Source organism: Molothrus ater, chromosome 2 (genome assembly GCF_012460135.2).
Source record: "Molothrus ater isolate BHLD 08-10-18 breed brown headed cowbird chromosome 2, BPBGC_Mater_1.1, whole genome shotgun sequence".
NCBI classification, from domain to species: Eukaryota; Metazoa; Chordata; class Aves; order Passeriformes; family Icteridae; genus Molothrus; species Molothrus ater.
Genome location: NC_050479.2, coordinates 97,449,118 through 97,509,358, shown reverse-complemented (window position 1 = coordinate 97,509,358; position 60,241 = coordinate 97,449,118). Strand labels below are relative to the sequence as shown.

At 40.0% G+C, this 60,241-nt stretch overlaps 2 protein-coding genes across 4 annotated transcripts; both read right to left on the bottom strand.

The window, feature by feature from the left end:
* Positions 1 to 19,148: 19,148 nt before the first annotated feature.
* On the bottom strand, positions 19,149 to 43,798 carry CIP2A (cellular inhibitor of PP2A). Of its 3 annotated transcripts, none has more exons than XM_036385084.1 (22): positions 43,697 to 43,798; positions 42,525 to 42,672; positions 40,742 to 40,854; positions 38,746 to 38,840; positions 38,021 to 38,117; positions 36,951 to 37,073; positions 36,657 to 36,799; positions 35,830 to 35,905; positions 34,544 to 34,771; positions 33,902 to 34,061; positions 32,905 to 33,046; positions 32,012 to 32,111; positions 31,023 to 31,141; positions 28,348 to 28,540; positions 26,055 to 26,129; positions 25,861 to 25,971; positions 24,928 to 25,124; positions 22,964 to 23,073; positions 22,182 to 22,185; positions 21,064 to 21,146; positions 20,429 to 20,568; positions 19,149 to 19,393 (listed from the first exon to the last, which is right to left on the bottom strand). In XM_036385084.1, exons 1-22 carry the CDS (start codon positions 43,796 to 43,798, stop codon positions 19,223 to 19,225), a joined length of 2,730 nt encoding a protein of 909 aa, XP_036240977.1. In that variant the 3' UTR covers positions 19,149 to 19,222. The 3 variants fall into 3 exon arrangements, with proteins under 3 accessions (XP_036240977.1, XP_036240972.1, XP_036240967.1); XM_036385079.1 differs by lacking the exon at positions 22,182 to 22,185 and adding an exon at positions 21,719 to 21,745 and having other exon boundaries at positions 21,064 to 21,129; XM_036385074.1 differs by lacking the exon at positions 22,182 to 22,185 and having other exon boundaries at positions 22,936 to 23,073.
* A 2,692-nt stretch (positions 43,799 to 46,490) lies between these two features.
* On the bottom strand, positions 46,491 to 55,925 carry SH2D1B (SH2 domain containing 1B). Its single transcript, XM_036387676.1, has 4 exons — positions 55,687 to 55,925; positions 52,414 to 52,477; positions 50,145 to 50,313; positions 46,491 to 46,969 (listed from the first exon to the last, which is right to left on the bottom strand). The coding sequence occupies exons 1-4, from the start codon at positions 55,923 to 55,925 to the stop codon at positions 46,929 to 46,931; spliced, it is 513 nt and encodes a 170-aa protein (XP_036243569.1). The 3' UTR covers positions 46,491 to 46,928.
* Positions 55,926 to 60,241: the final 4,316 nt, after the last annotated feature.

Below are 60,241 nucleotides of genomic sequence, written 5' to 3'. Positions count from 1 at the left end.
GAGAATCACTACTGCTGTGCTAGAGACATGCTCACCTCCAGACAGACTAGAGAAAAGAGTGCTCTGCTAGGGAGCAGAGACAGGGTTAAGAGCTAGGGATGAAGCTTTCCATCCTGGTCTGGATTCATCTGTCAAAGGAACCTGCACTCCAGCTGAACACAAGCAGCTGTCATGTTCTAGAGTTGGACTGGCTGTCACACTCACACCAGAATTGCCGCCTAGCCTGCTGCTTTAGAGGTGTTTGGTGCCCTGCAGCACAGATGTGTGTCGGATCTAAATCACCATCTTTTTGCTTTATATCTGGCAAAAAAGAATAGAGAGGTGGTGATTTTGGCTGATGAGGTGAACAGTGAGTGGTTATGTAAACTCAAGCAGATGCTCCTGATCACATAATTGGAAACAAGGTAAATCACAAGCATCACCAAGCTTTATAGACATTGTTAATCTGCTGGGAAGACTAAGAATATGATTATTTCAAGCCATGAGGATATAAAATGCTGATATTCTCTCCCTCTTGCTCCTCTCTCACATAGCCAGGAGCTTTACTTCCAAACACAATATTCTCATTTACCACCTACATTGCTTAGAAGAAGCCATCTTCTTACAATATACTGTTATCACTTACATCTTCTCTGTTCTTCAAATATTCAGCTTTCATCAGTCCTGCATGAGCACTACAATCTTGCTCTCACGCCTCCCTTTTCTTTTTTGGGGTTGCAAACAACTGTTTCCCTAGCTAATTCTAAAGCAATTTCAATGCTTGTGCTGCTTAGAAAGGGACACAGATAACTGGTTCAAACACAATCAATTTATTTTCTTTGCTAGCCTGATGTGAATGGATGCTGCACATTAATCCTGCCTTTCTGGAGTTTATTTGCTTTCTCTTAATATGAAACAGACATTGCAGCACATTTTCCCCAGATTAAATTTGTAACAGGGACAACCAAAGACATTTTCTTTTGCAGGGGCTACTTTTAGAAAGGTTAATGCTGGTCACCGTTTCTAGGGAAACAAGGGTCTTTGATAAGGAGCTCTTGTGACTAAACTATTTTTAATAATATTACATATTGGAAAGGAATGCAATAACATTTATCAGCTCTAGACAGAAGATGGTGTCATTATTGTGGTCTAATATAGAAAAGTTGACATATTGGTTCTGTAAAAAGCTCAGTTATGAACCCTCTCTATTTTCTTAGACAAAAAGATCAACCAGCCAGCTGGGTTTTGACAAAAGCTGGCCTTTAGACTACTCTTAATAAAATGTTTACTGTAACCTGGCACTCGTGAAAAGTAAGATCAATGAGAGAGAAGGACACCAGTTTAAGAGACAGATGCTTGGAGAAAATATCTTTGCAGTCAGGATCCTCTGGGTTGCTCTATAAAAAAAGCAGAAAGACTATCACTCTACAAGATGCATCTAAAAAGAATAAGAACCTATTGTTTTCCACAGGGGCTTTTTTTGGTCACTGGTCCATGCTGCTGTTGCAGCATCTATTTAAAAAACAAATGGGAAAGAACCAAAATGACTTAGTTGGATGAGAAAGTTCATCCATCTGGGAATAGTTTCAGGAGATGAAAGGTGCTAACATCTTAACCTGGAGCAAAGCCAGGCCCACTCTATACAAGTGATTTATTTTGTCTTGTGAAGAATTATGTTTTAATTCCTCAAGCCACTGATGGCCCAAAGCGAAATTGGAGGGGGAGAGAAACTTAGATTTAAAAATAGTTGCACTCTGCTACATCTCTTAAGGATGAAAAAATTGGCACTGAACAGTACATTGAAAGTATGTTTATGACAGCTAGATTCCCATTATTAGACCGGAGATTATCAGGTCTCTGCCAGCCTTTGTACTCTCCCTGCTGCAGTGCTTGTGCTTGGCCATGGACACATGTACCAGCAGCCTGAAGAGGTATCAGGAACATCTCTTTACCTTCCTTTCTTTTTAAGGAAGCAACATAATTTTAAATATTTTTCCTCAATTAATTCTTTGCTGACAGCTACTGTGTGGTGTGACAGTAGAACGGAAATTTAAATCTCTCTATGGAAAGCATCTGCTTTCATACAAATATGACTCGTGAAATAATTCCTAAGCCACCAAAAATGTTTTAAGTGGCATTTAAGCCACTGTAATCTGTGATCTATTGCTATCAACATGCAAACCCCTGACACCTCTCCCCGTTTTGAGCAGCATGGGGTCAGCAGGGACTTCTGAGCATTAACCCTCTAAACCACAGGAGCGTTGCCGATCTTCCCAGCTTGGCAGCGCCTGTCCCTCAGCCTCTGATCCCATGCCAAGCACAGTGCTCCAGGCTGCAGCAGCACACTCCCCTCCTAGTCCGGCCTGGGACAATAAACATTTCAGAGCTGTCACTGCTGCCTCTCCCCTGCTGACATTCAATCATTACGGTATCTTAAGAATGTTTAAATAGGTCAGGTTTTTAATGGGAGAGCTTAGCTTCTGGGAGTGAGACTGACAGCCTTTTGAGAGCAGATTAACAGTGCTGATAAATCAATCTCAGAGTGACTCACAGCCATAAGAAAAATAAGAAGATGAAAAGGGAACCTAGTTCAATAAATGGTCTCAGTTCTTTGGCTCTGAAGATGTACTGGGGGAGGGAAAATAAGCTTTTGTCACGTGCCTTGTCACTCTTCTTTCTCCAAATTTGACCGCATCCCACACTCCACCAATGTGCTCTGTTGGAAGTTTTCTGTCTCCAATGATCTTGAGCATCTTAACCTGCCAATCAGGTCAGAGATTAATGGCATGTTTTGAGAATTGCAGTGCCTCCTTTTCCCAACTATCACATAGCCTAATTGCCATTAGTGAGTTTTGGGTTTCCCTCCCCGACCTCTCCTTAAACTACTCTGCATTATCCATAACCACCAGGGGAAGGCAGGGGGTTAAAAGCACTAATAATGCATGTAGGCAGTTCAGGTTAATCTTTTGAGTATTCATTAACGAAGCTTTTGTTTGCATAGCATGTCATTGGAATTTCTGTAGTCCCACCACCAATTCCATTAAACCTTTCTGAAACTAATAGCAGAAGTATTTTAGTCTTGATCAATGCAAGGCAAAAAAGAAATCTTCTAAGCGTCTCTCTGGGGTTTGTATTACGCAATCTGACTTCAAAGACAGGGCACTTCATTAGCCTACTTCAGCCTCTGACTATGATGCACTCTGTCTGCTCAAGCAGCCTGAAAATCACATTTCCATTTCAATAGGCAGCGCTGTCCTAAAATACTCCTAGGTCTTCAGACACAACATATTCCAGCTCCTGGTGCCAAGCTCCTGCAAGACAACTTGCCTTTTTTTGTCTTTTTTATATTTCAGCTTCAAGGATTCAGAGCCTGCCCTTCAGGTATGGGTAGGGGTAGTTGCTGATTGTCTGGTTTTGCTGCTGTGGAAGCTTATTTTTCAGGTGACTGAGGGGGAAAGAAGTAAAGTATTCATGCACAGGATGTTTTGTGATTTTTCAATTTTTCGCTGCTGTAACTCTATGAGTCATAACTCGACTTTCAGTCAAGGATTGTTTGCTATCTTTTGTTTACCTTATGACAACTACAAGCTACACTAAAACACGCAGAGACAGTTTAATTGGTGAAACAATTGTCGTGGGGATACTTTATTAACTTTGCAAGTGCTCACGGAATAAACCCAATGTGATTGGCATGATGTTAATTTAGCAGGAAAACACTGCAGGAAGGAGACTGTGTGAGTTTTTCAGCATTTACATTCTGTAAGCAACAACAAAACATTATTTGTTTCCAAGTACACATACACTGGGCTGGTCTCCTCTGCTGAAAATTCAGTCAGCAAAGCTTCTTGAAATATTAAGGCCAGTTTTTAAAGAAAATCTATTTCCAGGAGTATTACCTTCTGCCTGAAAAAGCACAAGTCTGTGCTTTTCACATGGCCTAATGATTTGACACTTTTTGTCAGTTGAATTTAAACACCTCCAAAAATGGACATGACATCCTTCTCTCCATCAGCAATACGACTGGCTAGTGTGTGCATGTAAGTGTATATATAGGAGAGACACGCATATATATTTATACATCTGTGTGTATATCTATAAATATCTATACATATATATATATATATATATAGACTTATAAATGTGAAAACAAGTTCATTTTCTAAACCTCTCCCCTCCCAGCTGTGATGTTTCACACTTAGAGCTCAGTAACTGATAAAACAGCCTCTTCCTTGGAGACCAGCAGAACTGACCCTGCCAGTGCTGCTGTACTACAGCCGAGCCGTGGCAGACTCCCCCTGCTCTGCTCCCCCAATGCTGGAGCTGAAATCCTGCCCCCAGCAAAGCCCCCCAAGCACATCGAGCTCAGCCTCTCCTCTGCACAGAGAGCTCCCATTTGTGTGACGAGCACGCATCGTGTCTGACACTGGGGTAATTTCTGGAGAGGCACAACGGGGCGAGGTGGGAAGGGGGGAGCTGTTCCAGAAGGGCAGAGCCAGGAGTGATGAGATGACAGGAGTTACAGGAGAGAGGGATGGTGAGAAAAGGCTGTGCTGGACCACCCAGAGGAACCTATGGATGCCACTGGAGAAAGGTTGCACTACCTACCGAGACCAAAACACATGGAGACACCATCACCGAGACCAGCCCGGCATTGCCTTTGACGAGGACAACCAATTTTGTCATAACAGTGATAAAAAGCACAACGGCAGCTGAGATCTCCAGTGAAGTTACAGGCACAATTCTCTTCAGATTCACAGTGGATCCCCAGCAGCAGCCAATTCTGTTGTAACAGAATTGACTTGAGTTGATTTCAAATATATTTTTCTTTCTCTTCTTTTTTTTTTTCTTTTGTAACTGAAATATGCAGTTTGTCTTTACAGGAAAAAAATAATGAAGGAGATGGAACAAAATAATATCAGATCATGTATTGAGGCTTCTTGCACAAAGCCAAAATATCTGCTAGGTATGTAGTTATATGCATTTCAGTCTCACCCAATGGTCTAGAAAAGAAAAGGGAAAGAAAATATTAACATAGCCAGCATGATGATGCAAAGCTAGATTGCTGTAAAAATGCTGAACAGGAATGAACACATGCCCTGCCTCAATGGACCCCTCTGAAACTTCACTTTAAATACCAGTAGCTCAGCAGCATGAAAGCACTAAAGAACTCATTTGACAAGATCGCCAACCCAGTTGAGTGATTCATTTTCATCAAAACTCACTCAGCAGAAAACCTTGGACTTGGAGCAGCATGCCCCACAGCAGCTTCTCACTAGCAGGTTCATCTATTCAAATCTCTCCACCAGCAGAGCATTTGGGAACAATCTTGGTTGAAAGTCTGTTTACCACTCTGTGGGTGTACACTGTCATTCCATCTTACCTTTCCAGATGCCCTTCTGCAGGTCTGGTGGCTGTGCCTTGCTTCTGCTAGAGAAGAGAGTGAGATCCAAACAATAATTCCTGCAACAAGGGCAACAAAATAACATTTTTGTTTATACAGCTATAGAAAAATGTATATCATGTTTTAAAAATCAACCTGATGTTTTTCTGAGGATCCAAACTTACGGCAGGAGGCTAACTAAAATATTTAACACAGAACTTTGAGAAAAATATAGGCTATTTTTGGGTGTGAAAATATGCTATATAAAAATAAGAAAGAAAAAAAGAGAAAAGAAAAGGAAGCTGTATTTTTTGAGTTGGATCATTCTGCCTCTTGCCTGTCAAGCAATACGGTCCTGGTAGACTCTCTGGTTCTTCTTGTACTGCAGTTGATGAACAGGGATTTTCCACAGCAGAAAAATCTCCTCTGTTGTCATCACCCAAATGAGCACCAGAACCACAGAGAAGGAACTGCAGATTTAAATTTCAGGTGATTTCCATTGGATTGCCAGCATGGCCTGGAGGCCTACCTTTATCCGTTACTAACACACCTTCATACTTCAATATATGCAAGACATCATGGTTAGAAGGAAAGTCAAATTAAATAAATGGTGTGATGCCGGAATTGCTGTCATCTTTCTAGGAAAGGGAAACTGAGGCAAAGGTAGGGGCTACATCCATATAAATAATGAGGCATTCAATTCCCACTATTTCTCTGTGTGGAGTTACAAGAAGATTACCTTCAAAGAAGGACTAGGCAGTGTGTTCATGGTCATGCTGTTGGACCAGGAGAAGAGTACAGGCAATAGGGCTGTAAGAATTTGACAGGGCCCTCGGAGCAAGCCCCACCCTTCTCTGTCGGCAGATAGGCTTCTCACCACATGGGTCATCTTTGTCACACTTGCTTGGTTTTTAAAGTAGGAATTTTACCTGTGTAAAAGTGAATGGCAAGTTGTTTCTCACCCAAGCAGTTTATTCTGAATGAAGAATGAGAGGAGCAGATTTTAGGTCCCGCACGTGTAAGGAGCAATGCACTAATTGGCACTGTTGTTCACAGCAGAATAGGTAGATACATTCAAAGGCAATAGCAATGCCCTTTATACTTCCTGTTACACTGAAGGAAGATTTGGCTCACTCTTCACTGGACACACAGACTTGGGTTTTAGCTATTTGCAACAAGTGGAAAACTATCCTGAATACACCTGAACTGCTTACAGTTTTCTTCTGTCACACAGGATGTCTGTACCTTGTCAGGTAAAAAGCATGCCCATTAAAGTATGACACCAATGAGCAGAATTTATTTCAACAAGAGAACTAATCAGAAAGCAGATGTATAGATCCATTCCCCAGAAATAATAAACCAAATGACATTTAAGTAGTAGGCAACATTCTGTCCCATACTCAGGCAATGCAGACAGGTCTTACTGATTTTTTTCATAACATATGCATGAAGTTCAAAGTTCAAACCCAAATATTTCCCTAACCAGAAAGGACACAGTCTTTCAGACCACAGATTCAAGATGTGTTTTACTGACAGTTTAAAGAAAACTATGAAGCTTATGGGAGGAGGTCCAAAAGGACAAATGAAACAGAACCTTCCATGCTCTCCCCACTCCTGATACCACAGCCTATTTGTTAGCAGTAACAATGTGTGACACATCACATGGGGCTCTGCTGAGATGAACTCCACACCCCTGACCCTGAATCACTGATAAAGCCATGACATGGAAAAAAGAGCAGTCTGAGTGCCTTCACAACAGCCAAGCTCTGGGACTCAGCAATGCCTGCCATAATCCTGTTATCTCCTGCAAGTGTCTCCTACCACTGTTATCAGAATCAGAAGTGCAGAGGTATTAGCAATAGAAAGGAATTTTGGCCCTGTGCTCCCTCACTGGATGGGGTTCCTGTCTGTGTCCCACTGTCCAGTCCAGCAGCAAGGAGCCGAGCATGGGGAGCACGTGTGTGTGGGGCACGGGGGGCCAGCCACCACGGCTGCTCGGAGTGGGGGCATTCCAAGGGAATCTAAACCAGTCACTCAGCCATACCTGAGCAAATTCATTTGGTTTTCCTCAGTGTCACCTCCTTTGCCTCCCTGCCCTCACCTAAGGACAAGATGGTCTAGGAGGTGACATGTGATCTCCCTTCACACCTTTCTCTTCTTGGACATGGGGGAAGGCACATGGCAGAACAGACCTCATTGCTTGTGGCTCCACTTTTACAAACCAAGACAACCGGATATGGGCAAAAAAGAATAGCTAGCAGAGATTTGTTTCAATCTTATTCCTCCTTTATTCATTAATGTCTTCAAAGATATCCCCTTCCTCCCCCCAGAAACCCCTCAATGAAACAAGTGTGGACACTTCACCTTGGTTGCTGCTGCAACCTGACCAAAGATAGTAAACACTGACATAATTGACAAGATTCAGAACTTGCCACGTTTATCAGTTTCTTTGGAGATCTCAAATATCAAAAAAAAGGAATTCAGTACTTGCTAAGAGAGTAGCTTCCCAGCCATAAAGGATCAGAGTCCCTAAATAAAAGAAAAGCTGAAAATTCTGTGTGAACTGATGATAAGAAAAGATCATTAATATGAAAAATGCAAATACAGAGAGGATATATACCATCCTCCCCCACCAATGGTATTTCTGATCAGCAAGTCTAAGTAAATCCAACCCAGCATTTATGTACTCAGTTTGAAGTAAAATATTAAGGACAGAATAACAGTTAGGAATATGACAATGATGTTGCCTCCAATAGCCTCCAACCAAGCATCACTAATCCAGGAAATTAAGAAATGAGATCAAAAGGAACCCAACTGAATTGAAATAAGAAACATGCAGCTACAGCCTTCAAAAATTCTTCATGTTGTGGCACAGTGAGGACAGATTGTGACTAAGGGATCTGTTTGTATTCCTATGAGACTTTTTAGAGCTGATTCCACCTTTCTGGACTTTTTGAATGAGTAATCACTAGCATTAGCATTCATTCATTTTATCTGGCTTTTTTTTTTCCTCCCTTTCAGGAAGTTCTTATTTCCAAATGTCTGTGTGGAGATTGAATGAGAGGCACCAGCTGGGGTTCCTGTACAAGATTTCTGTCCTTCTGGAGGAGCAGAGTGCTATTTTAAGGGCAGAGCCACTGGAGAAGCATAAGACAACCAGCAGCCACCAAACTCTAAAGGGGCTGGCACCTGGTTTGCCTGACTGAAGCCTCACACAAAGCAGCCCATTCCACACAGATTTGGCTTTTAATATTGGTTAGGGCATTTTTTTCACTAAAGGGAGAACACATAATGCATACAAAGAAATGCTGGAGGGATCCTACCAGCAACAAATGTTCTTTGGGGTTCTCCCTTGTTCCCAGCAGCAGACAAGGTCTCAGTGGCATGGGGGACATTTCAGGCAGAAACATGCAAGTCATTCAACCATTAAGCCATTTAACCTTTCAAGACTAAAGCTAAGTGACACAGCTAATCCACCAGTGCAAGTCTGTGTGTTCTCTGTCTCTCCCATGAGTGACATCCCAGCCACTGCAGAAGAATGATGGTAAATTGCATTGTTTCCAGTTTCATGGTGGAACTAGTTAAAATTTTTTTAGGCTATACTCTAGATGTAACATTAAATACAGCCACTGCTAATAACTTAGCTTAATTATTAGCTGATTTATTAATATACATGCAGGCAGAAGATTTCAATTATTTTTAATTATATGGAAAGTTCCAAGTGTCTTTTTTATTCCATTAAGATCATTCAAAACTCTGTAAAACCTGCAAGTGCTCAATTCTTTACATGACAGTTTTTAATTAATTTGAACTCAGGCTAATTAAAATATTTGTAGATTGCAACAACCAAATTCATTTTTAAAAGGCAAGCTTTTACATCTTCAGCAAATATGCTCTATTTTCCATTGGGATTAAAGAACCAGCTCCTGTTTGAAGTGCAAAACCCTCTTCAGCCTTAACAGTGGAATTACAAGTGACAGCAGGTAATAGAAGTGCTCCATCGGCTTGGGCTGTGTGTTATAAATCACCTCCTGAGCATTCCCAAGTCCACTGCTCCCACTTGCATGAAAATCTGTGCACTGGAGACAGGAACAAGAGTTTCAGCGAGCCTTTGGAGGTAACAGCCTTGGCTTAACCCCTCACTTATCAAATACTTACCTTTTTATGCAGCACTGGATAAATGAAAAAGCCAATGGCCCACTCTGACAGCCACCCTGCAACAAAATTTGCTAGGTACCCCACAGAAACTCTAGCTTCAGTGGGTAGTTTCAAAAAGGAAAGGCAAAGGGCTTCAAATTTGTAAGCAACAAAAATAAGGTTGTGGTTGTGCTACAGATGTCTCACTGCCCACAGCTACTTTTGTCTTCACTGATGATTTTTAATGTCATTTGAGAAAGGGGAAATGGCTCCAATGACAGCCCAACAAGTAGCTGGCTGCAGGCTGGACTATGAAGCCAACACAGTTAGGAGTTGTTTTAGTCATATTCTGTATCTCAGAGCCCAGGCTTGCTAGCACCTCCATAATTTCCAAGCCAGAATCATGACTTGCCATTTCTACCCCAGGGACAGAGGAGAGACCCCATTGCTGGAAAGCTGTAGATTGGACCAGGTGCTGTATAATCCCACCTGGGCTCCCTTTCCCATGACAGGGTGGACCAGAGGATCTTCCCAGGTACCTTTCTACCTGGGCTGTTCTATGATTACTAGGGGCACAGAAAAGAAGAAATTTTTCTGTAGAGCAAAACAAAGGCTTAAGGAGGACAAAGGACCTGATCCCATGGTGCCTAGATTTTGCTGCTTTCAGTCTGCGCTGCTTTAAAGGCATGAAAGTCACCAAGTCCTTGACTGGCATGAGCCAAGTTGGATTTTCATTACGACACCTTCACACAGCTGCTGGCTATGAGCTTCCTTCATATACAAATATAGCTAATGTATACAGTGATTGTTGGCTTGATTCCTCCATTTAGAGTGAGCAATGCATATAGCCATAGTAACCAGCTCCTGCCACTGAGTCCTCCTCTTCTGAAGGCAATCCATTTATGCATGGCTCTGTGAAGAGGAGTTCACATTTCTCCTGTCTGGAAGAGCAGGAGAGGGAGTTCTGGCTCTGCAGTTCTGCCACACGCTGCAGACATGACAAGGAGTGACCTTGGCTATTGTTCTGTAAGTGGTTTTCCAACATGTCACATGCATCTGTTACACACTTATCGACCCACTTGAGTCTGTATAAACCAGCCAATACTCTCTTTCCTAGGCAGGGTTATTAAAAATGCACCATCAATGTGCAGTAATATCTCCAAATAAATTTTTTAGTCAAGGTATTAATAGTTTTAAGATGTTGGAAAAACATTTTCAACGAGTTCATGGAGTTTCATAGCAAGATAGGCTTGTAGCTAACATTCACATTAGCATTTCTCCTGCCTAAAGGATATTGAATCTGAGGACATTTAGCTTTTAATGCTTTAAAGATATGAGCATGCCAGAGCCTTTAACACAAGATAACAAAATCCAATTTCACTTGTCTCCCTCAGCCTTTGTAAGTGTTGCTACTCAAGTGCTGAACTCAAGTCCCAGATCTGATCTAAGCTTTATCCCTTTCTAAATGGGTAAAAATAAACACATCCTTTCTTATCCTTTCTTGCCCTTTATGGACACAAAAACATTGCAAAGAAGGAAGAACGCTTGTACTCTAAAGAACTGAGCCAAGCAGCAAAGATTACCTCAAAAGGGCATGCAGCAAGTACTACTTTAGTTGTTGAGCTCTTTATAGTAAATAGTGGTGTTTATATATACACTAAAAGATTCATAGGGACGTTTAGACTGCACACCTGTAAAAAAAATCTCACCTCCTACCCCAGAAAGCCCTAAAGAGGTACAGAGACCTTTGCATAGAAGAATAATATGCAGAGACCAAGAAAAAGCCTAAAGCTATTGTGATATTTTTAATTGCTACACAGTACTTTACTGAATGAAAGGGAAGCTAGCCATATGCATGAACAGTGGAAAGCAACTATTTTAGACAGCAGTAAAACAGGTTTGACCTAAATGCCTGAGCCCAGAACTTACCAAAGCCCAGCTGGCATCAATAGCCCATGGAATCCCTGAGCTGTGAAGCATGAGTGCAACTATCCAACAAAAAATTGCCAGTTTCTATCAGTGCTATGAATGTTCATAGTTTAATATTTCAGTCCAGCAGAGCTCTCATCTGAGTACATGTCCTTGTTAGATTTTCCTGGGACTGATGGTGTTTAATGAGTCTGGGAGAAACCCAGGAAAATGTTATCACAGAACAACAGACAGAGACTAATGCCAGATTTCAGCTACCTGATCTAAAATTTATCACACTTCAGTGAATGGAAAATAGTTCCCAAAGATTAGGACCATTCCTTCTATCTCTCCTCTAATTACTTTCAACCTTAAGTTCTGAGAAATGGAAGAACTTGGGGGAGGTGATGGTGTAGGGGACACTCTAGTTTGTGTAAGACAAGCCCCATGCTTCTTAGGTTGTGGAGCAACCCCCACTCTTACATCCATCTATTACACTACATGGCTGTAATGTTACAGTTTTTTTAATTACATGCATCACACAGAGTAGTAAAATTCTTACAGATTTAAACACTAAGACTTTACTTTTAAACCCTTTCCCTCTTAGACTTATTTACATAAAACGTCAGCTTTATCTCAGGATAATAAGGAAAGATAGAGGGGACTTAACAAGTATTACCTTCTGACAAACAGCAAAGTTATCACCTGGAGAGCTGCAGCTGAGGACTTGCACTTGCTTGGGTTTAGCCAAAAGGCTTTTCACCCTGTAGCAATGGTCACTCACAAGCCTCCCTTGTAAGCAGAGTCTGTAAGCTAATAAAATACTGACTGTAGCTTAGGTCTAGCTTCTATCTTTTCTTCTCACCAACTTATGAATAAAGATGACAGAATCATCAGGCCTTGAGCAGTTAGATATATAATAAACACGGTTTGGGAGCAGGAGGGAAAGAGGGAAGGAAAAATGTCATTTGAGTACTCCAGGCTTCAGAAATAGAACGCAAATTGGAGGCTGTGTGACCTCGCACCAGCACCTGCGTGCATAAGCGCTCTGCTTCCAGTGCTGTGATTAGATGCTATTTTTCCCCTGGGGGCTCTGCCTCATTCTGCATATGAGATAGGTCTGCATGGGGAGGAGGGCAGAGTCAGGTGGCGAAGGAGACTCTACTGCCTGCTTGTCCCTTTCCACTCTGTTGCAGAAGCTGCCTTCTGTATGAGTCAGAAGTGGGAAAAGAAAGATGATTTTAAGATTCAAGTAATTGCTTGCTGCATTAGTATTCCAGGAGGCTTCACTACAAGTACCTGTGTGATGGCAAGCAAGCCATTTACACCAACTTTCAGACAGACAACTACCATAATACATGGTTGTATTTCCAATGTGGCTAGAGCTTGAAACCCCCAATTTGCATGGAAATGCTAAGAGGAAACACATAAAAGTACGGCATGCCAGGGCTGCAGCCAAAGCCACCAGGACCAGCCTCTGGAGCAATGGAAAGCACACTTGTGCATGCAGGTGTGAAGTGCTATGGAATAACAAATGGAGGTTTTCACATAAGGAGCCCCAAAACAGCAGTTTACCCCAATGCATCTTGGTACCATGATGGCAATTGTATGTGGATACTGTAACAGCAAGTACCCCACAGAAATGAGTGACTGAGAAAGGCAACACAATACATATTCTATTTTAGGGTTCTATAGGACAGGCAGGCATATCTTTGCACATACATAACCACTGAATATGCTCAGCTGGAAGGGACCTTCAAGGATCACTGAGTCCAACTCCTGGCCCTGCACAGGACATCCCAGGAGTCACAGCATGTGCCTGACAGTGTTGTCCAAAAGCTCCTTGAGCTCTGTCAGGCTGGTGCAGCAGCCACTGCCCTGGGGAGCCTGTTCCAGTGCTGAGCCACCCTCTGGGGGAAGAACCTTTTTCTAATATCCAACCTAAACCTCCCCTGAGACAGTCTCATGTACAATTCCTGCGTGTTTGAGCACCGTCTAAGCAGCAGCGGCCTTTGAGCAGCTACACACTGCAGTCCTGCTCTGCTGATGCAGGGAGAGGCAGGAGCAGCCTCTGTCATGGCCCTCCAGAGCAGAGCAGCCTGTTAACCTCTCTAGGGGAGAACAGTCATCTGGGAGGGTAGCACACATCAGCCAGCCCAGAGACTGTGCAATCTAAGCACACCTTGCCTAAAAATATAGAGCGCTTTGGCCAGACACTAACCAGAAAGGATGCTGTTTCCCAGCATATTCATACACACTCCTCCCCCAAAAAACAACTTCTTCCCTGGATAGTGAAAGGCATGAGGGCATGTACTTGGTCTTTGCAGAACACAGCTAAAGCAATAGCACAGTGCCTCAAAGCATATTCTGAGTTTTTTGGTGTTGAAGCAAACCACTCAACCAACCGATACTGAAATGAACACAACAACTCTGTGATTTCCCACTGCCTTAGGAAGCCACAACAAAATTCACTTTGTTTCATCTCATCCTGAATATATGCAAGAAAACGAAATGCTTCTTTCAAAACTTGATTTACTTCCAATTACTAGATACATGACAAAAATAAACCAAAGATATTTTCCTCAGCTTTAGCATCAAAGGATAAAAAGAGGAGCAATTAAGGCACTCACCATGACACATGAGCAAGCAGAGATGGTTCCCACACTCCAACCAAGATTAAAGAAAATATATTATAACTGATCGCCACTGGATTTTTATTCCTTTTAATACCAGGCTTATCAGTAGCCTCTGGCTTTTTAAATTGCAATAGCCTTATATTTCCTTATAGGACATCCTGGCTATGGTGTAAAACATAGGTGAAATACAATATTTGAGTATCAATATAAGCAAAGAATACACCCATACAGATTATTCTGAAGTAAAACTGAGTCAAAACAAGAGTTGTTTGCTTCCAAAATTAGTTTTTAATAACTTAATACATGGTAAAAAACCTAAGCCAGATTGTTAGCTCAGTTACTCTAAAGAAACATTTAACCAGTACAGTATTTGTTCTCTCATGTAAAGGCTTAGCTACATATGGGTAAATCAAGGGCTGGCAATCCCTGCTATGAGGGGGATCCCAGCAGTATGAGGTACTTGTTCTGCATGCAGTGATAACCTTTTCAAACATCTACAAGATCCTCTGGAATTTAATCAATGCCTATTCAGTGAAAACTCACAGCCTGGACTAGATTCTCTGTAACATAAGCCAACCACTTTCAAAGAAAACTGCAGTCAACTATGATACAGCCAAAGAAATTTGGGAGTTTTCACTCCTGTCTTAGGATCTGGTGACACAATCTCCCCTTTCTGTGTACTCTCTTCTTTCCTTATCCCAGAGTACAAGCAATGCTGGAAATGTCTCAGAAAAACAAACAAACAAACAAAACTGTGCTGTCTCCCTAGGCTTGCCATGTTGCAAGGAGGAATGTGCAAGCCACCTCCGTCACATTTCTCAAACACTGATCATTTCTGACACAGAGCTTTAGAAGGAAAAGATGTTTTAATGCCCTGCAGGCGACCAGTGCTTTCAAAGTCCATCTAAGCAACAAGACTGCAATTCCCACTCCCAGATAACATACTGTCCTTGGCTTGTCACTTCTTTACTGTCACTTGTACAGTATGCTGTGTTCAGGACTGAGATTGCGTACTGGCTGAAAAGATACTTCAGATAACACCCAAATATACTTCAAGATCCTCTGGACCTTCTTCCTTCCTGCCTCCGTGCACCAAATAAAGTGTTTCACTTCCTGCTTTTCTCAAGGTCATGCAAAGGCTCAGCCATTGTCTCAGCAGCTTTGGATTCAGTTTTACAATGATGCACAGTTGATACAAAGAGGTTGAATACTTCCTATTGCCATTAAGACTTCCTGCCTCGCCTGTGGTGCCTTTTGTCCCTGCAGTCCATTTTCCAAACTAGGCCAGAGCCTGCACTGCCACACTTCAGTTTTGTGGGAGGTGAACCCACAGACCTTTCTCACAGCCAGGTGCCTTACCCCCAACACCTTCTTTTTCGTTTCTTTGTCTCTTAGGTATGGAAAATACATAAGGCTACCTAAATGAGAAAGTTGTACCCCAATAGTTTCATTATATTCCTTTCCCTTTTTTCTCCACAAACCTTCTGCTCAGAAGATACTGGTAGGGGAATGCAGCATGCAATGATGTGCTTACACACTTCTCCTGGGACAGTGGGGCAAATACCACAAAAGTTTTAATAGTTAAGCACCAAGAGTTTGCATATTTCCATTTCCAAAGACATCTTCTGTAACCAAGCCAAATCTATTCTTGGCAAAGTGTAAAGTGGCTGCAATGTTTGCTTGACACCCAACACAGCCCAAAAATAATGGGTCAGGAAGACTGACTATACACTGGGAACAACATGTCACATAAGGGATCCCATAACTTAGTTCCCATTTTTAGACAAAAAGCTAACGGCCATAAAAAATCCCAACCCAAACCGAACTCCACCTTCTGCACTCAAACTCCACTGAAAGCTCAGTTCAAAAGTCATGTGGTCAAAGTCATGCAGACATAAGAAGAAACACAGAGAGGTTCAACTGTAATGCTGAGCATGAAACCCATACATGGACCCAGCTGGCTCTTAGTAACTGCCCTTTACAGGAATCATTCACAAGACAAAATCTTCCCACTAACCAGTTCTGCAGCCAAGAGCATCAAGCAATCTCAGGTCAAAGAACATGTCAGAAGGGACACGAGGTTGTTCCTCAGGAAAGGTTTAACATACTGCAACCATGAGAACCTCAGGCACAGCAGATTCAAACAGAGGCTGGGCATAAAAATGAGACTCACATTACCTTGTTACATCTGCTCTGACATGGATGCCCTCTTGGATACAGTTGAGCAGAACAACCAGACTGCCATTCAGGAGGTGGGTAAGCACCTGGCCCTTGTTGTCAGGTGTGGTCTGGAACTCCCAGGATATTTACATCAACAGCTATACAGCTTCCAGTGTGGCATCACTCAGCCTATTTACCCCTCATTTCTCTGCACTCCTAGGAAAGGATCCAATTTAGATTGGACTGGGGTAGAGAGAAAAGGATGTGTCACTGGGGACATAAAGCTAGCAGACTGTTCCCAATTTCAGTGCTCTGCAGCAGGGAAATTGGTGAGGGAGTTAGAAAGGAAGCATGCTTCAGTGAACAAATCTGAAGATTTCAAAAGTTACCAGATGGGAACGCACGGAGGAGTTTATTTATATATAAACCAACTTTGCAAGGTTGAAGGCATTTTTTGAGAAATAAGTACTGGTCTAAAAATACCTCATCTTTGGCTGCTAACAATAAACTCTAAGAAAAAGGAGCAGAGAACCTCTTCTTACATCTTCACAAGAATGTTGAACCAAACCTATAAAGCTGGGTGTCATAATTTCAGTGGAGTCTCTCCCATTTTTGGCCTTCACTTATTCCAGAAAACTGCACTGCTAGATAATTCTAGACATGTCAGGACACGTTTGAATCAAGAAAACCATAAACATAAAAGAGAGCTGGCATAAATCCTGACCAGCAGCTATCACTTTCAGCACTGCTGAATCTGTAGCATAAGTGGTTTCTAAATTTCTTTATTCAGAATTTTATGTTTTGCTTACACCATCACTAAATAAATCCTACTGGTCACCATGAGCACTAAGTACTTCCTGAAAAATCTGTCCAAGATCACAGCAGCTGTTCATTAGATGGCTTTTTTAAAGCAGGCCTTCTTAACAGCCCTTACATTTAGGATCACTTTCTACTTCCTACAACAAGGTCATGCTTTCAGTTTGTAAAGTTCTGAATTCCTACTGTTTGTGCAGGATATTAACTTCATCCTGCAGTTAAGAAAATTCCAGCTGAAATTTCACAAGGTTGGGAGGAAAAGGCTTTTTGCCTACATGACATGTAGACCTGCTGGCATGTGCCAGCACAAAGACCTCAGCACAGATATTTTGGCCACACTACTACCACAAAGCTCTGCCTTGTTTGTAACAGAAATAAGTATGGGGTGAGGGTGACAATGAAAGCTGGGAATTGGTTCAGGTGAAGCTTCCCATTCCATCTTCCATGTAGGATGAGGATGATCAATTGGACTTAATTCAAAAGTAAGAGTACCATTCTACAGACTGTTTTATCCCAGAGGTGGAAAAGACTCTACTACTAATAGATCTAAACAGCACACAAAGACAGCTTCCTAATTTCAATAAAAGAGATTTCACCAGGGAAAAGCAAATGGTAGGCACTGTCAGTTGGAATGAGTGGTGAAAGAGAGGTGAAGAGATGGAGAATAAGGGGGAAATGAAAGCCTAAAATAAACCACTATCAGGGAAATAGAAAAAGATCAAAGGATGTAGAATCTAGACTAAAGAGGAGTGCTAAAATGAAGACAACACACAACAGGTGATGAATTGAAGAGCATCAACTCCAAACCCTTTATTGTGTCATTATTCCCAGTAAGTACACCAAAAGTGAAATAGACAGCAGAGAAAACACATAGTACAGAAAAATAAATATACGTTTAAGGGTATTTTTAGGCACGAATGAAATAACATACAAAACCATACAGAATCACATGTTAAATGGAAAACTTTCTCCAGATAATGTAGAATAAAAGGCAGCTACTTTCAGATAAGAAGTACTGGAGTCCCCTATATTGAGATGTTAAGGTACTCAGAACTAAGACAGCACAAAAGTCTCTGCTTGTAGAACATGCAATTGACAACCTGACATGACTCAGATAATTAAAAATCGACTCTTGTGGAGCTATTTTTTGTGCTGGTGCCAGCTACTCTGTGCACTAAATGAGAGAGACTGTGGGGAAAGGGAAAAAAAGTCCGATAGTGTGGTGGATAAGGCACATAACATGAATATGAAAACAGCACTGGGAACTTTATTACAGAACTATTTTGATTACAGAACTGGTAATACCACGATGCCTATCAGCAAAATCCCTTACATACGTATTTCTTTGCATGAATGAAGTATAAAAATCTCCATGTTTTTTTTTTTTTTTACAGTAAAGAGTAACATATTATCTTTTTAAAATAAAATTTAAAACAGATATCAATTTATTTGGTAGTTCCATTAGCCACTATTCATTACCATTTGGAAAAACACTACCACAAAAGAACACAGAAATGCTGTCAAAATATCTTGATGTGTTCATGCATTTATTTTCTATGCAACCCAGAGTTCAGCTACACTTGGCTTAGAATAGCATACTGAAACAATGTATTTTTCCAGTGGGGGAAAAAAAAATCAATATTTATATACTCTGGATTCTGTCACATAAATGCTAAAGATTAATTTACCATTTTCTGCAGACATGTATCTTATTGCCATCTTACTCTGGTGAGCAGCTTGATGTCTTCTCCCTCCCATTCCACCATTTGACAAAGTCAAATGCCAATTTATCAATTTAGTTATTAACATGCTTAGCATTCCCTACTAGAATTTTTTTACTTGAGCACTTTCTGGTAGAAAAGGAGGAAAAAAACCCAAACAACAAAACCTTCCCAACATTCACTTACCCCTTCCTCATGACCAAGACATTTAGAGGGAAAGCACCCATGTCTGCAAATTTACTTTGACACTAAAAGTTTTTAACCCATTACACTGACAGTTACCTTCCCAACTGACTTTGCAAAACTCCAACAAAACCCCTTAATTCAGCAGCTCTGATAACATTTTTTTTTGTTGCTGACCTTTCTAAGCAATAACTGCATTATGCAAAAAGGCAGCCAAACTGCATGTGCTGTGTACAAAGCTGGCAGTCACCCCTATAATTTAGCTCACTTAACAGAATTCGTAAAGCACAGGAAACAGAGCCCTACAAACTGAGGTTCACTGTTTCTACACTTTGCTTGCCATCACTTAGTTTGTGAATTGCTGCAATCACGCTGGCGTGTATGTCCAGTTTTTCCTTCTGCAGATTTATGAGCGCTTCTTTTTCTGCCAAGCATCCTTCTAACTGGGATTTTTGAACTTCCAGAGAAGATGCCTACAGAAACAAACAAAATATTATAGCTTCCTCTATTACCAATGGAAAAACACATAATACAGTGAAAGCTGAGTGGCCTGGTGGTGAACTTAAACAAGTATTTAAAAAGCAGTTTTAAAATTACAAGCTTGTTTCAGAAATCTCCCTCGGCTGGTGCTCATGAGTGATTACAGCTAGTGCCACACTGCAAAATGTCGGATACCATGGGAAAGCACCAACTCCTTCGTTATCATGATGCTACCCATCTACATTTCATTTCAAGCACCACAACAGTAAATATTTACTGAGAACAAAAGAAATATTTGCTATATACTGGATAACATTGCCTGAAGAGATTAAGCTTTTGCTTCCAGGAAATGAAAACACAATAAATTTGGTTGTCAGACTGCACACTTTGCATTTGCTGATCAGTTTGCATGTAAAATGAACCTCTGCTTTGTGATTTTAGAGGGAGTCTTACTTGCAGTCAAGTAAGGCTGCACCGAAGCTTGGGGGATTAGTTTTGTGGGTTTTTTTCCTTCATTTTTTTCCTGTTAACTTTATCTTGTTGACTTGGTACAGCCAAAGTAATCTCTCTTTTGAAAAAAAACCACCTTTTCTTGGAGATAAAAATGGTTTTTTACTAGAATTTCAATGATCAAAAGAACCCCAGGTGCATTTTGGTGCATACATATGTACCTTAATTCAATGTGAGAAACGGCTGACCTACATTTTCAGTAGTAAAAACTACTGGAGGAATTCATTACATTTTGTTATTTAACATTATGCCACAGGTTTGGTGGGTTTTTTTCCCTTCCCAACAACATTATGTACTCACATGCCATGCCACACAGAGTCTCATTAGAATTTGATCCTGACTTAAAACTCAAGAGGTACGCAATTGAAGTTGAGAGAATTTGTTCTTGTCCACTACTACATCAGCTACTCTAGGGTCTTTAGGTACTTAGCTACCAAAGTACTGATTTACCAACTCTATCAATTAAACAGATACCTAAAACTCCAGTCTCAGGAATGCAGGCTCAAGTAATCCCTTACCTTGACACTCAGTTCTTCCCTTGCTTGCTGTGTTTCACTTAATTCCTTTCTAAGAATATCGATAGTTTGTTCCATATCTGTTTTTTCTTTCTGTTGAGTTTTTATTTTTTCTTCCAGAACATTTATATTCTGTTGCAAGGCTTAAGAGAATGAACAAATTAGAAGATCAGATATCAAACTTAGAAAACAGATACTGCATTGGCCTGGGAAACAAGGGGCTTTTTTTATTAATTTTTTTTTTAGACTCAACATGGCTGGTAATTGAATTACTGAGTAGTGCCACCTACTGATAAATTTTAGAGGTTGCTTCCAGTCATTTGCAGAGTTAAATTAAGCTCTTCTAATTTGCAATTCATACAGAAAATAGTTCTAATGGACATGTTGCAAGAAGTTCCTGAAGGGACACAATATGCAGAGATTCAGTCAAGTCTGGGAAATCAACTTCATGCATCCTTTCTAAAAGATTAAAATTTGTATTTGTTTCATTCAACTATTAAATTATGTATCTGTGCCCAACTTTTAAGTTTTACAAGTTGCTCATTAAGATATAGCAGCTTATCTAGAGCCTATAATAACAATATCTAGTTAATACAGTTATTTCTCTAGCTTCAGTGACCTTTAGGTAGGTGACTTACTTGCTATTGTGCCATCTCTCTCCTGCAGCTGTTGCTGTAATTCATTTCTGTGATGTTCACTTTCTACTAACTGTGCAGCATTCCTAAAAGTGCAGAGAAATAAATTTTAATGACTAAAATGAGATATGCCACCATTTCCCTGTCCTAAGAAACTAAAATGATTTTTGTATTATTTCCTGTTACTGTCAAGAGCTTCATCCATCCTATGAATGTGCATGGTGTGAGCAGAGATAGATCTCATTTCCTTCATGCCACCATGACCCAGTCACTGCCCTTCTGTGATCATGGTAGGAACGACTAAAAAGGTTGATACTGGGAGTACAAAGGCCAGAAACTGATGCCTTTGATCAAAGCCACAGATAATTCAAAATACTGTGGCAGAACTAAAATTGGCATTCAATGCAAGTAAAAATTCCCTGCCATTAGTGATTAAGGATGCTGGGGTTTTAGCTCTTACTATGCTCCTGAAGAGACAATGCAATTAGTAAAACCTGTTTCAGGTATTACCCCTCTATCTATACACAAAAAATACCATTCTGAACATCTCCTGGATTGTCACACAACACTCAAAAGTGACCATACCATAAGACAGTGACAAAGCTTTTGTACAGGCCTGCCTCACTTCTCACTAGTTTGGGTAATCCTCCGTTTCCACACTCATTTAATACAGAGGTACTGGCATCTACCAGTAGTACAGCTCTAACATGAGCACTTCACACTCTCTGAAGCTAATCTACTTTTTCCATTACCAGCCAGACTAATTTCTAAGGGATATTCTACTTGCCACTTGCCTTGCCTAGATGGCATCTGCTGTTGCTTTTGTTTACTTGTTTATCCACTTCCTATCTACCAGTTTCTAAGCTGCAGCCTCTAGCAAGAGGGAGGGACATATATTTCCTGTGTCTCCATTTCTGTGGCAGTTCAAGAGTATCTATATAATAAACTGCTCCTCCAGACTGGCATTAACAAGGGTTGGCTTTCATCAGAGTGCCTCCTCAATTACCCTGAGCTGCATATTGCACCATTCGATGTAAGTAGCCAAATTTGCTCAGTAGCAAACTAATGTATCACTATGAAAATTTTCCATCTGAATCAGAACTCAAGGCAGTGATTTGGACTGCTCTGATTACTCTCAAGGCAAGAGCCTGGAAGGGTGAAGTGAACTTTCCGAGTAAAAACAAGAACAGCATTTTATTTCTCAACTGAATTCAAGGCCTGCCTATGAACATATTTTAAATACATGTTCTGAAAATTATGTATTAAACAAAATCTGTCAAGAGCCTATATTCCCTTAGTTACATTGGTGAAAGGTACACCAGACCTCTATTTTAAGCTTCTATTTTATTTATCAAAAATTAAAAATTATAATTTCTCTTCAAGAAGACATAGATAATACTAGTTTTATAGTTAAAAAAGATGTTTTATACCACAGGCAGAATACCATCATGACTTCTAGGGTAACTTTCAAATGTGTTCATTTAGTAGGGTTGGTTGTTGTTTTGTTTTTTTTTTTCCAACTTGACAATATTAAGAGAAAACATACAGGCTAAAAGAAAGTACAAGGAAATTTTTGCATGATAAAAGCATTTAAGAATTCAACAACAACCAAAATAACACCTCCATGCTCTCCCATGGGCACCTGAGAATTGGGTCATCATCTTTCTCTTCATACTATTGCTGAAGTCTGTCAATACTCCCTCACCAATTGCTCCAACCAATTAAGGAGCAAATAAAATAAACCTAAGTCAGTACTACAGATTCTCATGAAAAATAAATGTATAAACCAACCCAGCATTTCTGGCTAACTTCACTTCTCAGATGTTACTTAAAGCACAGTTGAAAAACTGAGACCAAAGTGCTATTTAGTTTTACTGCTTCACTTGCTTTAAAAAGACTGAACTGATCTGCTGCTTGAGTGATTCATTTAGTTTCATCATTGCTTCCACTTGTTTATTTAGTGAATTGCAGGTAATCTGTAGATCTTTATATTGCCTTTCAGTTGTTTCATACCTACAAATGAAATGTAATTGCTTTTGAAGAGAGCTTTTACTTTAATAGTTTGCCAAATAAAAATATTTGATATGATCTATGCGATCATCCCAGTCAAGTGACAAGCAAGGTGTTTTTCGGAAGGGGGTGTTCAGTTGAGTGTTTTCTGGTGACAGCTGGCTGTTAGTGTGTTAGATGTTTTGGGTTTGTTCTTTTTAAATCAACATACTTAGAATCATAGAATCATTTAGGTTAGAAAAGACCCTTTAGATCATTAATCCAGCACTGCCAAGTCCACCACTAAACCATGTCCCTAAATGTCCCATCTACATATCTTTTAGATACCCCAGGGATGATCACTCAGCCACTTCCCTGGGCGGCGTGTTCCAATGCTTGACTTGGAAGAAGAAAACAGACAAAAACAAACCAGCCAAGCATCAGAGGATCTCTTACATATCCTGAAGTATTAATGATCAGGAAGCAATCTCCTTCCAGCAGAAAACTTTTTGGAATTGACAAAACTATAAATACCTTTAGAAATTTGCAAAGAGCTAATCTATAACAGTTTGTGTATGTCAGTCATGTTTTAAGGTACCCTACGATCTTCTATAATCTTGTCTTGTGATACTAAAAACTGAACATACTGAAGACAATGCAGTGTGTAATGAATACAGGCTTATGAGGCAGATTTCATGCTCTAAGCAAACATTTTCCTACCTTCCTACCGAAAGGCAAATTCTATCCCCTGGTGTCAGTTAATTGATTGCTTTCAAGAAACAGCATATATGAAGTATGAAGGTTGTTTTAAAAAGTAAGTTTTTGCTTTAGAAACAGATTGTAAGGATTCGAAAGTTTCGTTCCTAGTTTGGAGAATTTAAAACTGTTAGATCCTAGACAGAGGCTGATTTATTTCCCATGAATTAGACAATACATGTTCACAAAGTGTATGACTGCCTACAATTCAAGCAAAAATGGAGGCACTTCCACAGTGACCATACTAGACACTTATTCAAGAAATCTAGTAATGGAAAAAAGTTTTATACATTTTCCTCCCTCAATGACTCCTTTATTGGCAGCAATATGCTTTCAAAAGTCTAATAATGCTTGCTTCCGTTATTAAGCAAAGAACTTGATCTCAATGTTATCAGTTTCTTTGCCTTGCTGACACCTAGTGTCAGCTCGTGAGTTGAGAAGTCAAAGCTCTCTTAGGCCTTTATTCTTCCAAAGCAAATATTTTGCTTGCAAATATTTTCTATCTTTATGTTCTTTGCATGTCTCACATATTCTTTTTAGCTTAAGATCCCAAAGAAATAATGCTTATAAATAATTCAGGACACACAATGTGTCTCCTTCCCCCATACCTCATTTTTACCTAATTTAAGTCAAATTTGGTAGAGACTTGACCAACAACACCAAGTCCTCCATTATGCAAACACACTGATATTGGCTGTTTCTCCAGAATTCTTGCAAGCATGTCATCAAGACAGCTCGTAAGATCAAAGAGAGATATGGAGAGCATGGTATAATGCTAACAGAAACTAAGCATTGTTAGTTCTGTGTCTTCGAGAACAACACTCTCTTTTTATACAAAGCTTGTGCTATTTCCTGAACTGGACCTTCAGCACCTACAATTCAGTTCTCATTCCACTGAAAGCTGAATGTTAATACATTAATAAATTTAGGTATGTAAATCTAACAAAAATTTGAGTTCCTGAAAGACCTTATTGACAAGCATACAGGAGAAAAAATAATGACCTTTTCATTTAAGAACATGACACAGCATGTAATGTTGCTCTTCTAATGTGCCTAGCACAGTAAAGGACATCAGAACTCTTTTCATATTAAATATTTGTTTAGAGATCCTACATGCCTTACCTCTGAAGGAGATCAAGAGTGGATTTTTTTAGTATTTCATGCTCTTCAGCAACTGCCTGCAATTTCCTGTTGTGCTGAAAGAGCTGCTCAATATCAGTCTGTGCTCTTTCAGATTCTACCTGTTGAGCCTTCAACAAATCGTTAAGCTCTTCATTTTTTCGTTCTGCATCCTTCAGCATTGCAGCAAGAGTTCTTGCCTTGGAGTGGAAAGACACCCCCAAATAAAAAGAAAAAAAAAAGCCACATACATTAAAGGGAATTCTGTTTCTCCAGTTGTATTGGGCATGTTTGAGGCCATAGATCTAACACCAAAATGTCACCATCTACCTTAAGAGAATAAATTCCCTCACCTAATATTAACTACAAATTAATTGGTTCACTAAATTCCTTTAGCTCCATTTATAGACAATCTGAGGGAAGAACAAAGTAAAAGATGATACATTTTAGCTGTGGATTTAGTAACCAGTAGCACAATCTTTAATGTAACCTTTAAAGAATAAAAATTATTCTCACTTCTTAATGTGCAGCCCAAATACAGACCCCACAAAAGTAAGCTTTATTTGAAAGTTCATCTCTGACCAGTGAATCAAAGGCACAAACAGGAAACAGTTCTTTATATACCAGCAAATTCGATAGAGAATTCTAGTAAGTGGGTTTATTACTTTTTAATATTGCTGAATTATCACTAATGGCTAGCAAATTATAACAAGCAGAGTAGGGTGGTTTTGTTGCCATCCTGTAAGGGAAATGACATTAAAGAAAACTGTGCCAAAGAACAGGCCAGAGGAAAACAGGATTTTCATGATGAAATTTAGGACTGCCTTAACTTGCAAGCACAGCTTACAGGTAAGCAGTATAGTTTTCACATGTGATCACAGTTAAAGCTACCCAGATAATCATTACTCAGTCCCACCTTGAAGTTCCTGTACTTACCTCAGACTCAGCCTGGGCTCTCTGACACCGGTACTGAGCCATCAGCCTCTCAGCCTGAGCCAGAGCTACTGCCTTTACTTCCAGTAGATCCTGCAGCCTCGTTTCTTTAGACTGCATATAGAGAGAACATTTCTCATTAACATTTTCTGAAAGTACCAACTGCAGCATCCCCATGCACATTAGGCTGTACTTACTGCTAACGCCAAGAGCTTCTGCTCGTAGACATCCATTATGTCAGATATCCTCATATCAGCCAAGGGCTCCTTCATCTGTGGAAACATTTTCCAATTACTGATACTGGAAATTTCAATTTACTTAAACAGGTAATGTGCCACGAAAGAGCTCAGTAGTTCTGTGAACTTCCCCTGCCGCTAGACTTTCTGAATTCACATTTTTGTGTCTGAGGCTATCTACTCAAAGATATCCACCTCACCCTTCCTAAAGTTTGGAAAGGGTGAGGAAAGTTTGTGAGCAATTGAACTGGTTAGGCTTAATAGGATTCATCTGCAGAACACTATCAGTCCAGAACTATAAAAAGATAAAATCACCATTCTAAAATCATTCCCCTTGGTTCAATCTTTGCTGAAGAATTAGCAGGCCCCTCATAGGACACCTAAAATAATCTGCCCTAAGATTAACAGCACAAAATGCATATGGTTAAAACTCCTTGTTTATACTCTGTTGCTTTCTCAACATACATATTAGGAGAAAAGGCCCAGGAAAGTTTTTCTAGGATACTGGAAAGGATACTATTGAGGACCTACAGAGCCTACTGTGTTAACCCAGTGACTTACTAGAGGAAATGCACCATGGATGGCACAACAAGACCTAAGTGTTTATTAAAGTATATGCCTGAGTCAAGTGAAAATGCTACTTAGATTTCAGGGCATTTTCTCTTAGGCAGTGCTGTTATAACACCCGTTCTGAGCAGCTGTTCACAGATGCTGATGCACAACCAAGTGCAAACTATGCCAGCTGTTCATACATTGAACACCTACAGAAAAGCCTGCAGCATCCTAAACTACTATGTATGAATGCTTTTTGCAAATTAACAGGAGACCCTGTGTAGCTCCAGTTCTCAGCTCATTTTTCTGTCCCTAAAGTATGAAACAAGTAGTTTATTTTCCTACTTGCAAACTTAAAATATCTAAAGGAGATAGAAATTACTACAAGAAAAGGTCTAAGAATGAAATTCCCTTCATTCTCTCTGAACAGTGATACTATGAAAAGTGTTTTCTCAATTATGTTTTTACAAGCATTTGAGCTTCACACAATACACAGACAGAGCTCAAGTACTGGATATTTTAGAGTGAATGTGTATATTGCTTTTGAATTACTAATTAGAAGGTCTAAGAAAAGAATAATTCAACAATTCATAAACAACTTTCACCCTAAAAAAAAATTGAAGCAGGTTTACAATCTGTCACATTAGTGTGAAACTGCTGCATTAGTGCAGTGTAGGCACCTGTGCTTGCTTTGATTTACGTTAATATGAACACAGCAATGCACCTGAAAAGAACAATCAATGGGAGCATCCGGTGGCAGAGTAAAAAGTAAGCCAAGGAAGACTCACCTGACCTTTTTCACTTTTATTCTGGCATCTCTCTGAGATGGTAGTTCTCTGCTAGCTAACTGGTACCTCTCTGAGTTTCACTTTTATCAGTTACAAGAAAGAGATAAGAGTTGCAAAGCTAAGGCTGGAGGCAATACCACTCATACAGATATCAACTGTTACCAAGAAACTTTCAATTTCTTTTTCCAATTTGCATACTGTTCTTTTAAGCCAAAAGAAAATAGAATCAACAATCCATCTCTCAGTCTAAAGCAGCTACAAAGCAGCTAACTTGCTTTGAACAGAAAAGGGAAAGAGGAGATATATTCAGTATCTGCCAGGATGCCCCACAAAGCAGCACATGGTATGTGGTTCCTGGTTGGGTGTTTCATTCACAATGCAAGTTGCTGCAGAGGGAAGTAACAACTGCCTTCTGAAATAATAACAGCACCTTTCCAAGAAGGCCACAAAAGCTGAACTGCAAATGCTAGAGTCAGCTACAGCCAACCAAAGGGGAATGTCAGTATGCATGTTTAGGCACACAAGAGATGCACCACACTTTTCTAAAGTAGCACAGCATCTCTACTCTATAACAGGCTATTTCTTAGGAAGCAGAGGGAGGAGGTTCCTTCTGTGTGTCTCTGCAAGTCTAAGCAGTTGGACTGTACCTGGCTCCTGCCTCTGCATCTGATGATGCAGCTAAGATGACCGTGGGCAGACCCTCTGTAAGGAGCCCTACCTTCAGGTGTAGCTCAATATAGCATCTCTGAATTCTGCTCAGGAGCTCAGTAAAAAGAGCGCATTCCAAACAGACAGGAATCTAAACCAAACTTGACTGTTCCACATACAGTAGTCTGACACTTGGATTTTCATTTCCGTCCCTTCCGGTAAAAAAAGTGTCAAATGTTTCACAAGAGCATATAAATTCTACTAACCTCTAGTCCAGAATGAAGTTTTTGTATTAATTCCTCAATATTTGAAGCTTTGGAGTCATTACTTGAAGGATAGGATGAAGAACACCTCACTGAAGTAGTGCTCGTCACAGGTGCCTGCATTTGGATTCTCTTTGCTCTGTGCTGCATTTCTTGCTGTCTGTAGGCATTATTTGCTACAATGCTTTCACCCAGCCTGTATAAACATGAGGCTGTTAATGACACAACCTGCTACAAATAGCATTGCAAGGACTGCAGATGAGATGTACAGTCACATTTGCATTACCACAACTTACAACGATGTGTGTTGGGCATGTGCTCAAACTGGCCAGAGGTACAGAAAAAAGGGGAAAAAAATGTATCATGGCTAACTTTTAGAGACAAATACAGAATCTCATCAGAAAGGGTATAATGCTCAGCTCTTTTTGAGCAACAGATCATATCTCTTATGCACCTGAGAAACAGGTTATTTCACCTGTTATTATTCAAATTAACTAGGCCACTGTTTGTATCAAAGAAGATGGAGAAAGCATTAGTAAGAATTTTTATTGGGCATCAAAATAAGATTAAATCAAGAAAAGGCAGAGTGCAACCAATAAACCTCAGTTTTTCCTTGTCTACCATTCTATTTTACAATACTGTATTGCATACAACACATTTGATTTTGTAAGTTTTAACCAAAATTTAAGTATGCAGATAAAAGTGCAATCTGTTTAAATTTGTATAGGGAAGAGAACTCAAAAGCTTAGAAAAAAAAGCACCTATATTCAATCGTCTGTATGTAATTTGTGGCTGGTATTTTCAAGGCAGGTACCAATAACATGTTTCAAACAAGAATGATAAATCAAGAGCTGATTTTAGAGGCACCAATTATAAATTTTTTGCTCTTGATAAATTCCTTAATCACTAAGCTATCTCAGCCACTTCACTGAAGTGCTGTCTCAATTGCTTCCTAAGCGAGCATAGCTTATTTTTAACTTGCATTTATAGACATGTTATTTAACTGTTCCATTGTACAATTCCAGACATTTGATTTTATAGATCCTTCTTCTTTCAGCCAGACTATTCATTACTGGCTACTATAAAAATATTTCTTATATCCACAAACCCATATAATTATAGAATAATTAAGATTGAAAGAGACCCATCTACACACCACCTAGTTCAACTCTCCTGCTCTTAGCAGGTTGCCCAGGACTATGCCTTGTAATTTTGACTCTCTCAAAGGATGAAGACTCCACAACTTCTTTGGGCAACATTTTCCAGTTTGACTCACCTTACAGTAGTTGGGTTTCTTTTCTGATATTTAAAGAAATCTAAAAGGTTTTTTCTGATATTTCAGTTTGTGCCTACATCTATCCTATCAGTGGATACCACTGAGAAGTCTGGCTCTGTCTCTTTTGTTCCTTTCTATCAGCCATTTCAACACACTGGTAAGAAGCCTGCAAGTCTTCCCAAAAGTAAGCAAGCTCAGCTCTTGCAGTCTCACCTTGTGTAATACATGCTCATCCCTCAAACTCTTCACTAGACTCACTCTAGGATGTCTGTATCTCTCTTGCACTGGAGAGCCCAGGCCTAGACACAACAGTACAGGTGTGGACTCACCACAGCAGAGCAGAGGGGAATGCCCTCCTTTGCCCTGTCATCAGGACTCTTCCAAGTGCAGTTCAGGGTGCTACTGATCATCTTTGCTATTCTTGAAGACAGAAGTTACATTTGTTTTCTTCTAGTCTTCAGGAACCTGTCCCAGTCACCATGAATTTTCCAAGGCATTCTGGAGTGGCCTTGGAATGACAACAGGCAACTCTCTAAGCACTCAAGGGCACATCCTGTCAGGTCTTCTGGACTTCTGTATACTCAGTTAGTTTAGATGTCCAATAAGCTGACTCTGCCGCCCAGAGTACGTCTTGCTTCCTCTAGGCTTTCCCATTGCTCTCAGGGACATTGCTCTGCCTTTGGGAATCCTTATCAGTGAAGACCAAACAAGACATTCAGTATGTCAACTTTTTCCATGTCCTTTGTCAACAGGTCCCCTGCTTCACTCAGCAGAAAAGCATACATTTTCATGTCTGGCTTTTGCTGCAGATGTAATGGTCTTTCTTACTGCCTTGATATCTGTCATGTTCGACTCCAGGTTGTGATACAATTTTAATTTTTTTTTTTTTGTATTTTATTACATCTATGGAAATAAGGACTTCACCAGAGTTTCTCAATAATTTTTCCATTGTTTAAACCACCTTATTAAAATACTACCTAAACTGCCATCTGCCTGTGTCTTAGCCTAATCTGTTCTTTCTTGGAAGATACTGCAAAAGGGTGAGCAAAGCTTTAGGAACTGAAGAATGACACATTTGACAGAGTTCATTAGAGAGAAATCTGACAGTCAGATGCACCCTAAGTTCCAAGCACAGATTTCAGAGAGATGAGCACAGGGACAGGAGTCAATTGCTCCTCTGCTCTCTAGGATCTGACATAAAATGAACACCATCAGCATTGCGATGGCTTCCTCTGGCCTCTGCAGGATCACTGTGGTCTCGTAAGTGCACATAAAGCAGAAACAAGACAATTTTTCTACAGTTTCTGTGTCTGATAAGCTGAAAATAGTACTCCAAAAAACATGAATATCACTAAACTCATAAAAATGTCAAATGTAACCAGAGTATCACAAAAATACTTACACTACGGCAGGAAAATCCGGTAAGGGTGCAACCTCAAACAATATTTTAAGCCCCACTTGGACCCGCTCTCCGTGGTCCGATGTTAAAGCAAATGTCAAAGGTGTAATCAAGCGTTGATCCTAAAATAAATTAGTTTGGTCAAAACAAGACACAGCAGACAACAACAACAAAAAAACCCACAAACACAAACTACCAAAACATCACAAGGCCCATGAGCACAGAAATGCTTTATTCAAAACTTAAGTTACCTTCTTAAAGTTTGCCCTTCTAAGTTTCTGAGCCTGAAGTCCACGGAAGACATGTGATTTTAAAAGTAGTCTATACTTCTGAGTATTTGAAATCACATTTTACATTAAAGGCAACTCAACAGGTAAAGAGGCTAGTTAATTCCTGCAAGTTTTCAAGTGTTTGATAGTCAACATAAAAGGTCACTAGCAGAAGTTATAACAATTAATTGTAGACTGTAAAACTCATTGTTACCCATTAAATTACACAACTCCCATTCTAGAATGAAGAATCTCCAAAACAGCAAGAAGTGTTTGACTCTCTGGATTGCTTTTCCATCTATAAAGTAATAAATTAAGATATCATCTGACCAGAAACTGTTTTGGCCATGCAAAGCTCCAAATTAGATGTACATATTTAATAGTAAGAAAACCCAAAAATGATTGTATTGCCAAGGTAATTGTTTTCTAGTTTGCTACCTTTAAACTGCAGTCATAATGCAGTCTCAAAAGGATCATTCTTAGCAGGCAGCTAAAATATCATTTCATATGCATTACCAAAACAAATGATGAGAGTAAAAGCAAACTACTGTTATTTTAGAAGATAGTGACACAATCTTTAGGAATTGTGCATAAGGGACTGTACTTTCCTAGAAGCCTTACTACTTCAGAGATAACCATGCAAAACATCTATAACTAAAACTACTGTAGTGCAGTGACACTTTATTTCACAGATACATTTCATAGAACATTTTAAAATCATACCTGTAACATTTTGTAGAAGCTGACCTTCATACCAGGTACATCCTGCTGCAATCTGCTCATAAGATCAAGTGTTTTCAAAATAATATCAGTAGCAAGTTTACTTTTAAACATCCAAGTAGAAAAGCAAATTGGGTGGGAAAAAAAAAAAGTGAGATATGTCAAATCAGCACTGACAAATCCAGTCAATTTAAAAAAACCCTAATAAATACCTTCACAAAGAAAATAAATATATCTAGCAAGGCAATGATGCTAGAACCAAAGAGATCATACTGAGTTCCCTGGACATGTGCCTGAGCTTCTCCAGCATGTCAGGGATAGCAACAGTGAAGACCAAAAACACCAATTCCAGTTGAAAGTGAGGACGGTTTAATTATAGGTCCAATTATATTTCACTGGGTTTTGGCCAGTGAAACTGGCTATAAGTTATAGCTATAGCTAAGCTATAAGTTATAGCTAACTTATAGCTATATTGACTTTTAGCTATAATGACACTGAGCTGGAAGAAGTGTGCATTTAATTTTCAGTGCAACAACTGAAAATCGTTGAGCCCCATAGTGATGTGTGATATTTTGGATCTCTGATTGCATAAAATCAAAATAAGAAATCACATGCCATGAGCAGTTCTAGTAAGCTTTCACTTGGATCAGCCTGAACTACTGCATGGGTTTAAGGTCACTATTCCACATAAGTGGATCTCCAGCTTATGCCAAAAACATTATCTGAATAAACTGACCAACAAGATTACTTTTTATTCCACAAAATACCAAGTTTAATTTACTACCAATATTGATTTAAATGGTACTTTCAACTACTATATCCTTTCCATTGTAACAATATCACAACTCTCACTCTAGTTATGCCTAATTAGATTTTAGATAAATATGTGTGCTCACCACATTTTAGAGTCCACCAATTTTGTCCCAAAGCCAGTATCAATCCCACAATAAGGAAATTGGTGTTCTATGAGACATGTGCATTGGCTGGCAGTCAGCACCTTCGAGACATGCATTTTCAGTGTGTCATCTCTGCAGAGCAGTAGGCAGAGTTAAGAATAAATTCAATATACCTATGCCTAGGTATTGGCACCAAAAGGCAGTATTTTATAATAATAAGGCTAGGGCACAAAAGCTAGGGCATCAAAGCACAAGAGCCTCTAAAAATGCTTGTAATACCCAACAACATAAAGCAATTAATTCATGCCTAACAAATCAAATAAGCTTCAGTTTTCAGTTAATACATACACTTATTGGAAACAGACAGTGAAGGCAAACCTTAATAAAATGGACAGCATAAAGAAGCATAGTCAACAAAAGGCAGGGACCAAGCAGTCCCTAATACAAGACTCAGTTACCTAGAAGTGAGCCAGCAGAGACTTCTCCACAGAACTCAGCTTAAATGCAGGACTACACTCTGCAGTCATGTCCCCCTTACTAAACTTACTGTGGACACTAAGGACTCACTGAGGAGTTTAAAACTGTATAATTCCATGTTATTTTTTGTAGTTTCTCTTATCTAAGTTTGTATCATATTTGGCTGGGAGTTGCACTTGTCTTAGCTAGGCAACAATACTATATGGATCAAGAAGATAGCTGCCCAAATTCCCCCACAATTTCAATGGAAAACACTCATCTTTGTTTTTGATCTGCAAAGGGCTTCTGTTCTGTTGAATAGCCACATTTTATCCTGCACCACTGTATTACAAAATAATTTCACAGCAATTAGAAAGCTACTTTAGATCTTGCAATATGACACTCCTAAGTAAAATTAGGGCAAATATTGTCATTAGAAGCTAATAAAGTGACCCAAGGTGAACATGCCTTTTAATATCTTAGAGCAGATCATGGTGGAGGAATAATAAATCAGTTGCCAAGAAGCACATTAAAAGGATATTTGTGAGGACATTAATAGCCTTGACCATTCTTTCACACTTTTTCTTCACTAATAGCTCATCCACAATCTGTTCTGGCATCTGAAGATGATCAAGAAGAACAGGCAGCAGAAGACCCATAAAGTGTTCAGCTGATTTACCATTCTTATTGTCGGTAACATCCTGTAGTAAAGACATTTTATGTCAATACTGAAAAGTACAACACAAGAAAGCCAAGCTTACTCTACCCCTTCCTGCACCAGTCTGTGTTCCTGCTTTCCCAGTCTCTTGCTATTTCAGGTGTAAGATGGCTGACCAGTATCATACTGGAGGAGGAAGTTTACAGGGAACAGAAACAGCAGGAACTTCCTCATTTCTGTAAGTCCTAGAAAGGAACTCTGATAGTGTTCTACCTACCTCATGACTTCATAAACTGCCTTGTCTTCCACTTACAACACAGACATATTTCTAAAATACTGCATGTCTTTAAAAGAACGGTTGTTTTATGAAGTATGTTTCTTCCAACATAACTATTATACAATGAACTTTATTACAGGTATTTTTGTATGTGCTATTTTTCAAGTCAAACTATACAGCTGCTTAAAAATAATTTAAAAATAAGAGCTACTAAGAAGCTCTTTAAACTCAGTTATCAGTCTTGGTACCTCAAAAATCTCTTTGAGTAGTTGCAATGCTAGCCCTGAACAGTCTTCAGAGCCTTCCAATGGTTGGTTTGACAAGTGCACCAATGCAACAGATGGTTCAAAACTCTTTGAGCTAGTCACAAGTCTGGTGTTTGCAGAGACTGGCAAGCCAGCTGGTTCCAGTATTGCCTGCCGCAGGATGTGACGCAGTTCTAGCACAGAGCAGAAGGCAAGCAGCAGCTCTAAGATCTGTGTGAAGAAGAGTTCAAATACTTTTAAATCAAGAACTTATACAAAAACTGCAGCTCCCATAACACAAGTCTAAAGAGATACACAAGTTCTATGCAACTCCTTTTAGCACTTGAGTTTTTTGAGGAATAATTTTCTTTCTTTAAAGCCAAGTCAGCAGCAGAAATAGTTCATTGGACTGGTGAAGGCTTGTGACAGTATTCAGTGTATTGCATTCTTTCTTCTGACATGGCTGCTGGCTAGTGATACAGTAAAAGTACAAACATGTATACACTCAGCATGAAGAAAGCCGTCAAAGAGAAAAACAGACAGGAATGGATGCACATCTCTGAGCATGCACAAAGAGAAAACCACCCTGGAAATCTCCATGTCAACATGCCTCTCTAAACCAAATAAACAACAGCAAAACCACACAGAGAGAAATAGTAGCATCTATTATTAACTAGGATGTGTAACACATTCATAGAAAAAAGCTCTAGATCTGTTTCACAGATATATTTAGCCCCAACATTTTCACATTTCATATTTTAGACTTTAGTGACAGATAGCCAGTTTCATTTACATAAGGTGGTAGCGACACAAAGCTGAATGTAACAGTTCACTGCTTAAACAAGTGGCATCTATTTGTTCAGCTAAGGCAAGAACACTTATTCCTACATGTTTGGGACTAGCATCAGGGTTCCCTGATCACCAGCTGAAGTCTTAGTAGTAATAATTCAAGGTTTAGAGAGCAAAGTGGGATATACTGCATTCCTGGTAGATGCCAAAATTTCTAATAGCCAAAGCATAAAAGGTGTTTATGTTGGCTTTTTGCCTTTACATCTGTTTCCTGAAAGCAGACACACAATCCGGCAAAATCCCAACATTACAAATTCAACCTGACAGCCTTTTGAATAACTAGAAAATATAAACCTGGTGGATTCTCTAGGTCATTTAAGAGTCCTGAAGACAGTGTATTTTATGACCAACCCTTGTACATAAGGAACCTATTTATAATAACAGAAGAGAAACTAGTTTAGGAATGTAGCCTCAGCCTTTAACAGAAAAAGTATAAATACCTTAGATGATGAATCAGGATCCCTTCCATGAAGAAGATCTAATACTTGACCAAGGCAAGAGGTGAAGTGCTTGTACCTATAGCATGCATAGAGAAGAAAAAAATTATAAAACTGAAATTTCAGCACATTTAGACATTTACACCACGTGATGAATGAAAGTGCCCTATTCTTCTTCTTATCCCCAAACACTTCAAATACAGTGACGGTTTTGATAACATAATTTCTATTTAAATTTTTGATAATTTAACAGCACAAGCATTAAAATAGTTAAAGTTATTTATCACTAATAATGAAAGCAAATTCCTTAAAATAAGCTATGATTTTTCAGCTATGTTTACTGCTTGATTTAGATTGAAAATCAGCACCTAAATTCTGCTAGTGGAAAATTTGCAAAACTACTAGTCAAGCTCTCCACAGAACCACTCTATAACCCCCCACCAATAAAATTATTACTTCTTGCAATTTCAATTATACTATTCCACTTCAAGATTATATAACACTGTAAAAAGCAGCATAGCTACTCATCTTGTTGTCTGACTACCAACACTATCCAGACAAAACATTACAAACATTACAGAACAGAGTATTCAATGTTCCTTCAGTGACAATGAAAGAAAAAGGTTTTAAGTCACAATTCTGTGTCAAACTAGTAACCCAGCAACCCTTTAGGTTCAGATATAGCAGTTATAATTATAATCAACTAGCAACATTCAAAAAGCATCTTGGGATTTTTTTTCCCCCAGTGTTTGGTTTAGAATTCAAATAGCATACAGCAAAGAAACTGAACTAGAGCTTAGGAAAAATACTTTTAGGAAATGGAGCCATACCTGGTAAGATAATCTGCAACTTTGGGGTTCTTCATAAGATCCATGAGTAAATCAACAGAATATTTTCTTGTTAGAGTATCTCCATTTACAACAATATTGAATATTAACTGAAATGTCTGATGGATATTTCGAGCGTGAAAGAGCTGGAAGGAAGAAGAAAGTTGTGTATAGGCACATACTTTGCTGGGTGTCTTGCTCATTAAAACTAGGTGGAATTAAGATTTTATTTGGCCACTGTGACAATTGGTTTTATCTACAACTTAAGAATAGAAACAACTTCCAAGACACACTTACTTTTTCTCCTACTTCTTCATTTAGGGTAAGGCTTGATAACAGCGAAAGTGCAAACACAACCATAGTCAAACTGCTGTGGGCCAAGAAACTTATTAAGGTACGATAGAAACTCTTCGCATTATTCTACAGCAAAAAGGAGAAACAAAGATATTACAAACCCATCAAATTTGCAGGTTTGACATATCTACACATAAGCCATACAAATAATGAATAATACAAAAAAAATGTTAGTATGGTAACAATTCTCTGGGAAAGCTATTTCATTGTTCTGCTGCACAATACTGGCATTGATGTTAATATTCTCTTTTCAACCTGTATAATGAAAAATGAGAAAAAACACCCCAAAACAACAGAGAACCAATGAAGGAAGAAATTCCATCATTATTTTAAGGAAAGATGAGAAAGTCATTTTGCTAAAACCCATAAGAGAAAATAATCACTGAAAATTGACTCTTATCCCTTCTCTGATTAATGATAAGATCTGACAATAGTTTCTCCCTTTTTTTTGCCCCCTGCCTCTTCCAAGGTAAACAGAACATTTGCTTTTATGTAGATTAATTTCTCTTTCTGAACTAAAAAATAAAATGTTTGCACTGATTTATGAACACACAGGAACAAAGCAGTTCAGATATGTATATGTATTTGAGGATTCAAGGACCCTGACATGAAGATCAGTGCTATTTTATTGATTTATCTTTTGAAAAGCAAATCTCCTTTTTGCTTATCAAAAATCCACCTATAATCTTTATGTTTTAATGACATTTAGTTTTTTCTATGGAAGAATGATCACATTTTCAATTCACTTTTCAGCTGCAGAGAACAGTTGCAAAAACCAAACACATAATACAAGCCAGGGCAACTACACAGCAATGTACCAAAGGAAAGAGGATATCCAACTTCCTGTTCTGCTGGTTATTTTCTCCAGCATGGGAGAAACAACTGCCCTTCGGCAGAATAAGCAGAAAGTGTTAAAGTGCTGAAAGTGTTAAAGAAGTACTAAGGTACCTAGTAGCATCAATTAACTCTTACCCTTAAGCTGGAGAATCATGACACAAAAGCTAAGCTCTTACCGAAGATTTTATCTGACTTTGAATAGACAAGTTGTGACGACAGAGGTTTGCCAGGAGTCCTAAACACGGTATTGTTAACTCATCTTCAGTGGTTTGACTTAAAAGAAAAGCCAAAAAGATGATTTCATTGAAGCATCCTGAATTTAATTACAAGAAATTGCAGGGTGGGGGCTGGGAGAGCTGGGTGCTTGGGGGACTTATATTTTGTTTTGTGTCTTGGCAAGAGCTTGTTTTTTAATGAGACACCATTTCACCATGCAAAGCAAAATTGAGACTGTAATCCATGCAGTGTGGGCAGCTTTTAACTGAGTACATCTGGAAAAAACCCAAAGTATCAGAGATCACTGCTATCAGAGGTTGTTTATTAAATATACTTATAAGTTTCATTAGATTTCTTACAAGAGCACGTGAATCAAATTTTTATTAATCTAACAGGTCTGCTCCTAGAGACAAGCATGAATTTCCTCCTGGCTTTTCTCTTTATTAGCTCCCTGCTCCCACAGGTGTGGAGGTGGGCTGAGGCCAATTAATATTCCATCGCTCAAAGTCCCACAATCACTGCATTTGACAATCTGCAACAAGTACATGGTTTTCAAAGGAAAGTGATAAGTCAGAGCACAGCTCACTCTGGAGACCAGGTTAGTACAGTACTCTAATAGTCTTCAGAAAGTTTAGAAACTTAGCTTGCTGTTTCCCATAAGAAAAGACACTGAGTACACACTTACACATGATGCATTAGAAACAGAATTAATCCATCGATGTTGGCACCAGCACAAAAGATGGGAACGTTGTAGGTTAGTCTCTGCAGCAACTGAATACCCTGAGGAAACAGAAAGCTGTTCACATGCTTGTCCTACACCATCTCAGGAGAAATGTTACAAAAGATGAAACTGAAAAGACAAATATCAAAACACCACAACTTAATTAATTTTCAGACTCTAACATTAACATAACAATTACATAAGGTGCTGCAAGCACATTGTAATGTCCTAACATACTGATGTACTTAGTAAAACCCAATTATTAAGATTTTATTTTGACAGAGGAGTTACCTTTTCAGCCAATTTGATGCCTTAAGTTTTAGCTTTCATATTTTTCAGATTCTGTACTGCCTTAGTGTGTAACTCTGAGCCTTAAGTGTTAGTAAGTTCTCTTCACAGAGTAGATAGACAAAACAATCATTTTCCAGCTTGGGAACCAAGGACAACTGTTACCAGCTTCAGGCCCAAAGAGTATAAACAACAGAACTGAAGAGAGCAAACATGGAGGATGGGACTTCATAACCTGAAGCTGTAAATATGTAAATAGACCAAAACTTATAAAAGTGCGAAACCTTGTGACCATTTTGGGTCCATCTTGGATGTAGCCCTGACCAGGCTCTTGTACTGCCCAAGGTATATCCTTTTAAGGCCTTTTAATAAATACTTTATTTATTTTTTAGCTCTGTCTAGTCTCTGTTCCAGGTCAGCCTCTCAAGGCATCACATTCAATTCTCTACCTTTGCCTTACCAGCAAGTTCTCCATTCTGTCAGTGATAAACAGGCTTTGTCCTATTGAAAGGTCTAGAAGTCTCATCAAAATCCAAAAAAGCACTTTGCAAGCTCTTGTAGAAAGGATGCCTACAGGAAAACAGGTTTGCTCTAAAGACTGTCAACAGATCTAAGGGTAGCAAAGTCCTTCATACAGCACTCTTCTGGCACATAACCAAAGTCAATACACTCAAACATGACAAAAGTCACAGCAGAGGTTAGCAGTTGAAACAAAATCTCAACATTTAGATATCTAAGAGCTTCAAGGCATTTAGACTGGATCTCTCCTATTGACTGGTGATCACTTGGAGAGAGACTGGATCTCTCCTATTGACTGGTGATTCACTTGGATCCCTAGATCTTGTGGTACTCCTAGTGCTTTGAGAAATACACAAACCACAGGAATAGAGATCTTTACTGGATGCCTGACTTATTTTCCACATAACAAGAGCCATAGGACTACCAGTAAATTAATTTTCTGCTTTTCAGAAAGAGACAAGTGACAACAGGCAAACAGCAAGTACTTACTGAAAGCTTAGAGGAAAACCTGTGCATATTTGAAAAAAATAAAGCAAACTTTAAGGACAGGTTAAAATTGGTGAGTTCAAACTGATAGTCAGACGTTCACTTAAGCTTTGATTAGTACAGTGCCTGGCATTCACTGGCAGATAGCACTGACCAGAAAAAAGGAGGCCACACATGCCCTGCAAACCTCCCATGAAAACAGGCAGCCACAACTTTCCTTTCACTCCTTCACAGTTACCTGTCAAAGTACTGATTAGACAAAATGACCTCCAGGCTTCTGTTATGAAATGGCTTATGTCAGGAGAAACAGCCAAATACCTCAACTGGAAATCAATCTTCTGAGCTCTCAAGCAATGACTTCTTGAAATAATTTTTAAAACGCAGCATTTTTTTTGGCTGGTTGTTATTTTTGCTTTGTGGGATTTTTAGGGGCTCTTTGATTAGAGCATGTGAGAAGCCTAGTAAGATTAAAGAGAGTACAAAGAACTCTGTAAATTGTTAAATTCCTGTCACACCCACCTCAAACAGCAAATAAAGTACACAACTAAGATCAATTTTCCCTTGACAGATTATTTCCAATAGAGCTTTTGAAGGGTTATTATATGCATAAAGTATAATGTTCATTATGCAACAGCAGCCAAAAATTGTGAAGCATTAGTTCCTTTACCTGTAATAAGACTGGGTCACTCAGATTAGTAGAACTTCGATGGACCACTCCTGCCAGCACGCTAGTCAGATTGTATGTGTCCTGGAGAGCTTCTCTAGTCTCTGTGTCTGAAGCTGGAATTTGGGAATTATTAGCAAAAGAAACTGTCGTATTAGCTACCAGTTGAAGCAGAAGCCAATGTCTTTGAGCAGTTCTTCACCCATGTTTTAAAGGTAATTACAAATAAATGACAGCTCCTATGCTCTTGCCTCTCTACCTCACCTTTGGACATACAGTTAATTATAACACTAATCCATTTCCTTAAGATGGTTGGACACTGAAAGAATAGTCTGCCTCCTACCTACCAAGTTTCATTTCTGAGATCTTGAAACCTGCACTTCACAGACTTAGATCTTAATGAGCTCAGTTTCTTGCCTCACACTATGGTGGAAAGGTAGACTCAAACTGATAACCTGATAGGGTTATCTAGCATTAGTTAAATAAATAAATAGAAGCCAGTTCTGCTTAGGCAATCCTCAGAGTTGTAGCAAAACAAGTAGAGCAATAGATCATTTGGAAGAGGACTTAATTCTTAAAATTTTCCAGAACCCTATAACAAATATAATTTCACAGTAATTGTTCCAAAAACATAAAAGGAAGCTCAGAGAGGCTTAAACTCCATGAATCACAGAAGATAAACAAGGGAGCGTCACAAAGGACTAAGATCTTGAATAACTACTCATATATGATGAGAAACTAAGCAATGATGTGATAATTTTTCTCTGTATATGTAGGTTGTGCTCTGAGCATAGAGCTCCCTGGATATTGCAGTCCCATTTCCAAGAAATAGAGGGGGAAAAAAAAACAAAAACAAAAAAGGCATTTCAATACACAAGCAAAAGGCAGTAGAACCTCTTTGCTGTTGGGAAACTTGATGCACATAGGCCAGGCTATTGGAGAGCCCACACTGCCAGCAAACACTCCAGTGGGAGAGGCAACCTGAGGTGATGACAGTTGAGGATTGTTGCAGACAGGTAAAAGATGTTATAAAAGAAAGGTCTTATAAAATATGGCTTAGGCCCTGCTACTCTAGCTAAAGCTAGCAGTAGCTTTTAAGTTCCCATGTGAAGAAATCCTAAGAATGAGAATTTGTTTGCATTACAACCTATTCTTAGAGAGAAAAATAAGTGGCACCTGCATAAACAATAGATCTGTCCCATGACAATCCACCAAAGCTTTATGTAAACACCTGTAGATGGAGTCTTAACACCTACACACAAGCACTTTCTAACCAATGAATTAAGGAGCAAGAAAACTACTAGCCCATCAGAGTTGAGCATGAGGTCTGTGAAAACTGTGTAAAAATAGTTATGAGAATAAAGAATTGGCTTCCTCTGCACGAGGAAACTGAGTCCCGACTGATTGTTATTACAACAGAGGATGTGACACCACTTCTCCCTATCCTTGCACACCCTAGCCACATTTCTCACTTGATTTAAAAAGTAGTCTTTTCCAGCTCCAAAAATAAAGGACAAGAGAATAATTTCTCACTCTACCCAGTGGATAAATTCTGACAAGCATGATCATTGTCATTCAGAGGGATGACTTCAAATCTCCTTCTCACTGCAAAACTTCTTAATAGGTAGCTTAGCCAAGCACTCCACTACAATGAAAAATACTTCATCTTTCACACCTCAAGCTTCTTCCAAGACATTAATCACCCACAACACAGACAGATAAGACAGCATCTGTCTTATCTTCCCTTGTCCAGACAAAAGATAAAAAGTTCAGATGCAAACCTTACCTAGCTGTGATAGCAAAGTAACCACAGACAAGACCAGAGAAGTGTTTATATTAGTGTCCTCCAGGAGCTCTACGAGGCAACTGAGACATTCACTTGGTAGTATCTGGTTTGAAGCAAAAAAACGAGTAAGCTTCAGTCCGGAGATAACCTGGAGATGAAAGGAGAAAAACCTTACTTACTCAACTGCAACAATGTAATTGACACGGAAGTCGAAGCACAGAATAGCATGAAATAGATTTTGTCCTACTTGACAAACTGAGAATGTAAGTGTCATTGTACTGGGACATTTATGTTCATGTGTGCTGGGGGGAAAAAAAGAGGCAGAAATGGAAAAAAAACCTGTTTTTCATTCCTTTATGCTCGGAAAGTACCAAGTTTCTTTATTTTGAAAGAATAACCACGTCACCATCAGCCTGCCTTCCTTCCAAAGGCCTGGACAGGGACCCAAAGTTGGCACTCTGCAGGGAGGATCTGCAGGGGCAGTCAGGGCTGTTTTAGGAGGACTCTGTGGCTGGAATGAAAAAATGGAACCTGAGCTAGCAGAACCCTTCATAAGAAGAGGCCAAAAATTATATACCTTTACACCAATACAGTTAGACACGATTTATATTTTGCATATGGGAGACACATAATGTTGCTTTTGGGTATTCCCTCTGTATCTCCTTGCAAGGGATATAGGGAAGAAAGCAAAGCGAGATACTAACTCTCGCATAAACAATTAAAGCAATTAAAATAAATTAAAATAAATACCAATTAAAATAAATCTGTATTTGAAAAAGTAACTTGGAGATTAATTCAAAGGCCACCACATAAGTTGTACACAAAGCTGTACCTGAAGATCAGGGAAAGGAACTGGTCCACCTCCTTAGTGAAAATTCCAGTTTCACTACTCCTTAGTAGCACGGAACTGGAAAATTCCAGATGCAAGACCAATTCGTCATTCACACGCTATTTTTTTTTAAGCTGTGAAACGATTCATGCGGGCCAGAATTTAAGGGATAAATAAAAAATTAAGTCCCCTGTAACCCACGCTATCTGCTTGCCCTGGGTGCATACAGACTCACAATACAGCTCTGTAAACACAAACACACCATAAAACGTTATAATAACAGATACCACAGCACCCCCCACGCCCCGCTCCCTCCGCGCCCCGGCACGGGCGCCGCTCCCACCTCCAGGCTGCGCTGCAGGAGCGCGGCATTGTGCGCTGTCTTGGCGGCGCGGTACTCCGTGGCTGCGAGGAGCAGGGCCTTCATGCAGCTCGGGGGGTCCATGGCGGCCCGGCACCTCAGACGCTCCACTCGGCCCTCACTCGCATTTCCCGCCGCCGCCGCCATCGTGACGCAGCGACCACTGAGCGCGAGCGGCCGCCGCGCGGCAGCACGGGAGACGTCGCCGCTGCCGCCATCTTGCTTAAGGGAGGCAGGGACGGGCAGCAGCCACGGCTTGGGGCAGGTGGTGACAGCCGGGGGAGGAGCCGCGGAATCGGGGGAATGCGGGCGCTTGGATCGGTGATAGCGGCTTTAGGATTCACGTGCCGTCGGGGTGATCCAGAGGGATGCTTTTCCTAAGCGGAGCTCCGCGTGGTCGTGGGGAGCTGAGTCTTCCAGCCGTCCAGCCTCTGGAGGGCTGCCTCCGATTGGAGGTGCTGTCGCTTACCCACCTGGCTCCCTCAGCCCTGCCTCACCTTCCTGCTGTCTTTCTAGTACCCATGATCCTTTCCTCTCCTATTCGGGAGGGCTTAAGCCTGGCCAGATGCCAGCCTCCCCCTCCCGCGAGAGAGGCCAGGGAACCACGGGCGGGAGGGAGAAGGTTTAGCAGTGTCCTGGCGACGGTGGGGACCGAAGCCGGGGCCCCGCGACCCCGGCCCCTCATCCCCCTCACACAGCGACCCCCGCAGGCCGCTGCGGGCACAGCGCCCGCTCCCGCTGCCTGCGCTGCAGCAGGAGACCTTTCCTCGTACTCCTTGCAGCTGGAGTGCCCCGGGACATCGGGATCATGCCTTTCTTGGACCATGTTCTTCCTTACACCATGTGCTCGAAGTACGAATGTACAAGAGGTACAAAAGGTTCCCCGCCCCCACTACTCAACCCCCCGATATGGACAAACGCCCGCTCACCGACCCACCCTTTGGATGTCGGCAGGTAGATGCTGCTGTGTGAAGCTTTTGAACATATTTTCTCAACCCGTGCACTGATTATTTTCTGTCATATTAGGCCTGTAAATATGTGTAGGAACGTCTATATCGGCCTCTGTATTTTCCTGTGCTGTTTCCCATGCTGTTTGTCCTAAACATTGCCATAAAGGACAGGCGAGCAATGTGAATGTAACGTAATCGTCATTGTGTCTCTTTTTCCTCTTTTAAGTCCTTGATCCTTCCTGTGTCCCCTCTTTCACATGACTGCTGCAAGGGAACGCTGGGGAGGTGACTGGAGTGTGGGCCTGAAGTCACCCTGAGTCCTGGACCAGGAGTTACAGCCACCAGGACTGGTGGTGTAAGTCTCAGTCCAAAACACGCTGACAAGTGCCACCTGAAAAGCACCACGGCCGGCCCTTGCCCTCTGTTCAGCCATCAGAGTCACTCAGTAGGCACCATGAGGCACATGGTGCCCAAGGAATCCAAGGCTGGGATTCCTTGTCGCTCGGCCTTTTCCCAAGGCTGAACATCAGTGTGACTGAGTGAGCACCTGGGGGACTGCTGAGACTGTAATTTCAGAAAAACTACAGTGCTGTGCTTTCTTGAGGACCGTGCTGCTGGAGGTGGGGTGTCTCAGCACAGCAGCTGCTCAGTCTTTTACCTGTGATAACCAGCTATCAGACAGGCTACAGGATTCTGCAAGTGAAGAGGCAAATTAGTTACGTGCTTCTACAGAGCAAGGGCTGGAGTGTTTATGTCCCATAGTACGTTTTTCATGGATGACTACTTTCTTTTCAATTAATGACGTTTTGGACATATATTTTAGTACTTCCTGGCATTTCTAGGGTTAGTTAATAGTCTATTTTTTTTTTTCTCTTTCATATACTACAAATACTAGTTGAGCCTGGAGCCAAAAACTCTGCAGCACTGTTAAATTCATAATGAAGTCCAAAACTCTGAAAGGTCTAAAATTCCTTTGACAAATAATGGTGCGAGAGAAACATAATAGAAAAAAAAATCTAACTAGTATTACCTATTAAAATACATAAATAATTTGTGAAGGGTCTTAAACATACAACAAATACAAATGTCTTCCTCACAGTCTCAAATGGTGAGCAAGTCTATAGGAGTGACTGGAAGACTCAGGACATACATTCCCATTTTGGCTGTGGCTGCTAGTTGCAGACCACCTTCAGAACTAAAGTATTTATTAACTGTTTAAAATTGGGGTTAATATTAAAGCAAATTTTTGCATTAAAACCAAGCAAACAAACAACAAAAGACATATACATAATACAGAACTAATGGCAATAGAAAATCAAATGGAGTAAGTATTTCCATAAGTACAGAATCTATTTAAAAAAGGATGTGTTCATGCTGACATGTATGTACAACTTGTAGTCCTCTTGTAATCGCCAGAACCGTTCCTCAAAGTTAAAAGTATTTCAAACAATTTTCCTCTGGTTGGTTATTTTTTTATGGCATGGATTTAACACAGCATTTTTGTCTTTTGTCATATATGATTTTTATCAACACCTATCAATTCTGCCATTAATTACTGCTTTATGCCTATTCATTTAATGTATTTATATTGCTGCCTTCTAGCAGAATGTTCACTCTAGCAGTCAATATCTTAGACAATTTGCTGGCTAAAAACCACCAGAAGACACATACATGGACGCCTTCCCCCATACCTACATATGTGTGTTTGTGTCTGTAACAAAAAGTACTTCTTTTATTGCTGAGCAAACATGCATAATAGCTTGTACTGGATCTACTGGCTGAAGATACAGCTGCTATCGCAGTGAGGGCAACTTGGACACTCAATATGAGTGTTTAGCAAGCTTCATTTATTGAAGAGAGCATCAGACTTTTATGCACAACAAGTAATAAGCTCATACATATTCTGCAAGCTAAGCAATCTATTGGCTATACTACAATATCAGCTCTTCCTCATACCATAGGGGTTACATCTTTCTTTTCTCATGTCTCTCTCACTACTTGTTATTGTACCACAGCTATGCTCAAGGACACAGTGTTTTGCAGGTGCAGGGACCAGATTAGCTGCATCCTCCCGATTCTTGGTCCAGAACATGGCCCCTGTCACGTAGCCATTCTTCCACAAGCTACTCTGACAGTCTGCAAAAGGAGAAGGTAATTCCAGATCTAGAGCAGAGGACACCCAGCTGGAAGCTCTCCCCAGCTGAGGCCCTGTGCCGGGGCATATCCCGGAATGGCAGCTTCTGAAACCATCAGGCGCAGATCCTTCAGGGTAAGACATCAACATAATCAGCGCTGTCATCAAATTCTGTGAAGTAATCAATACAAACAAAAAAAGATGTCATTGCAAGGTGCTCTTCTGAAAGGCTGTGGGTGCAGCACAGCCTGTGGCAGGGCAGGTATCAGTAACTCAGTTTGGTTTCTCAGTGTGCTATTGCAGGGCCCACGTTTAGGCCCCCTGTGCTATGGACTGGATTCTCCAGGAAAAGGCAAAGCCTTTTCTGAGCCAGGAAGCACTGTTGTAAACAGCTGTATTCACATGATACTACCCCCTTCTTCCTGAGAAACAGTCAAATGTCAGAAATGATCCATTCTTGCTAAATCAAATCAGTAGCTGAGATATCTGTGACTCTCAAAATGCATCCCTTGTTCTGTAAATAAATACCCAAGAGAAAAGTTCTCATCCCAACTAAAGGAGGAGAGCCTGAAAAATCCTGTTCTCTCTTACACTTCGTAAGATTGGTTGTGGTTTTTGAGAAGCCAGGAAAAAGGCAGAAATTCAATGCTTGGAACTCAAAGTTCCACTATAGAAACCTATTGCTCTTCAAACAGCTGCCCTCAGAAAAGCTATTCCTAAGCTAGAAAACAAAGCTCAAATATCTCCAACCACCAGGATCATGATCTCAGTCCCTTGAGGTGTTCCACTGGTTGTGCTGGAGTGCTCAGTGCCACGTGTGCAGCAAAGCCAGCTGCTGGTAGCACGTGAGGGACGCGCTTGCTTTAGGGAGCACTGCTGTGCTTTGGGCAGTGCCTGTGTTTCGGAGAGCATGACCTTTACATAAGCCCCTGCATGTAATAATGCAGCCTGAGAGGGAAGTTTGGAATGCTGTATAAGTGAAATTTAAATTAAAATTTAATAAAAACAATTCCAAAGTAGCTTGATTATTTCTAAAAAGCCTCCATATTTATGGAAGCCTACCTATATTTTGACATTGAAATGTAAGGGTTTATTTTCCTCCCTGTGATTACAGATGAGGACACTCTTCATCTTCAAGAAAAATTCCTATTGCAGGACCAAAAATTTCTAAAAACATATCCATGTTACTGCAATATTTTCTGTCTCCCTGCAACAGCAATGATAAGAAACCATAACAAAATTTTTAGAGCAAATATGGCATATTTGCTGTGTGATACAGGTGACAAGGTAATGTTGATGACATGGGAAATGTGTCTCTGTGGCTTCCCCTCAGCAAGGTTGCTGGGGGTCAGGCCCCAAAATTGCAGCAGTGCACGCTGTGCTGGGGGAGCTTGGCCAGAGCAGTTGTACTGCTCTTGTGTGTGAAACCCCAGCGACTGCAGCACAGAGGGCCTGTCTGTCAGAGTCTGAAATAGTTCATGCCTCGAACTTTGATATAAAGTTCTGCTCATTATAACAAAAACTGTATAAAGAAGTTACAACCAAAGAAGCCTCCCTGAAGTTACCCAAACTACTGAGATTAGATAAAGGAAAACCCATTCTTCAGTCACCTGAAACAAACAAGTAAACAAGGAAAAGAATGTGATCCAAACCCAGCAGCTGAACTGAGAATCATCTCTGCCTTGCTTCAAGGTGGGGGAGGCCATAGCCGTCAGACCCCTTTTCTGGGAGGAGGTTTGTACAGATTTCCCCCCCAGCAGAGGTGGAGGGAGGAAGTTTTGGCGTGTTGTTTGCTGCTCAGGGGCAGTGAAACCATCCTGCCTTACACAAACTGGCTATGGAACCCCCAACCTTGGGAGGCCACATCCATGGGGCATTCACGTGAGAGGCAGCTGAGAGAGTGCCTTAATCCATCAAAGACTCCCTGAAGTGCCCCCCAGAGTCCTTCCTGAAGCCTTGCATCACAGGACTGCACATGATGCAAAAAACCCAGAGTCTTTTGTAAGAGAAAATGGCAAACTCTCCCTGCCCCAGGGAGGTGCCTGGGTTTTCCTACCTAGCCTGAGTGTATATTAAGCCATTGGATTCTATTCATTCTGGGGAGACCTTCACCACCAAGAAGACCAGCTGAGAGGATCAAAGGAACATTGTTGGGATTCATGGAGTGGTGATATTTTCTGTCACTCTCTTTCTATCCCCCCCACCTCTTTCTCCTTTCTCTTCTTTTTACTCTCCTTTTTCTCTCTCTCCCTCTCATATTTACTATCAAATAAAACCCAAACTATTGTCACTGGCATATGGTCTCATTTCCACCTTAATTTGGGCAGAGGCATTTCTAATAACTTTAATAACTGGATTATAACACTGCTGCACACCACCATGCTGAGCTGCTGTTGGGCATGAGATGCAAATCACAGGGCAGGGTGGAGACCCCAAAGTTTTGTTCGCTTTATGATATCTGTACTTAGCAACAGGATTTCCCTTACTCCTGGCTGGGGCTCTTGGCACACTCTGCCAGAGGTCATGGAACAGTCTCAGGGTTATTTTGCAGCCCATGGCCTGATGGATGCTGCAGCTCAGTGTTGTACAGCAGGAACATGAAGAATGGTGTGAGGGATACTAGCAAGTTATCAACAGTATCTGCAGTCATGCTTCTCAAAACAAGGATGTAAGGATGACATGGGGCTATACAACAGTCTAAAGCTTTATGAGAACCTCTGTCTTTATTGTATCCATTTGCATAATTCTGTCAGGTAGAAGCATCATATCCTCATCCTACACCTGGGAGTCATGACCATAAATTAGCAGAAGACGAGCAATGAGAGGCTGAACTCTGGTTCCAAAGCTGTGATCCTGAGCACAAGGCTATATGCTGATCACTTAGTCATGTTTGAATACAAATCACAAGCTGGCTTGCTTGCCTGCCCATCTTAGAACTAACTGAGTAAGGTTTTGATATAAACATATCTTAAAACTTGGACAATGAAGGTAAATGACAGCCTCAACTCCCAAGTGCAAGGGCCTGGTGTCTTGGCAGAAGCACATTAAGTAAAACTGGTAAGTAAAACTGGTTCTCAGTCTTCTCCAGCCTAAAAGCATCAACATCCATGAACGAGACAGCTGGAGGTAGCTTTTTTCATCATTGTGTATCTCTAGTGATTTTAATTTGTACATTTGTAAGGGTAAGTAACCTGTGAGCTAAGAATAACCATTTCAGTGAACATAAGAGAGAAGGGAGGATGTAAAACTTCTGTCCATGCAAGACAATGTTTAGCAAGTATTCACCACAAACCTGTCAATGTTGTCACCTTTAAAAAACCCACAAAGGCAGAGCTAAGTTTCTCACCATCATAAACATTGTCCATTTCTGACTTGAACCTCTGGCTTCTTTGCAAGGCCTTCGGTTTCTTCACCGGGTAGCGGAGGTTAGTTATCAGTCCTTGATTTGGCTTTTCAAAAGCGTATATTAAGTCCTTTAATGTTTTGAAGGTCCTCTCTGGAACACCTTCAAAAGTCTGTAAGGAAAGGATAACAAAATGTGTTTGCAAGTTCCCTTCACACGGAGTTCCCTAAATGAAAAGAATGATGAGTTGTTTCTTATTTACCAAGGAGCTGTTTTGTAAACAGGTTTGGTGACAGAATATTGCACTGTCCTTAAAACACTAGGGAGACCTGTTTGGAGCCATGATTATGGCATTAAAAGTAACCTCCCTCAGCATCTTTTTTTTTCAAGAAGAACATCAGTTAAATTATTGGTGTAGATGTGTGCTGCAGTGATCCACTACAGCAGAGTGTTGAAGATTACAGCATTACACACTGTACTCTGGTCTGAGAGTAAAAGTTTAGGGATAACATATTTAGTTCTCACTTAAAATGCTGCCTTTAAATAACTAGGTGACAAACAGAACTCAAACTTTTACAAAATATCAGCATTGGGAAGCAAATGTCATGTGCAAAAAACTGTTCTTTAAGTGTGGGTTCATCTGACAGGATTGAACTGCTCCTGCAGCTCAGCCCTGCGGGGGGGATCTGTGCATGGACAGTGCTGTGACTTCAGGGCAGTGGCAGACAGTGAGCAGCCTACTAGTAGTCATTAAAAGAGAACGGGGCTTTCTCTTAATCTGCTAGCTAACAAAGAAACATGTATTTATTTGTTTGGTTTTCTGCATCCTTCATCTTTCATTCAGCCCTGGATGGACTGGGTGCCAATGCCTGTGTGTACTGGGTCTGGCTGGGATGAGTAAACTTCATAGCAGCCTACAAAGTGCTGTGCTCTGAATTTGTGACTGAAACAGTGCTGATAACACTGCCACCACATTTTGGCCGTTGCTGAACAGTGCTTCTGCAGCACTAAGGAAGTTTTTCTTGCACTTGGTTCCCCTGGGGAGTAGGCTGGGGGTGTGCAAAATGCTGTCTGTCCTATCTTACCCCATTTGACACTGTACTCAGCAATAAAAGCATAGGGAAAGGGAGGACGTTTGTGGTTATGTGTGTGCTGAGGCTTCACTTTCCAGGAGGTCACTAAATATCTGCCCCCTGATGGGAAGGAGTTGCTAAACTGCTTTGCTTGTGTGCACAAATTTGCTTTACCTGTTTACCTATTACACTGTATTTTATCTGGGCCAAGAGTTTCCTCACTTTTGCTCTTTGTGTTTTCTTCCCCCAACCCTGTCCTACTAAGGAGGGAGGGAGTGAGCAGCTGTAGGGGTGCTTAGTTGGTTGGGGTCAGCCTGCTGCACTCTAGAAAGCTCATGTCTGAATCTGGCTTTAAAAAAAATCCCAAACAACCTCTCTTCCACATGAATACATTATTTTAGTCAATTATTTTAGTGAGCCAAAATAACCTGATTTAAAATTTTTAAGAACTGAAATCTTCTTTCACACTATTGGCAAAAATTTATAAGGAAGAATGGGTTTAAAAAGTCTAAAAATATCTGAGTTACCTGCTGACAAGAATGACAGCGTAACCCCAGTAGAATGGATAAGGTCCAAAACAGAATATTTTTTTGTCAGTAAACCATTCTTCTTCATGGGAAATTGGGTCTTTCAGGCACAGGCAAAATCATTGTGTTACTTGAATAAGCAGCATTATTTGGCATTGTCACTTCAGATGCCTCACAATCTCACAGAATTATAGATTCTTTAAATCAAAAAGATTATTGGAATATCCCAGATCCTTATGAAATGCTGCATGCACTAGCAGTGCTTTAAAGTAGAAAAAGGTAATTAGGAACAGGAGAAAGTAAGAAACAGGAGGAAGTAAAAAAAGTAATAGATATTTCATCAGTGCTATCAAAAAGAAATGGTCAAATGAGAAAACAGCTGGTTAATAAGTAATACAGCCACTTAAATTATAAGGAAATTCTACAAACACAAGAACTACTTTTTGAGGTCATCTACAATAAGAATTGAGTAGAGAGCAAACTTGGAAATATTTTCTATAGTATTGTGTTTATGGATTTTTTTTAAATCTATGATCATAGACTAAAACGATAATAGATTAAAACTATCATAGATCATTTATCATAGATGAATCTAAGATATTTTAATTTATGGGTTTTTTAAAATCCATGATCCTTAATGCAATCTTTAGAGATGCAATGAGAGTTACTCACCTGTATTCGAAAGTATCCTTGGTGTTCTCTGAAAATACGGTAAGTGTAGATGAGGCCCTCAAAGCTGTGAAAAAACATCGTATATGTAACACATCACATTAACGAAGTGGACATATCTGTAAACAGTATTAAAGACATGAGAAGTGCAGTAAAATTGAATGAGGCAGAGACAGGAAAGCAAAAGAGAAGAGATCCTAGAGATTACAAAATGAGTGAAGGTTTAATATCTTGAAATACAAGATTACTCTGACCAGGAGTTTCAAAGAACATATGAACTAAGCCTAACACAGGCCTTTAACAAGCATAATTTCATTCCACAAACAGCACCTCTTCTCATCTCTCTCTTATCTTCCTCACTTCTCTAACCTTCATTTTGTATTTCTGTCACAGGAAAGCTGTTGAATTCTTGGAGAGATGTAGGCAGAAAATGGCCTCCAGTCATTAGCACCCAGAAAATGACTGTATGGCTCCTACTTCTGAGAATAATGTTATTCCTTTGCATTTCCCAAGGTTTTAGTCATTGTTATTTTTTATAATAAGCACGTGTTTGAACACTGCAGCTACTGATGTCTTTGGATATATATTTTGTCAACAGAAATAAAAGCTTTATCAGATACCACAGTAGCAGCAATTCAGGAGGTGGACTGGAGATCGTGACTGTGATCAAAAAAGGTAGCAGAGCTGCAAGAAAATATACATCACAAACAAGTGAGGAGGTTGGGGAGAGGTGGGAGCAGCATCTGAAAACACGTTTTTTTAACTTCTGTGCCCATTCATCAGGAGGACTTCAGCTGTGGATATGTGAAGTGAACTGTCATGAGAAGGAGAATCTTGGGGCAGAAACCTGGGTCAGGGCACTTGCACAAAAGTGAAGGGTTACTGAAAATAAACTACTTTGCTCTGCAAAAAAAGTTACTATGAACTGAAATGAAAATAAGGCTTTCAGTTATAATACGTTTAATTTAATTCAAAAAGTGGTATCACAGGGATGCATATTTTGGTTTTTGTCTTCTTGAGATACCTGTGGAAATATACATGTTCCTTGCTGAAAAGTACTTTTACAAATGTGAGTGCTTACAGAGAAGTGAGAAAAAGAAATACCAGGAACTGATCATTTTTGAAACTTGTTCTTTACTGATCAAATATTAAAACATTTCTGCCTGGATATTATTCAGGTACTTTAATTCTTACTAAATGAAAATGAAACTACCACTAAAATGGAAACTTCTGTCTCCTCATTAACTTCTAAATGCTTACCAAGAGCAAGTAAAGGGTAAAAATAAACAAAATGTTGGTCTGGAAGAAAAGTGAGGTGAGAGGGAAAATGGCATGTTGAACAGTAAGGAGAACAGTAGCAAAACCATTAGATCTGAACTGAAGTGCTGTCAGAGACCTGGAATAATTCTAGATGAAAGAGACAGTGTGCTGTGGAGGAAGAGCCATGCACCTTGCCCAATTAGAGAGATGAATTTGAACTGGTCACACCATTCTGCCTCCCAGGTCCTCCATAGGAATGCACTTCCCCCCATATCCCAGTAGAAAAGGACAAGAAAGTTTGTTTGTTTGCTGTAGCAAGTGGATCAATGTCTCTCCTCACAGATCAGGTAATTTGAGAAGGGTTTATCAGTTTGCACATAAACCGTGTTAGGTGCTAAACAAGGTGTTGAGATGCAATGCTAATTCAAAAATTGCTTTTGAACATCACTAAGAGTTTCAGTGTTGGTTGCCCCCAGTTTTAGGGCAGTTTGCCTAGTGAACCACTGCCAGGCAGCCCAGTTTCTGGGGCAGTTCTCAGCCAGTGTACTAATACTATTCCATGTGCTGTCTAAACACAAGCCTTGCTCTGACCTGTGCAAGCCACCATCTGTGTACCACTGCTGCTGCTCTCGCAGTTTAACTATGGCATTTGTTCACGTCAGGATTATAGGCAAATCCACTAAACACTTCAGTTTTTATCAGCTTTTAACACTAAAACCCACAAAAGCAAACTGGAAGTCATGATTTTTCATGTGCCTGCACAGAATATTGTGGCAGGCAGATGTGACAGGCCAAAATGTTTCTGCAAGACATCACAAGGCAAATCTGCTTTGCCCTTAAAAAAAAAAAGGATGAAAGGAAAAGCAACTGTGTTGGTGTGGCCTAACCCAGGTTCTAACATTGTCATTCTTCCTCTGTGTCAGTTTCCCCATTTGTCCCTTCTGACAAGGTATACATGTGCCTTCCCTCCCACCTCCCTGCCCTCCCCTCAGCCCCTGCATTGTCCCATTCCATACCATACTGAAAGCAGGTTCCTGTAGCTGCCTTGCTGAGGGCTCTGTTTGTCCCCAACTTGCTATTTCTCTTCAACTCATTCTGTTATTTTGAAGATCTGCTTTCTTCTACCTGCCAACCCAGTAGTACTCCATTTCTCTCTCTCTTTTTCTCCCCTTTCCATTGATTTGTTTCATAACAAATTAATTTTTAGTGATTGATAAAAATATCTTCTCATATTTGTTCATTAATTAGGTGTTAAAAGGTTTTCATGTCACATTCAAATGTATCTGCAACAAGAGTGCAAAACCTCATAGGTTCAAACAAAGACCTAGATTCTAGTTTTTAAACTTATGAACAGATCAATTATATATGAAAAGAGTAAAAAGGGAAATAAAAGTGCTATTCCCCACAGAAAAAAGAAAATAATAAAATTTTAATTGTAGTAATTAAAGCTTTGGACTAGAAGTAACAGTTTTCTATGCCCATCTTGTCTGTGGATTTGTCATATAAATTCAGACAGAACTTTGTAATTTTCAGCCTCAGCCTATGTTCTTATATCAGGTAAAATTCCTTTGAAACACAAGACTGAGCTTTTATCAGACAGAAAGTCTACAAAGAAGAGGTGTTTTGTAACATGCCATGAGACTTTTCAGTGTCTCAACAGTGCTAAAATGCTGTTTACTCATCATTACAGAGGCAGTTACTTTGAGTAAGGATCTTAGCATATTTTGGCAGGCTGAGTTATTTTCTCTGGGCTGCCCTTATTGTCTGCAGAGAGAGACCAGCATCACCAGACTATAGTTCATTTATCATCTATTACATAAAATAGCTTTTTGGAAATGCCACCCCCTCATTTGTCACTATAAAGGAAACCTAAAGCAACCAGCACTACTTGAATACTACTTGAATACTCCCTTGGAGTCTGTTAATATCATGGAAGAACTATTAATTTTAGAGAAGATGATTGTTGTCTTTGGATCCAACTGAAAGCTCATAAAAAATCAGTATTAGAGTACTTACAAAACACAGAGACATAAGGCTCCTTCCACACTCTCACTCTCCCGTATTAAATAGCTGCCATTCTTTTTCTTCTTGCTCAGCAACTCTTCACAGGTTCTTCTTGTTATCTTTCCGTGAAAAAATGGGAATTCCATGGACCAAAGAAAACAATGTGTCTTGCCTTTCAAAGCAATTCTAGAGCAAGTCAGAAGCCTAGCATGAGAAGAAACCTTATTCCAAAGGCAGCTTCCTGTGGACATCTGAAGTTGGAGGTGCCAAGGACACACAGGAGTTCATCTGTGTTGTTTACTGAACTGTCCCCAGTGAGGTGGGTTAGCTCTGCAGCTTGACAGCTCATGAGCTCTGTGGAGGCAGGAAAAGGTTGGTCTACACTGGTCACAGTCCACATCAAAAAGTAAGACACTTTTGTCACATTATACCAGCAGATTTTGGGTACGTATCACACCTCTAGACTATGAAATCACTAAGTTGACACTGAGGTATAGTTACATTTTTAAGTTAACTTTCATGTTTAAAGTGGCTCAAAGCCCAGCAAATAGGATCCTATGCTTCAGGAATAAGTCAGGACTGTATAGGAGGATAAAATTATGTAAAAGCACTCTTGTCTTTTTTTCAGGTGATTTTGAGAAGAGAAAAGAGGTATTCGTGATATTTTAATCAGCATCAGTCATGAAGCCATAGGATGTGCCAGAAAAAATTTGGCAATTCTCTGTTCATGCAGAGGTTTAAAAAAAAAATTATCAAAATAAGCTGTAGAAGGACACAAGGTGTTTAATGGAGGAACAGTGTAAGATGCAGGGACTGCTGTCATCTTGATCACAGTGAAAAAAAAACTGTGAAAAAAACAAGGTAAATACTGATGTAACACTGTAAGGAAAATCAACCATGCTTTACATGCAGCTGTTACATTTGTGTTTTTTCTCTGACAACTTTGTACACACAAAAATCTTATATTAACATTTGTGTGTTTAACTGCAAGTTGATCATGCATCACACTAAGACCATTTCCAGATGGTATCTTAGTTATTTCAGGAATAAAGTACCTCTAAAAAGGTACTGTTTTGTCTCAAAGAATGAAGAAACCTAAGGAAAAAAGATATCCCAAGAGAGAAACCGAGAAATGGCAAGTCCAAGGTGATGCTGTCGCTGAGGTCTGTCCTGCAGTGACCGCAAGTTACTGATAAAACAAGTCCTGATCACCAAGGGGATGAACTTGTTTATGTAGTTAGATCCTCCAGTTTCAGCTGTCTGCAGACAGCTGCATTTGGAATAAGTCTTATTTTATCCTCCAATGGGATGGGGATAGTGATATTGGGAGGGAAATATCCCAGTCTTCTAAGCATCCTTAAGAACAAACATCCTTATGTGACAAAGATTCTCCTTCTTATCAAATGCATTTGTATTTTCCTCAGGTTAAAACTGTTTGTGGCCTTTTTTTCTACACATTGTATAAATAAGCATTTTCCATGAGGTATTGTGAGGTGAATGGCTTTTCCAGAAGCCCAGCTCTGCAAATGAAGAGCAGCAACTGCTCAGCACTGTCCTGCTTCAGGCAGGTACTCTGCTTGCATTGAAAGGAAGGTAGATAGGAAACAACTGCAAATTCCTCTTTCAAGAAGGTAATAAATAGACGTTCTTCACAATTTTCCCTGAAGGTCTCATTACCTAGGTGCAAAAATATGAGACAATAGTTTCGGTAGATCTTGCAGCTCTGAATGTAGAATTTACTTAAAGTGAAACACAACCACATGCTACCTGCTGTCGGCTTAGCAGAGTGTTTGATTAAAAAAATCCTAAGGAGGAGAAAGTGCTTGAGGAGAAATGGGGCTGGGGTCTCCTTCCAGCAGTAGTCGCCACCTACTGGCCCAATCACCTTCCTCCTCAGTCAGTCTCCACAGCTCCCTGAAAGGATTCAGGAATTAACATTGTCCTTTTACCTCACCTCGCCTTTCTGCAATATTCAAATGGACCTGAGAATAGGATTGAATACTTGATTTTAAACCAGAAATCATTGAAATATACTAGAGAAAGGTGTCTGGGATGGAAAAAGGAGAGAGACTGTAAATATGGTCTGGTCAGTCACTAAATATATGTGACTAAATTTATGTCACTAAAATATATGTGTGGGTGTGGGGTTGTGTGTGTGTTTGAGGGCTAATCCAGAGCAAAACCACACAAATATACAACAGATATACAACAGGACTTGCAGATCCTAGCCTGGGATACCTGTTGATGGATGCTGTGTAACAACTGGCAGGTGGGGGATTTCCTGGTCAGTCACCACAGAGCTGCGCCATGAGCCTCACCACGACTTGTACGACACAGCACTGAATCTTTACAGTGCATGTAGGGGTCACATAACAATATATTTCCATGGGCTTAATGTAGCCTTATGTAAACTCTGAGCAAACATTTCCTAACACAAACATTTCCAGCTTGACAAATATCACAAGTATTTTTGGCTTACACAAACCTGCATACCCAGGCTGCTTCCTCAGCCAAGTCTGAAGAGTGGTAAGAAATATGACTTAATGATCTTAAGTCTGATTAAATGTATGATAAGAGACTTGGGGAACTGAAACATCAGTGATGCCCCAAGGCAGTGGGGCTTGGGTGGCGGAGGCAGTTGCACCAGGCTGAGCCTCTGGGAATCTTAGCTACACCAAACCAAGCAATAGCTCTTGTTAATCTGTGCTGAAAGTTATTTTACTCCATTCCAAAATAAAATTGGGTTTTTTTTTTTTATTTCTCATCCACTTAGGGAGATTTCACAGTTCCTAGGATAGCCTCTTGCAGCGACTATCATTTCAGATGGCAGAGAACAAGGGGAAAATAAAGTTCTTTTTCCTGAGAGTCTGTCTCTTGGCCTGCTTCTACCATAGCATGGGAAAGAAACAGAGTTTCACTTCCTAAAAATCTTCTGTATATCAAAACAAGCACATCCTTTAGTCAATCTTACACTTTCTGAAGTTACTGCAATCACTTCTGAAGGAAGTCTTTTTCCATAAGACGCCTTTTCTTGCAATTGTTCTCTTTACTTTTTTCTGGCACCACTTTGGCTACTACTTCTATAAAATTTGATGCCTATAAATAAGCAAGTCTTTTGATTAGAAGAGCAAGATAGTTAGCCACTCTTCCCTTCACAAATATGTGCTAGAGAAACAAGACATGCAACATTTTGGCAGCAGTGCCAAGCCCTTGTTGACCGTTTAGATCATTGGTTTTCTGCCATTCAGCTGCCTGGACTAATTTTCTTTTTTTTTCCTCCTGTTATTGTAAAACTTAGCAAGGCTATTTCATAGTGACACCTCATATTAACAAGCACAGTTGGAGCTCTGGTTCTGCAATGTCTCCTGGCTGCAGCTCTAGCACAGGAAAACTCTTGACAGTGTCTTCTGTAAGAACAGGAAATCTGGGGAGAAGCTAGGCTATGTGACAAGTGAGGGTCAGACATTCAGTGAGTCATCAGGCACAGTGTGGGATATTGGGGCTAAATAAAAGCTGTGGTCAAAAGCAAAACTAGTGTGTTTAAACTATTGTGAGTAAAGCAAGAAGCTGAAGGTCATTTGTTATCTAGGCAGAAAGAAAAAAACAGCCACAACATAAGAAAACAGAAAGTAAGTTGAGTTCTAGCTAAATCTCCTGAAATATGAGCTCTTTGTTGAGTTGAGTCTCTGGGCAGTCCCAGTCCTGTGGCTTTCTCTATGAACAGAACCAATAATGTTTTTGCAAGAAGAACTGTTACAGCAAAAATTTACATTTAATTTCAATTTACAGCTTTAGCATGATATCTACACCAGGCTGTACTTTTGCAATTTACTGTGCCTGGACACAAAGGGATTTTTTAGTAGTATCTGTTGATGGCAAGATTTACTTGATACTGAAAGAAAAATCATTATGATGTGAATTTAAGAAGAAAATTGAACTAGTGTGTTTGTTACTTAGAGATTGTTGCTACAGCTGTCTGTGGAGCCCCAAGGCATCAGAGCTCTCCCATTAGCTTTCTAACAAAATATAAACCTAGGAGGAAAAACCTGTTTTATAACTCTCTTAACATACTGCCCGTTTTTTAAAATACAAGTAAAGAGAAAATGGTAGTTCAGAATGAAGGTGGTAGTTCAAAATGAACTGAGAATGATAGTTCAAACTTGTCTGTGCTAAAATTTGAATTAAAAAGTTACAGAACCAAACAATTAAAAAAGGTTTATAAGAGACATGAATGTGTAAGTAGTGGGTTTTGGTCTTAAAAATTATCTAGAATGTTGCTTAAATGTTTACTTACAGGACAGAGTCATAAAACAATAATTTCCTTCTCACTGGCAACCACATTGTCAGGGTTCAGAGTGATCCATATTCAATTACTCCCTGAGATTATAATAGCTGCAATGTTTGTATTTAAGTGTTATGATCTGCCTCTGAAGCAGGGTAACTGAGACTCTTGTTAATATATCCCTTGGAGTGAATTAGAGTGAAACAATACTGAATGTCCAGTTTATATATGAGGCATACTTATTTTAAAACAATTTAATTGCAGCAGAAAGAAGGAATGTAGCCG

Excerpts from the sequence above, each read along its gene's own strand:
- CIP2A (XM_036385074.1), bottom strand. The coding sequence starts at position 43,798 with ATGGACCCCCCGAGCTGCATGAAGGCCCTGCTCCTCGCAGCCACGGAG. Across the intron at positions 31,142-32,011 it reads GCTTCTACAAAATGTTACAG|GATCAACGCTTGATTACACC; the intron begins GTATGATTTTAA and ends AATTTATTTTAG. Across the intron at positions 26,130-28,347 it reads AACTTCATTCTGGACTAGAG|ATGAAGGAGCCCTTGGCTGA; the intron begins GTTAGTAGAATT and ends ATGTTTCCACAG.
- SH2D1B (XM_036387676.1), bottom strand. The coding sequence starts at position 55,925 with ATGTCCACAGGAAGCTGCCTTTGGAATAAGGTTTCTTCTCATGCTAGG. Across the intron at positions 52,478-55,686 it reads GCCTTATGTCTCTGTGTTTT|CTTTGAGGGCCTCATCTACA; the intron begins GTAAGTACTCTA and ends GTTTTTTCACAG. Across the intron at positions 46,970-50,144 it reads AATGGACAATGTTTATGATG|AATTTGATGACAGCGCTGAT; the intron begins GTGAGAAACTTA and ends ATTACTTCACAG.